A 65919-nucleotide genomic window follows, 5' to 3' on the forward strand; every position below is an offset into this window, starting at 1 on the left:
ACAGAGCACTGGCCCTTGGGCCAAGAGGGCCTAAGCCTACATAACACCCCAGAGAATCAGCAACCACTGGCTCTGTGGTCCTGGACAGGCCACTCAATCCCAGCACCTTGCAAAAAATAAAAAAATGTGTTATATCTGACTAATATCTATTCTCTCCTATGATCTACCCTCTCTTCTATCATTCACATCCCCTCTTCCCCCCTCTCTCCTTTTTTCTCTTGATGTCTATACACTCTTGAGTGTGCATGCTGTTTCCTCTCTGACTCTTTTCTGATGACAGTGAACATTCCCTCATTTTCCCTCACCTTCCCCCTTCCCATATCATTGCAAAAACAGATCTTTTATATGAAATATCTTAGCCTATTCCACCTCTCCTCTTATTCCTAGAACATTTCTCTTTTAGTCATTGACTAATATTGACAATATGTCTTCAAATTCAGCTCTCTCCTGTGCTTCATCTATAAAAACTCCTACCTGCTTTATTAAATGAGAAAGTTCATATGAGTATTATCAGTATCAGTTTTCTATGCAGGAATACATGCAGTTCATCATCATTAAGTCCCTCATAATTTACCCTTCTCCACTCTCTATGCTTCACCTGTGTTCTGTACTTGAAGGTCAAAATTTCTGTTTAGCTCTGGTCGTTTCAACAGGAACATTTGAAATCCCCCTGTTTCATTGAAAGTCCATCTTTCCCCCTGGAAAACAATGCTCAGTTTTGCTGGGTAGTTTATTCTCAGCTACATTCCAAACTCTTTTGCCTCCCAGATTATTATATTCCAAGCCCTATGAAATAACATCTAAATTCATAAAACTATAACTGAAATACAAAAAGATATAGATAACAATACAAAAATAATGATTTATGCACCCTTTACACATTTGTATGAATTCTCAATAGCATACAGACTTCTAGAGAAATACAATATATATTAAAGAAGTCTATATGCTATTGAGAATTCATACAAATGTGTAAAGGGTGCATAAATCATTTAGATGTTATTTCATGCAACTTTGTTTAACATTCATAATGATCTGATTCATTTTCTTCAGTTTCTTAACTACTGTATAAGTTTGTGATTGAATTCCTGTTTTTTTGGGGGGAGAGGGGGGAATTCATTTGATACAAAGTGGAGGTTTCAGATGATAACCTTAGAGAAAAAGAGACTCCTGGCTCCTCAGGAACACTCCTAGAATGCTGAGGAAGGAGTCTCATTTACTTTTTAAACCAAGAATGTTAATGTGTTTGGGGGACAGGAGTTCAGTGAGGATACTCAAGTCCATAGTCAAACTAAAATTTATGAAAATTAGTTTTCCATTCCATTTTCTTGTATTTGTACTTCTAGTATTTTTAAAATTTCTCTCCAAGCTATTTAAATTTTCTGAGACTTGATTTCTTCATCTACAAAATGAGGATAATATAAATGCTGGCTATTATTATTTGGCATGAATTCAATATTGTAAAGCACCACTTTTATTGATTTCTTTGGTATGTTCTCCCTTTTAACAATGACCTTCCCAAAATATGCTAGAAATGAACACAAAACTCCAGATGTGTTCTTACTATGACAGAAATCATCTCTCTCTGAAACAGGAAAACAACATCTATTTTTAGATTTAAAAAACCTGGATATTCCTCCTCTCCTATATGAATCCTGCCCATTTAAAAATTTTATTTCATTTCTTTTATATGTAAAAAACTATTAAAGATATTCTAAAGATTGACTTCTCCCTTATTTCAACACTTGTGTGATTTTTTTTTTAATTCAAACATGTTGAACCTCAATTCTGTTGTGTTGTTTTTTGTGTTGTGTCTGATTCCTCATGATCCCATTTGGGGTTCTCTTGGCAAAAGATATTGGAATGGTTTACCATTTTCTTCTTCAGTTCATTTTACAGATGAAGAGTGGAAGCAAATAGGGTTAAGCAACTAGTCCAGGGTCACACAGCTAGTAAGTATCTGAGGCCACATTTAAACTCGCATCTCCTGGCTCCAAGGCCAGTGCTTTATTCACTTCACCCACCAAGATATCCCCTTGGTTCTAGATTACATAATGTTTAATACTTGATTATATTTTGCTTTTATACTTCAATATTCAATAATCCAAGATTTGGGAGAGATCTAGGCACTCCCTTAAGCAATGTAATTGTTATATAATTTAAGAGATTTTGGGTGGGTGGGTGGAAGGGGGGGAATTAATGTTGCTGAAAAATTCAACAACATGTGGCCAGTCCAGTGATGAATATCCCTTAATTTACATAGATTTGTACTTGGATGATCATTTCATCTTGAAAGCCTTTCCATTATGATAGGACATATCAGATATTGTACACTAGTGGCATATCTTTGGAGAACCTATTGTTATCTCTCCATAATGATGATGAATTAACACAAGATTAAGATAATGATTTTATATTTTATCCTCAGTTTTATTAATTTTCCTTTTTCAACTTTCAAAAATCATTTTTTTACTCTCTCCCTCCCTTTCTCCCTCCCTTTCTCCCTCCCTTTCTCCCTCCCTTTCTCCCTCTCCCATTGGAAAAAGAAGCAAACCTTTGTCCTATTTTGCATGCTGAGATATCATACTTCATCATCACTAGTTCTCTGGAATTATGGTAATTGTGATAATTATATGCTTCAATTTTTTCATATGTGTTAATAATGTCTTCTCAGTAAGACTGATTTTTGACAGTAGGTTTTATGTTGAATACTTACATACTTTTTTCCTATATCTGACAGTGATTTAGGCCCAATGTCTATCATAATATTTACTTCATAAACTGATTCCAACTGAGCATTGAAATTATAATTCTCTCGTAGTCCAGTGTGTAAAGATCTACTGAAGTCTAAGATGTTACAAATAAGAGAGTATCCCTTGATTCTCTATCTTGATGTAGTAAGAATTCATTTTGCTTCTTCACAGGCTGAAGGAGGGAAGACATAATTATATATAAAATGAATCATAACTTGAGCTTGATGAATATGGTTTTTAGCTAAAGAAGACATCATGTAGCACAATGGGAGTTTACAAGTAAACAATTTAAGATCTGTGGGAAAGCGTTTAACTATATGGTAGAGGCCAGTAAGTCACTTCCGTTTACGGAGTTGTCTGACAGCATGGTCAGAATGTTGTCTCAATTATGCTTGTATTTTTAGAAAATTGAATATTGAGTCATGGAAATGGCCTTATAGATCAGCTGCTCCAGTCTCTGATTTTACAAATGAAGAAGCTGAAGCCCAGAGCACCTGTGTGACTTGTAAATCTCTAGAGAGTAAGCACAGGATCAAAACTTTTAAATAAAGAGCCTACAAGATAAACATCTTGTTAGCTTCTTATTACAAGGTCTATTCAGTGTGAATGATTTGATTTTCTGCTGTTAGAACTTTATTAAATTAAATTGTTTACCAAAAAAGTTACTGGTGACTAGATTATCAAGATGAATCTCAGAGGACAAAAATTCAATTATTAGTTTTCATCTGCTCAGAGATAAAAATGGTATTTTATATAAAATTTTATTCAGAAATCATGGAATTTAAACAAAAATAATTTTAGTTAATAAAATATTGTTGAGTCCCTTTACCGGACATCATATGTTGAGTCCTTTTTTGGACTCATATGCTGAGTCCCAGTTCTGGACTCTCTCAATTTTCCCCAGGCAAGCATTGGAGGGGCAGGAGACAAGGATACCAAAGGAGACAAGTACTCCATCAAGATCTCAAAGTGCTCAGTTTATTTACCAAAATGCCAGTGCTTAAATACCTTTCCAGTCTCTTATCTGCTCCCATATCAATTCCTAAGATAAAACTCTGGTGTTCAAGGACACCAGGTGAAGATAATTTACAATCCTCCCATACACAAGGGTTCCTAACCAAATATAATATTACTATAATCAGTCTTTTATTCTGAATATAGAAATATAAAGTCAATGATGACTTAGTGTGCAAAACCAGGACAATTAAAGGAATCGAATTGAGATGAAACAAGGAGAATGTATTTAATTGACTCCTTCCTGCAGAGGTAATATGGACCAAAGAATTAAAGATTAAGAGTCAAGTGGTACCTTGGAAGAGACTTAGAAGAGACAGCTAGGTGGCATAGTAGATAGACCACCAGTCCTGAAGTCAGGAGGATTTGAATTCAAATCCAAACTCAGATACACGATTTCTAGCTGTGTGACCTTACCCTTAACCCCATTGACTAAATTTAAAAAAAAATTTGTAGATGGGAAAATTGAGGCACAGGAAGGTTAAGTGCTTTGCCCAGGGCTACAAAACTACTAAATATTTTAAATAAGATTTAAAACCAAGCCCTCAGTGTTAGACCAGTGGGTAAGAAACAGGATTTGGAATAAAATATTCCAAATTGATTTTATATCTACTACTGAATTGCTTGCTTCTGTTCATATCAGTATTGTTTATCTTACCCATATTCTCCTCCCAGTCTCTTTTTTTCTCATCAACAAAATGAGAATTAATAAATGCAGATAACATTATTTTGTAACTATCATTAATTCATTTGATAGGGCTACAGCCAGGAAAAAAATGTAGAGAACATTCAAAAGGTATGGTCTATGCTTTCTAGTAAGTTTTTTATTTTCTTAAAATTCTTTTTTATTATAAATTTAACGGTTATTTGGGCAGATAGGTAGTAAAGTAGAAAAAGCAAGCCACCCTAGAGTCAGAAAAACCATCTTTTTGACTTCAGATACTCATTAGCTATCTGATCCTAGATAAGTCACTTAACCTGTTCAACTCAGTTTCTCATCTATAAAATGAACACTAGAAGGAAATGACAAATCATTCTAATATCTTTGCCAAGAAATCCCCAAATGGCATCACAAGAGTTGAAAACAACTGAAACAACTCGATAACACCAATAAACCATTATTTCTCCAGTGATGCCATATGACTTCAAATCATGGAACATCACAATCTCAGAAGAGTAAAAATTTCAATTTATGTAAGAGGCAATGGAGAAGAGGCATAAAGCAAACAAAAGCAGACTTTAGCATATTTCTAATGATGACTTGCAAGAAGAGACAAAAAAGAAATCTTTAAGAAATCAAACATGATCAGAAAGAGCTGTGGGTAGGTCATGTATTGAAAAGAGTCGGACAGATAAAAACCTGATTGCTACACTGTGTTGGATAAATTATCTAGGGAGTATTTGTAGAACAGAATGAGAAAAAAACAATGCAGTATGAGAGGTGGTTTTGTTATAATACAAACCATAGATTATTGACATTGATGAGATCACAGATCCTTTTGAAGTATTTTTTAAAAGCATATTAAAAAACCAGTTTAAAGATACTAATCCCAACAGAAAATAAACACCCACATCTTGGATCTTATCAGTAATTTGACTAAATTTACTAGTCAACTCAAACTTTTAATTCTCCAGGTAAACATGCATAGGTTCTCTTAAAGTCATGATCTGGTTATTTTACAAGTTGTTTAGTAATGACAAATACATATATAATTTACATAGCATTTTAAAGTTTGCAAAGTACTATTCAAATATTATCTCATTTGATCCTTAGAACAACACTGCCTGAAAGGTAGTTGTTACTTTTATCCCTATTGAGAAAATTGAGAGCATAGGGTTAAGTGACTAGTTTAGGATTATATAATCAATACACAAATTTGAATTAAAGTATTCCAGGTCCTGTACTCTTTCCTCTGCATCTCCCAGCTATATACTCAAGGTAAATATGTTGTTTTTATATGCACACACATATATATGGTAAAAAGTAGGATGAGTTTTCTGACATATAAAGTAAGTTCTTTGAAAAGTCTGTCATTGGATTCAATGATTGATTATTGCTGGTTTTAGGTTTAGGTTTTCTTAACTCAAGGAGCACAAGTGTGTTCAGGAAACTTGAAAAACCCCAGCAAAGTACAGTATGACTGCCTCTCCAAACTGGACAGTTAATAAAGAAATTAACAGAAACAAAACCCCAAACTTGGTGTAGTAGGGTGAAGAGTAGCAAAAGAAGAGAAGAAATACTACAAATCTGTTACATAGTTTCAACTTAACTCTCACTGCAATAAAGCAATATTTTTACACTCTCCTACTCTTTATAATTTTTCCAAATCATTTTGACCTTACTAAAAACCTCTCCATAGGTCCTCTTCCCCCAGCCTCTAAACTGAGAATATAGCTTTACATTTTACTGGAAAACAATTGAGGTTATTTGCTGAGCACATTCCCTCTTCAAAACAATCCTCCCAACTCTACAATTTCATGAGTTGCTCTCTGAATACCTAGAATTCTCTACTTCCTCATTTTCACCTTTTGGTCTCTTTCCAATCACATCTAGAGTCCCATCTATAAGAAATCTTTGCTAATCCCTTTAATTCTGATGCCTTCCTTTTGTCAATTATCTCCAATTAATCCTATAAGCATTTTTTTTTTTACTTTGTTGTTTGCACACCCTCCACATTGGACTCAGATCTTTTAAATCAGGGGTGTGAAACTTTTTTCTACTAAGGGATACATATATATATATATATATATATATATATATATATATATATATATGTATATAATACTTAACTGTTAGATTTGGTCAAACATTAAATTAATTCACTCCTAAAAATCTCCTGGATTAATTGAATTTCTAGTCCTGCCTGTGGTTGGTAGTGTTGGTAGATCAGACATTCCCCATTCCTGTTTAAAATCAGGGACTGTTTTTTCCTTTCTTTATATTCCTAGTGTTTGGCACATAGTAGGCACTTTAAAATGCATTTGAATGAGGAGGAGGAGGAAGAAGAGGAAGATAACAGGCCCTGAATGTTAACTTCATCAGACCTTTGAATGTAGAATGAAGTTTAAGAAGGGAAAAATTTTTTAAATTAAAAAATAAACCCTATACCAAGATAAGATCCAAATGGATACAGGATTTAGATGTAAAAGATAATATAAGCAAACTAGAAGATCAAGGAGTAGTTTAACTGTCAGATATATAGAAAGGGAAACAGTTTGACCAAGGAAACTAGATAATAAACCAAAACAAACTAAATAATTTTGACTACATTAAATGAAAAAGCTTTTACACAGACAAAACCACTGTAATCAAGAGCAAAAGAAATGTAGTAAATTGGGAAACAAATTTTGCAACTAGTATTTCTGACAAAAGACTCATTTCTTAAATATACAGAGAACTGAGTCAAATTTTCAAAAAATTAAGCCATTCCCCAATTGACAAATGGTCAAAGGATATGCAAAAGCAATTTACAGCTGAGGAAATCAAAGCAATCCAGGGTCATATGAGAAATTACTCCAAATAATTACTTATTAGAGAAATGCAAATTGAAGCATCTCTGAGATACCACCTCACCCCTCTCAGACTGGCCAATATGAGGAGAAAGGACAATGTTGGAAGGGATGTGGGAAATCTGGGACACTAATACATTGTTGGTGGAGCTGTGAACTCAGCCAACCTTTCTGGAAAGCAATTTGGGATTATGCCCAAAGGGCAACAAAAATGTGCAGACCCTTTGACTCAGCAATACCACTACTGGGTCTATACCCTGAAGAGATGATAAAAAAGGGTAAAAACATCACTTGTACAAAAATATTTATAGCAGCCCTGTTTGTGGCAGCAAAAAATTGGAAATTAAGTGAATGTCCTTCAATTGGGTAATGCCTTAGCAAACGGTGGTGTATATGTCTGTCATGGAACACTATTGTTCTATTAGAAACCGGGAGGGATGGGAATTCAGGGAAACCTGGAAAGATTTGCATGAATTGATGCTGAGCAAGATGAGCAGAACCAGAAAAACACTGTGCACCCTAACAGCAACATGGAGGTGATAATCAACCCTGATAGACTTACTCATCCCTTCAGTGCAACAACCAGGGATAATTTTGAGCTGTCTGCAATGGAGAATGCCATCTGTATCCAGAAAAAGAATTATGGACTTTGAACAAAGACCCAAGACTATTACCGTCAAATTAGGGGGGAAAAGCGTTATATTATTATGTAATTTTTACTATCTCATACTTTATTTTTCTTCCTTAAGGATATGATTTCTCTGTCATCACATTCAACTGAGATCAATATATAACATGGAACCAATGTAAATACTAACAGAATGCTTTCTGTGGGGATGGGGAGGGAAGCAAGAATGGGGGGAAAATTGCAAAACTCAAAATAAATAAAATCTTTCTTTTAAAAATAAAAAAGATGTCACTATTAAAACAATATGGATGTTTTTTTTAAGTTTATTCTCCAATTACATACAAAGATAATATTCTTTCATCCTTTTACAAGCTTTCAATTTCTACATTTTTCTACCATCTCTTCCCTCTCCCCATGGCAGCAAATAATTTGATATAGGTTATGCATGTACAATTATTTTTAACATATTTTCAAATTTGTGAAATAAGAATTAGAACTAAGGGGGAAAACCCTGAGAGAAAAAGAAAAAAACAAAAGAAATTTTAAGAAGTGAATATATTATGCTGTGCTCTGCATTTAGAATGCATAGTTTCTACTCTGAATGTGGATGGCATTTTCCTTAACAGGTCTCTCAGGAGTGTCCTTACTCACTAAACTTCTGAAAGAAGCTGCTTCCATACTCATGGATCATCTCACAATGCTGTTCTTAAAGTTCTTCTGGTTCTGCTCACTTCACTCAGTATTAGTTCAAGCACATCTTTCTAGGCTTTTCTAAAGTCAAACCACCTAATGATTTCCCATCAAACAAAAGTACTCCTTAACATTCATATGCCATAACTTATTCAGCCATTCAATTGAGAGAGGCTTTATAAAAGTTTCAGTAGAGCAGAACATACAAGTGACTCATAATTATAAATAGTCCAGAGAGATTTAAAATAGCTTTTTATTCATTAAATAACTTTTCTGCAGAAAAGTACCATTTCTTTTAGTGGAAAAAGGCACCAAATTGTGACAATGTCTAGTCTTATATGCAGTTTGAAAGCCTTGTTCCTCTTCCCCTTCGAGTTAGCCATTGGTTTGAATCATCAGGGTTACAACCTAATCAATATGCTCACCCCCCATACCATTCTCTAATATGCTTTCCCCACCCTGGTCATTAAACTCATGAACACAGGGGAGTCTATAGTATGTATGAATCACATAAAGCAGGCACACTTGCAAAAGTCAGGAACCCTTGGTCAGGACCATATGGAACACACTGATCTAATTTCAGGTCTGACCAGATTGGGATCAATTCTTTTGTCTTCCTTTATACTCATATACCTGGACGTAGGGTCAATAGCCAAAGGCAGACTCCAATCTTTGTAATGTGTGTATGTATGTATGTGTGTATATATACATGTATATACTATATGTGTATATATAGTATATATATATATATATATATATATGTATATGTACATATATATATATATACATATATATACTATATATAATATATAATATATGACAATCTCATATTCTGCAAAAGCCAAACGCCCTGGATTCCTCATAATACTGGATTGTAAAAAAGTGTTACCATATCATTTCTCATTGTGAAAGCATAAGCTACATATTAATATTTATTAATCCTTCCCCAAAATGTGTAAGCATAACCTGCTACTTGAAGTATATTGGATGGTGATTTTTTTTTTCCCATTGCCTCTCTGATTTTGGCAAATTCCTACTGCTTTTCCTCAAAAGAAGATTTGTAAATCCACATTGCCTAATATAAATATGTTGACACAGGTTGCATGTCAGCCTGAGATTATTCTGGATGATATCTAGTGTATCAAAATAAATTAGAGCTCCTTTGGTTTGCAAACAACAGCCTGAGCAAGCCTCTTGGCCATGTGGCAGCCTAGGTCTCATATTTATGAGCTCTAAGTAGAGTGTGGATAAAGTGTCCCTTTGTTTAGGTTTCTTTGATTGTCCTGGTCTCTTGCTAATGGGGAAATTTACAAAACCATTTACGAGAAGTCTGTCTCTTCAAATCACCATCTTTTCTATTGCATTTCTCAGCAACTGGAACTAGTAATATTCAACAAGTCAAATTGCTTCTTTTTTTAGCTTTTTCAATGGCATCCTTCTCTTCCTGTTTGTGTAATGGATCACTCTTTGGGAAGCATAGGTATTATTCTCCAATAACATTGCCTTCTCATCTCTGGGCTTAAGTGTATTTTATTTTCATAGATTAAATTTCTCTAGACTTGTGTCCATGCAGAACAAAAGCAATTGTGCCAGATACCTGGCAGGATCCATTCAAGAGCAGGAAGAAGGGGAAGGAGAAAGGGAAAGCATGTCCCCAGGAGCTATGCTGTCTGCCATACTGAACTTAGTGGTTAGGTGATGTGAGGCCAGCTGAAGTGGAAAGTCAGAGTCATTCAATGAGACTGAGCTATATGGGTTCCTTGGTATCTCTGTTTCCCCTTTTACTCTTCCTCTATTTCAGCTACATTGGGTGAGAAGCACTTGAGTTCCAAGAATTGTGGGGAGCTACTGATGTCATGTGAACCCACAGGCTAGACCATAGGCAGGACCTGGCCTCAATGTAGGAAGGGGAATTTTGTTGAAATTGGTCTACATTCTTTCATGGAGAAGGAGATGCTGAAAATTGGCCCTAATAAGTAGGAGGATGCAAGACATGAAGAAATTGTAGTCTTGACAATGACTTGCTCTACCCTTCTATTTCTACTTCTGATCTGGTTACTCTGGCAGCTAGGTGGCACAGTAGATAGTGTCAGGCCTAAAGTCAGAAAGACTCATCTTCCTAAGTTCAGATCTAACCTCAGACACTAGCAAACTGTATGTCCCTGGGTAAGTTATTTAACCCTGTTTGTTTCAGTTTGCTCATCAGTAAAATGAGCTGGAAAAGTAAATGGCAAACCACTCCAGTATTTTTTCTAATAAAATTCTCAGATGAGGTCATGAAGAGTTGGACATGACCAAAATAACTAAACTTCACAGCACATTTATATATGGGCATATATGGGTATATACTTATGTGTCTGTGTAACCATTTTTGGATATGCATGTAGTCTCACTTCATAGAACTGGGCACTAGACTAGAGTTGCTTGCTTTGAGGGAAAGTTCTATTTCATTTGCGTCTCTGTGCCTGATACATAGTTTTTATTTAATAAACTTTTTTTGATTAATTGATTTTTAGCCCATCTACACAATCTTTTTTGGCTTTAAACATAGCTAAAAATGCCACCATTCTCATCTTAAGTATTCATGATCAATAATTATTATATTGTAAAGTGATTGAATGGCATGGTTTCTAAGAGTAACATCATATTTATCCTCAGCTATATATCTTGGCTTTCATCTTCAGGATATATCTTTTAAGAATCTGAGATGACCTATGAGTTCCCCTAAATATTGAATCTATTATTATTATTATTATTATTATTATTATCATCATCATCACAGGTCTTGGGGATAAATAAGCTTCCTCAACACAATATTTTTTAAAATTTTTGCATATTAAAGCAATTGAAAAAGCTGACAAAAGTCTACCAGTTATTCATATACAGTGGAATTCTCTGGTTCTATACTACAAAGAGCATTTGACCTTAGGATATTTGCTTAAAGTTGTTTTTCCAGTAGTTGCTAATTTGCACTGGTGAAACATTTCCTTGCCAGAGGATCATATTCAAAGTACAATCAATTATCAAGGGACCTCAGAGGTTATCTAATCCAAACTCTTCATTTAATAGATGAGGCAGCTGAGGACCAAGCTAATTAGCTAATTGGTCAAGGTCATATAAGTGCTTAAAATCAGAAGTGAGTTTTGGGCCAGGTCCTCTGACAGCAAAAATAGTACTCTTTGTCTGCCCTTCTCACACTGATAAAATCATAGATTTGGATGAAAATATTTTTAAAATGCTCATTATGAATATCCTTTCTTCTGTTAAGCAAGGATCTATGATTTTATCAATGGGAGACATACTGTTCATTATCCCACCAGAGTTTCATACACACACACACACATATATATATATATGTGTGTGTGTGTGTGTGTGTGTGTGTGTGTGTGTGTATGTGTGTGCATGGTTGAGAGAGAAAACCGTTTGTGTGTGTGTGTGTGTGTATGTGTGTGCATGGTTGAGAGAGAAAACCGTTTGTGTGTGTGTGTGTGTGTGTGTGTGTGTGTGTGTATGTAGCCATGGTTTTAAAACTTCATTACCCAGGGGCCAACCTTTATGCTATTAACCTTTCCAGAAAACATTCTGAGCTAGGGAACTGAAAATTACTATTTAGTAGAAATAGTAGTAGCAGTAGCAGCATAGAAAATGTAATAGTAGCAATTTGTTATTGATCTGACCAGTCACTTCCAACTCTTTGTGGCCATATTTGGAGTTTTTTTTGGCAAAGATACTAGAGAGGTTTGTCATTTTCTTCTCAAGCTCATTTTACAGATGAAGAAGCTGAGGAAATAGGGTTAAGTGACTTGCTCGGGAAGGCAAATTTGAAGTCCTCCTGACTCCAGGCCCAGCCCAGTGACACCCACTACAATAGTAGTAATGACTAATATTTGAGTAGAGGGAACTAGTTAATATAGTGCGCAGAGTGCTGGGGTACTATCTGTGAGACCCTGGGCAAGTTATATAACTTTAGTTTCAATCTCTTCATCATAAATTATAGCTATCAAAGGACCAGGGTTGTTGTAAAGATCCAATGAGATTACATGTAAAGTGATTTGCAAGCTTCAAAGTGCTACATATGCCACCAATAATGATGATGATGTTGAAGGCAGTGGAAGTTCCAAACTGGTCTTCAGAAAGCTAAACAGGCTTATAGTTTTTTACCAAGCAAATATGAAGGTTGCATTCTATTTGCATAACTTTTGAGAAAAAGGTGTTGTCTCCATTTCACCATAAAGACATTGGAAGAGGAATTTAGGGGACATAGACTACTCTTCTATGACCCAAAGTACTCATTGAAAATCATTGCTATCCTGGAAGTAACATGAATTTCTATTGACATCACCATTTATGAAAAATACATTTAATCATTTAAATAGTTCAATAGCTTGGGCCTGGTTCAGGCCAGTCTCCTTCAGTTTGAAACTAAAATGAAATGAGACATATGAAAACAATCTAACACCTGATAAAAGAAAGTTTACTTAGCCACAGCAGGGGAAAAAATATCAAGAATAAAGAATTCATTCATCCAAGTATTGCTTCCAAGTCTTATTCATACTGCTCCTCTACAACCTGAAGTTTTATTGAAGGGGCTCCAGGCCCACAGTGGACTAGCTATTTTTGTGGCCAAGTGGCCAGAAAAGTATGAATAGCTCAGCCCTCAGTTCTCTAAGCCAATCAAATCTCAAGGGCAATTTTAATATATTTTTAAAGGAACGAACTCCCAATACACAAAGTGTATAATTTTAGTTTAAAAATAGAAAGTTTAAAAGTATTTAATTCTACTATTAAGACATAAAAATGAATGACTATATGGATGAAACAAGAATATTTATTAATAACCTAAGAAATGACCTGTTCTAATACATTTAGTGTATAAAAACAGGATTATAACATGAGTATTTTCCACTAATTAAGACTGGAAATAGTTATGGGTCAAATCAAATTCTACTAAATAAATGAATGGGTTAAAAATATCCATTTGATGTCCTAAACACCTTGGCTGTGACAACCAAAAGCCTAGGGTGCTTATGATCCTACATTTAAGTAAAATAAGGAATTTGACTTACAATTACCATCTTGGTCAAAGATATATATACTTAGCATTTGGGAGGATGGAATAAATAATGGTGTCATTTCCATAGGGAAATAATGTAGTTTTTTTGGGCAAGTCTCCAGTTCTGATTTAGAACTCACAAGCTCAGAGCTAGCTTCCCAAAGGCATCTGTGACACTGAATATGCCCTTTAGTTGAGAAAGCTGCAGGTTTATGCTTTCCTTTTTTGCCTTTTGAAAATTACATTTAAAATAAGGCACTAAGTCACAATCCAGTCTGTAGAGAGAAAATTTCAGTTTTGCCCAGAGGGAATTATGTACGTAATTCTCATTAACAATAATGTGATTTTCAAATAGAACTCCCTAAACACAGGACTGTGTATTCATCTATTACTGCCTGGTCTCTAAGACATGAGACTACATTTCTTATACTGTTTCTACTGTCACAGCAGTTGTAACCAACTATGATTAATACAATTATGACACAATTATGGATTTGAGTCATCTGGATTGTACTAAGATTATTTACCCTGAAGCTATCTCTAGTGTATTAGTTTATAAATAGTATTCAATATTTCTATAATAATTGAAATTAGTCAAATATATTCTAAAAGTTTTTTACTTAAAACTTACTAAATCCCTTTTAAGTAAATTTAAATCATGAATGTTTTTATAATTACAAATATAACAAACTTGTTCAATCCATGTGCTTGGTACTGTACAAAAAAAATTAAATTGGCTCTAATTGCTATCCATTATCTAATAATCTATATTTAGTCTATAGATAGTCAAGATACAAATACAAGAAAAGTATGGAAAGAATTTAGAGAGTCCAGGAATATTGGGCCTTTATTCAAACCTTATTTTTAGGTAATTAAGTTGGCTTAGCATAGTTATTGTCAATTTTAAAGAGGTATTTTAATGAAAATAAAAGGCTAACTAAAATAGTTCCATTATTATAGGGCTGGTTATATGAGAGACTGATAATATATGAAAATATGAACTTCAGACAAGAATAAAGGAGATGGGGCACCCAGATGTAGAAGTTGATACAACACCAATCCCGGAGACAAAAAGACTTGAGTTCAACTGCAACCTCAGACACTTAAACTTGCTAGTTGTGTGGATTTGGGAAAGTCACTTAACCACATTGCCTCCCAAAAAATGAAAGGAAAAAAAAAGAATAAAGGAGATGAATATTGCATTTGAATAGTGCATTTAGGAAGAAAAAGACATAGACAAAGGATATATGAATAGATGAAGGGAAGGATGGGAAGTTTAAATCTGATTTTAAAATAATAATGCAATTGGAAAAATAAGAGTTAGAAATATATTAGTAAATCATAGGTAAGAATATAATATTTTCTAGATATTGAAGATTTTGGTTAGAAGTATAGCCTTGATCTTTCTTTGATTTGGCTCACTATAAGTTCCACCCAGAATCACTCTGAATATGAATTAAACTAAGGTGGTTAAAGAAAAAACCCACTTAAAACCCAGAAAATTTCAATAAACTTGTTTAAACTAGTGTCAAACTTATATAACTTTTCTGATTGTCACCTGAAGCTAAAGTATACCTAAAGTACTCTTAAATATCTATTCAAACTGCAGTTCATGAACCCAAATTACTTGAAATGAGCATATATTTTATCTATTTACCAGGACAGTCAAAGGACATAAAAACGGAAAGCAAGGTAAGTAAAAAAAAAAAAAAAAATTCCCCTTGCCACTTTCACAGATTTCCAGACTAACAGTGGAAAAGAAGGGGAAATGCAAAAATATTTAGAAAAAGTCTTTCTTCCAAGCTTTTGGCCCATCTGGTACAGGTCTCCACTTGCAAAGCAGGCACCTATTTGCTTTGCTGAAGAGCTGCTACTGCCATCTATTGCTTCTCTGCTGACCTGCTACTATCACCTGCTTTTTCTATGCTCAACTGCTGCTAGGTGTTCTATTAAAACACAGGTGTATAATAGCTCTTTCCTGAGTTGTCTCCATAGTTTCAGGGCTCTTCCAGCTCTTTTTAAAGTCAGGTCATAGCTAAACCCAGCCATCAAAGCAAGAGTTATTCAGGTCAAATCTATTTTTGTATTTGACTCCTTCCTAGAAACTTTCCTAGTGCTACAAATACAAGAAAAGGATGGAAAGAATTTAGAAAAAAGGAAGAAGGGCAGGAGTATTTGGTTTTTATTCAAACTTTGCTGTCTTGAAATTTTTTTCCAATTCTCATCATGCTCCTTGTAACTAGCACCAGATTCATGAAGATTTATCTGAAACATCCAGCAACTATATTCCAATACCTACCTTCACTCCTTACAGGAAAAAAAAAACCATAGACTTTAATCAATTGACATATTGCTTTGCTCTGGGGAACATTTGATGCTTTAGTTAACAATCAGAAAAGTTATATGAGTGCAACACTATTTCAAACAAGTTTATTGGCATTTTCTGGATTTTAAGTGGGTTTTTTTTTAACTATCTTAGTTTAATTCATAGTTCAGGAGGGCAGTTTACAGTTTTGATGGGAGTTCCCGCCAAAGCTCTTCATTTCAGTTTTTGGTTTGGTTAATTTGAAGTTTTTCTATTTTCATTTCTCTCCATTTGGCTAACTTCTAGATTCTTAGTTAAGAATTAAGTAATCTCTGATTTAAAGTCCCACAGGCAAAGGTGAATTCTCTAAGGATTACAGAGAGTGGCTTCATAGTTTATAATATTTTAAATCAGAATTTAATTTTGCAAACTGAGAGTTACTTTGGGCCAATATAGGTATACTCTGACTTAGTCAAACATATATAACTATAGATGCACGTGTAACCTAATTGGTTGTAAGGTTAATACAATGATGAGAAATTGTTCTTTTTTTCCTTAAATAAAATTTGAAAATCCTAGAGAGCTAGAATTCTGGACAAAGTTTTGAGTAAATGAAACTGGACTATACTTGATCTCCAGGTCTTTGAAATTATAACTTATATGAATGCAGTGCAAAGGCAGCATGGCTTTGGCATTGATCAATCAATTAAATGCTTAGGGAAGTAGACTTCAAATTCTTTTTTTTAAATTTTTATTTATTTAAGGCAATGGGATTAAATCACTTGCCCAAGGTCATAGAGCTAGGCAATTAAGTGTCTGAGGCCAGATTTGAACTTAGGTCCTCCTGACTCCAGGGCTGGTGCTCTCTCCACTGTACCACCTAGCTTCCCTGGAGTTCAATTTCTGACTATAGAATGAATTCAGCAAGAAGCCTTGGGTATATTTTATGTGATTTATTTTTCTAGTGAGTAAAATGGACAGTCAATTGGTATAGGTCTACTAGGTGGCACAGTGGACAGTATGCCAGGCTTAGAGTCAGGAGTTCAAATCTTACCCAGTTGTCTGACTCTGGACAAGTCACTTAACTCTGTTTAATCTCCATTTTCTCATCTGTAAAATGAACTGGAGAAGAAAATGCCTAGCCACTCTGGTATCTTTGCCAAGAAAACCCTAAATGGGGGTCACAAAAAGTCAGACATAGCCGAACAACAATGAATGATATAATAAGAGTGAGTTGTTTGGCAAAGTAGTTATGACTAATTCTATATTTACCCAGAAGACCTAGGTTCAAGTACTGACTTTGCTAAGTAATGATATTTTACAATGGGTAAGATATTTGATTCTCCGTAGCCCAGACCACAGACCAAGCCCTCCTAGGTCATCATTTGGGTCCTGATTGGCTCAGAGTGAATGCAAATATGAATTGTTTCTGTTTTAGTCAGAAAACCTGAAAGTCATTACCTATAAGATTGATTTTTTTTGACTACAGAGAAGAGGTCATTCTTTGCTTTCTTATCTGCCTAATCACTGAATGGTTGTTGCCACAGTCAAACGGAGACTTAAAACTTTTAGCAGTTAAAGGTCTGTCATTGCATCTAGGGCCAGCTCCAATTATCCTGATCCATATATGGCTGCTGAACCCCGATGACTTGGGAGGAAAAAGTGAGGTTGGTGACTCTGCAAGATAATCCTTCCCTCAATCTAATTCACATGTATGTCATGGGATCGCCTCCAGATGTTGTGGTTCTCTTCAAGAACCATTCAGGCAACTACTCAAGATTCAGTTGAGTTACTGATCAGAGAGCCCATAAACTTTTATTAAATGCTCTCTGTATCCAAGCACTACTCTAAGTGATGGGGAGACAAGGAAAAGCATATCAATGGTCCCTATCTTCAAGGAGCTTATAATCTAATTAGGGGAAGATAATACATAAAAAGAAACTGCAAGTCTGGCAGCTGATATGAGAAATGATTTCTGGAGGTGACAATTTCAGAGTTTCAAATTGCAGAATGATGAGTTTCTAGAAATGCTGAATAAGAAAATAGCTTCTCCCATTCAGTGATTTTCCACCCTGAAAGTAACCACATTAATGGAATCATAGATATGCACTCTTCCCAAAATAAACGGTCATGGTAATACCATTACTATGTAATATATTTAATATTCTGTCTATTAGAAGTTTGAATCAAAGCCATGCCATTTGGCAGTCAGGTAACTGAATGAAAGTACCAGAGTGCTCAGATCTGATATAAATGTGAAGCAGGGTTGTTAACACATTACTTAGAAAAAGAGATCCTAAGTTGTTTGAGAACTTTTTATTCTAGAGATAGATAATAGAGTTATGATTTCATTGCCATTATGTACTCTCCTAATGCAGGTCATACTTTCTCTGCAACTTAAATATTAAGAAGTTGACTAGAGCATTGATGATAGAGACCAATCTTGAAGGCAGATCTTTTTCACTTACAGCAAGTCTAAGCCATATGGTGGCATATGAGTATCTGGTAATGTAGAGGGTCCTGGAGGAAGACTGGTCACCTCTGAGAATCAAGATCATTGCATCAATTGTTTGTAAACTACTTTCTATGTGACTGAGTTTTCTATGGAATGAAATATTCTCCAATATCTGATGAGTATTGTCCTTAAATGTGCTTAAATGGAAGCTGAGGACCTATTTACCTTCAAGTATGGTTATGAGCTATATTCATACTATATTCTGAAATTTTCCAGGGGATTTTGGGTGAGAAGATAAACTACCATATTTCCCCATGTATAAGACACACCTTAATTTTTGGACTTGAAATTTGGAAAAAAAATGTTATTACATAAAGTTATTGGACTCAAATTTTATTCATCATGAAATTCAAGGACTTTCTGCTCATGGTTTTCAGGCATCTTTTGGGTAAGTCTGGTGTGTGGACATATGCTTGGTCCATTCCATTTTATAAACCTGAAGCACCAATTGTGTTCTCCTTTAAAATCAGTTGCTTCTTTTTCATCAGCAATTCTTCTTACCTCCTGCAGAACCATCTTTGTGGACACAGGAATTCCAATGGCCCTTTGCTCTTCAAACTGCCTCTTCAATTGCCTTTCTAGATCAGGCCATTTGGCTGACTTGCCTCTCATGGCCTTCTTCTTCCCTTGCATTTTCAGTAGGGTTTCTTCTTCCTGAAGCTAGTCTGGGATAGTTTTCTCAGTTGGAGGACCAAACTGACATTCAGTGGCACAATTTCCATTCACTTTTGCAAACTGGGTCGCTTTGAACTTGAATTCAGCACTGGACGAAAATCTTTTCTAGCCATTTCTGGGCAGAACTTGGTAAAATATAACCTAATATACTGGTAACAAATGCGAAACAATGAGCTCAAAGACAACAAGCTCAAAAAAAGCAAGAAATGCAAGTAAAAAAAAATCTACAACCACTGTATAAAGTGCTCCCAGTTTTCAGACCCCACATTTTTTCCAAAAAGTTGTGTCTTATACATGGGGAAATATAATAAATAGTTATAATTTTGAAGGGCTTGGCCATAAGATAGGATCCTTGGAATAAATGTACAATTTAGGGAGTAGGACCGCAGGTCACAGCTGGATTTGTTTACTGACAAATATCTTTCATAAAAACTTGTATTCTGAAAATCATACATCCCTAGGGTACTTTATTAGATAACACTCTTTTGAAGGAGTCGTTTTTAGAACAGTGTAAATTATTTGTTATGGAGCCGCAAATTTCACTTTTTTCTCCTCCAGTCTAGCAATTATATTACTTTTTCCCAGGAAAAATTAGTGTCTCAGAGCAGTCACAATGAACTTCTGTGAAGTCACACATTCCGTTTTACTCTCCTTGTATTTAGAATCAATAGGGCAATGTATCCTTGGTTACTATGACGCACTCCAAAGCCAAGGAGGAATAGAATCCCAGTCCTAAAGTTGATGAAAACTACAGGTTTGTAATACACAGATCATTGACAATGTAGAGCAGTTCTATAGGCCATTTGTTTTCTTAGTCACCTGCTAGAAGTTCTAGGATTGATATTTAAAACTAGTAGAACCTTAATGCCATTTGATTCCCCCCCTCCTCCCACTACAATTTCTATTTTATCAAACAATTCAAGAACAGAGTTTGATAATGTTTTTATCTATTTTTCCACTGAAGGATTGATCCCCAAGATAATTTAAATCTAATTCAAATATTTTCAATTATATATACTACGAGTTTATTCTTCTTACAAACCTCTACCAGGAACCCTTCTGCTAATGATCTTTTTAAAGAGGAGAAAGTGGCCAAAAATGTCAGGAGAAACTAGCAGGATTAATAGCTAGGGGAGTTAGGTGTGTACTATTACTATTACCTACACAGAAAATCTGTAAGGCTTATTCCTGTAGGGATTATGCATTTATAACAGGCTCAAGCACCTGATAGAGAAACAACATCATGAAATGATCACAGCTACACTGTGTCCCAAGTGGAAATCGCTTAAAAAAATAATCTGATGCCATATCTGTAGATAAACTTTCCCCCCCTTTTTTAAAGTTTCTAGTACTTTCTGTAATGTCTATCCTGAAAAGAATATTCAAAAGTTACACTTTAAATGGGAAGTGATTAAGTAGCATGAACTTGAAGGAGGAAGAGAAGATGTATGTCATTCATAAATAATAGAAACACATTAATTAATTAGTAAATTCAGTAGCCAAAGAGTTTCCCTTGAGTAGAAACTAACATGGAAAATTTGAAAGAGTTCCCTGTGTTATAGATACGCATAAAAATTCAGAATATGATTCAACAATAGGCATTGATGAACAAAATATATATTTTCTCTACCAATAGATATGGAAACATTTTTTCTGGTAACTAATAAACTATTTTAATAGGCAAATTAATCCTTGTTTTGTTTCAGGAGGAGCTAATGTTAAAACATGGGAGAACAATATAATTTTTTAAATCGAAAAAGACTTCATGTAAGCTAATCCCTAAGGCTAAATATGTGATCCCTGAAAAAGGCTATGGTGATTTTTACATCTTATGTTTAAACATCAGCTTTCAGAATCTGTAATCAAAACCCTACTTCCTCTCACATTGGTGTTAATGCAAATTATCCTTGAGCTCCTAAGGAAAATATGTTACTATACTTTTAAATATATACATACATACACACACACACACATACATATACTTGCATATATAATCTTTCATTAAAGGGTCTCTTGCTTCCTTACCTACCTAAATTCACCTACAGTCAATCCTCAACCCAGGGTCATTCATAAATATTACATCTATGACCTTGTAACTGCAAGTCTCTGGTAGAAGATAGAAAACCCTGCTGACTCCATCTACTACATAATTTTGTTATTGAATCTTCAGCCAGAGATTTCAGTAAGGGGTAGTGGATAGAAAGCTAGTTTAGGAGTCAGAAAGACAGGTTCAAGTCAGGCTTCAGTCATATGCTGCTTAATCTGTGTGAACCAGAGGAAGTAATTAAAGCTTTCAGTATCCTCAGGCACTCTGTAAAACAAAAGATTGCAGAAGGATTGCTTATCTGCATTAGTAGAAAGAATCTCCCCCTGGGGAGTTTTGTACCAAAGAAATTACAGGTCTGGCTTATCTGTAATAATAATTTCTCTCATAGAGATAGAGAAACCTATAAAGGGAGGCCCACCTGTTTCTAGGGCTATCATGACTTGAAGGAAGATAGAATAGACATCTCTAGTCTCTTTTCCTTCCTTATTTCAAGGGAGATTTTAATTCCTGCCTGAAGCAGGAGCAGAGTCTTGTCCACTCTATTCTGCTCAAAGATAAGGAGTACTGAGCTACAGTATTATATAAATAAAAAACCTGCAAAGCAGCCAGGAGAGGAGAGAAACCTCCAGAGCTCCTGTCTTGCCTGGCAGGATTTGTCTGAGGTCAAACTCTCTTGAACTTGCAATTAGCAACAAGGTGGCATTTCTTTGAACATCCTGCTGGTACATTTGGCTACAGTTGGCAAGAATAATCTGACCTATAGCCATGAAAAAGTAGGTATACTTGGGGGATATATACAGATAATACAGAGCAAAGGAGTTTTCCATTGGGAATGAGAAAGACAGAAAGAGAGAGACAGAGAGACAGATGGAGAGAGACTCCCATATTTTAGCTAAGGGAAAACTCCCTCAGGTCTCTAATATAACAAGCTGGGGATGGAAGATAGGATGGCAACAGCCATCTCTTTTTGTGTCTTCCCAGAGTCTTTTCCTTCAGCACCATGAAGTAGGGTTGACCTCTTCTCACTTGCTCTCTAAAAGCTAGAAAATAGAAGCATCCAAGTACCTCAAAACTCAAAGAAAACCTGAACCTTGAAGAGTCCCAAAGAAGACTGAAGAGCTCTTGTTTTCACCTTTCTGTCCATCCTATGTGCAAGGCAGGTCTTAATTTCCATCATTGAGGAGATGACCCCATTCCAGTGGACTTTGGGACAGGCATTACACCCACATTTTTATAGCATTTTAAGATTTTCAAAGTTGTACATATATGTGGTCTTATTATCCCCATTTTATAGATGAGGAAACATTCACCTCATTCAATCATTTATTTGCATGTGGTTTCATAGACCTGAGAATTATGGGAAGCCTGGCTAATTGCCCAGAACTGGTCAGGTAATTGATGGATCTGTTTGCTGAGCCCTGCCTTATTGTTAGTTTTTTCCTTGTTGTTATCACTATTGTTTTGATTGTAATGAATATCAAAAATGTTAACCCTCCCCCCCATCCCTACACAGGAAAAAAAAATCTGCTTTGGAATTCTCATTATGGCAACTTAAAATGGAGCTAAAAAAAAATAAAGAGCAGTGTGGAGCAGGATCAAAGGAACCTCCATCAGAATGCTTCCCAATGGCAAGATGAAAATATCAAAGACTACAGGTAGATGAGAGAGGACTAGGTGAAGTGCCTTAGCCCTCCTGGGACTTGCACCTGGACCCTTGGGTAAAGGAAATAACATTTGCCTGAGAGTCTTCCCACATTTGCAACACCTTCCCTTGGTCCTGGGAAGCTGACAGAGCCTGGGAAGCTGTGTCTTTGCTATTGTCTCTCTGCATGTGGTCTAGCTCTCTGAAGCTTAGGGAGTGAGTGAATGAGAGGATAGATTACAGCCCTGGTTTATCTATTGACATCCATTCTTTTGCACCGTACTCCCTCTTTACTACACACCTGGTTTTACATTGAGTCACTTGCTGCTCTCAAGGATCATAGAACCACAGAACTACAAAAACTCAAGAGGACCTACACAGGATTATGATAGTAGATAGGGGACTTGGCTAGAGCTGTTTATCACAGTTCTGCACTTGTGACAATTTTTCCTACTGTTATTATTACTAAGACATTGACTATGATCATCATTCTAGATTTTAACATCTTGTGGAACAAATCCTGCAGTTTCAGCTTCGAATTGTTTCTTTTTTTTCACTTTTGTCCTATCCCTTTTCCTTATTTTCCTTTCTTTCAGTGAATATAGGGGAAGAGGGTGGGGAGGAGCACATTTAGAGTGTCTCCCAGTGGTCAAATTAAAATATTGAATTTAATAGCTATTTTTTAAGAGTCTACAGGTAAATATCTTTTAACCATCTGATTTTAATTTTACCTTGAACTTGATGCCAACAGAGTAACTGTAGGAGAATTAACCCAGCTGCCTTGGTCTTCCTGTGACTTCGTCCAGGATCCTAGATGAATACAGCATTAGCAACAACAGCAGCTACCTCCTGAGGCTCTCCTACCTTTTCTATCTGCACACACATACACATGGACATATACCCTTTTTTGACCTATGAGAATTATACATATACTATATTCAATGCATGTAGATGCATATAGATCCATACATATACATATTATAAACATATACATACTATATGCATGTGTATTTACATATTTATAGGTGCAGATTTGTCCCATCTCATTTCCATTTTTTCATGTAGCACAACTGCGATATTTCTTGACATGTTAGCAACTTTTCAGCAGAAAGTGTGCCATTTTTCATTGGATTTTCATGGCACTGTTTCCTCTTTGTTCTCCTCTTTACAAGATATGTGCAAATCTCCATCTCCATTTTAAGTCCTATCTGAATCTCCACCTAGGACCCATCCACTAATTGTGGTTGGTTCCCAAGGCTCTATCCTGGGTCTCCCTCAAGGAAATCTAATAAGCTCCAAAGGGTTCACAGTATGACCTCTAGATATGTATATCCAGTGATAGTCTCTTCTGAGCAACATCAAATCTACAACACTCTATTTAAAATACTTTTCCAATTATACATAAAAAACAATTCTTAGCATTCATTTTTAAATATTTTAAGTTCCAAATTTTCTCTCTTAATTCCTCCCATTTCTGTTCCTTGAGAAGGCAAACAACTTGATATGGATTATACATGTGCCATCATCATGTAAGACATATTTCCATATGAACTGTGTTGCAAAAAGATACAGACCAAAAAATAAATATAAAAGAAAAATAAAGTTTAAAAAATTGTTTTTTGATATGCATTCAGACTCCATCAGTTCTTTCTCTGGAGACAAATAGCACTTAAGTACTCCTTTCAGAATTGGGTGTAGCTAGGTGGCACAGTAGATAAAGCTATGGCCCTGGAGACAGGAGTACTTGTTCAAATCTGACCTCAGACACTTAATAATTATCTAGCTGTGTGACCTTGGGCAAGTCACTTAACACTCCAATTGCCTTGCGAAAAAAAATCTTTCAGAAGTTTCCATGACCACTGTTGACTGTTGTACAATATTGCTGTTATTATGTACAATGTTCTTCTGGTTCTATTTATTCTACTTTGCATCAGTTCATGTAGGTCTTTCCAAGTTTTTCTGAGAGTCTCCTACTTGTCATTTCTTAAATCACTATAGGATTCTATCACAATCATATGCTACAACTGATTCATCCATTCCCCAATTGATAGGCATCCCTTCAATTTCCAATTCTTAGCCACCACTAGAAGACATTTTTTGTACCTATAAATCCTTTTCCTTTTCCTTTTTTTTTTAATCTCTTTGGGATATAGAACCAGTAATAGAATTGCTTGGATAAAGAGTATGCAGTTTTCTAGCCCTTTGGGCATAGTTGCAAATGTCTCTGTAGAACGATTGGATCAGTTTACTACTGTACCAACAGTGTCTCAATTTTCACACATTCTCTCCAACATTGGTTGTTTTCCTCTTCTGTCATATTAACCAATCTTTTAGATGTGAAGAGGTATCTCAGAGTTGTTTCAATTTGCATTTCTCTAATCAATAGTGGCTTTAGAGCATTTTTGAATTGTAGTTTTACTTGGCTTCTTCTGAAAACTACCTGTTCATATCCTTTAATTACTTATCATTTGGGAAATATCTGGGATTTTAAAATTTTGACTAAATTCTCTGTGTATTTGAGAAATGAAGCATTTATCAGGCATTTTCTGCTTAAAAAAAAAAACAAATGAACTTTCTTTTAGAGAATGAAAACTGGATTCCAAAGACATCTGAAACTCATGTCCAAAACAGAGTTCATTATCCTTTCCTCAGACTCTGCTTTTCTCAACTTTCCTATTGTTATTGAGGGCCTGGCCTATCATCCTCCCATTCACTTGGGTTTGCAACCTCCTTGTCATCCTTGATTCATCACACTAATTTAATCCACTGTCATATCTTACCATTTCTACCTTTTGCAATATCTCACATTATCACCTTTACTTCACCAAATCAGCTAACACCCTATAACCCTAAAATTTTAGATTCTCAGAAACTCCCACCTAGAATATTGCAATAATATGCTTTGTCAATCTTCTAGTGCAGTCTCTCTACCATCTACTCAGCTGTCAAAGTGATTTTCCTAAAGTTCAGGTCTGATTATCTCACTTTTCTACTTAATAAATGTTAGTGTTTCCTATTGTCTCTAGGATTAATTTTCAAAAATCCAACATTTGCTATGTGATGCCCTGAGAATTGGATTTTGCCTTACCTATCCAATATCCTTAAATTTTATATTCCCCCATATGCTCTATGAGCCAGTCATACTGTATTACTTTCTGTTCCTTGAACAGGACATGCCATCTTTGGACTCCTTAGTTTTGCGCAATCTATCCCCATGACTGGTATACTCTATTTTTTCTCTTTTGCCTCTTAGCTTTCTTGGTTTCCTTCAAGACTAAATTCAAGTCCTATTCTCACCAATTACATGCTCTCTGAGATTACATGCCATATACTCTGTATGCATCTCTTAATACAGTTATTTTCACATTGTTCCCCATTAGAAAACAGCTCTTGGATTACTTTCATGTTTTCAACATTTTTCTGTACCCTTATTATACTATATATCATAGTATCTGACAAATAAGTGCTAAATGTTTCTGATTGAATTTTGAATCCAAGTGTATATTTTCCATTCTTCATCTGTTAGTTTCTCTCCTTCATTTCATTTTTAAACCTATCTGGGATGATGTAGCTTATTTGGTCTCATGCTAAATTTTCTGCAACATCTTTATTTCCCCTTTTCCACTTGGCAATGCTATTCATAATTTTCACCATAATTATCCATAAGATTTTGTGAATAACTGTGTCTTCTAAACTACTTGTATTTGTGTAAATTTTTATCCTAAACTAGCTGTTGTGTTCTTCTATTTGGCAAATAGAATATTTGCCCTCTGAAATCTCTCACCTACTAATATGAATTTGGGGAAATAGCATATAATGGTAGATTGTACTAATTTGTATATAAGGCTTAAGTGTGATTCTAAGTCATATGTAGATTACTTGAAATAAGATAACATTTATATTTATTGCCATGTAGTAACCCCTACAACTTTTCTGTCTCTAAAAATCTTATAATAAGCAACTTGTCCTCCTTTTGACTCATCACTGGTCTTATATACTTGAACATTGAATTAGCAAGTTTTTACATATTCTTTAATTCTTTATCATAAAACTACACATTTTTCACATTGAATAATAAATGTATTTTTGACAAACAGTCAAACTCAAGGTTTTCAATGGAATGTAAATCTGGCAAGCTCCCAGTGTTGCTGGGAATTGGTGTCACCAATTTGAGATTGAGAGGCTTTGAATGGTGAAAGAATTCACAAACCAAGGTAGAAGGCTCAGGATTTATTATTCAAGCCTGCAAAATATAAGGATTAGAATCTTTTCTCCTCTTGGAGAAGCAGCAAACTGTGGTAAGCTGCTAGAGGGCAGAAGATTAGGAGAGGTTTGTTAGGGTGTGTGTGTGTGTGTGTGAGAGAGAGAGAGAGAGAGAATGAGTTTTTCTGACTTTCACCCTCAAAAGACACATATTTCTAAATTTTCTTCAGGGAGAGGTCCCTGAAGAGAAAGAGAGAGACTCTGGTAAGAAGCCAACATGGAACAACTGCTAAATAGAGTTCTCACTAATTCCATCCCTCAGATAGGTCCAAAACAATCAATCTCCACCAAGGAAGAGTCTTAGGCAAAAGACTTTGGGTCCTTGGTTCCCTTTGTAATTCTGGGTTGGTTCTGTTCCTCAGTTTTGGAGCTAGGTTCTGGTCTTCCTTTCCAAAGTCCCTTCCAACTAGCAGGTTGGGTCCCCAAAGCTCAGCTCTGGCTTCTGCTCCTCTCAAGTGTTCTAGAGTTACTCTAAGGAATTGTGGCATTTTTCTCTATGACTCCCAAGTCCCCATCTCATGAATACCTCCTAATACATTCTACCAGTTAATATATATTTGATAGTAATCATTTAAATATTAAATTAAATTAAATATTTAATTAAATTAATTTTAAATAAAGTTATATTTAAATATATAGTTATACAAAAATATATTTAAATAAATTAAATTAAATTTTAAAAAATAAATAATTAACTATATAATATTAGCTATTTCAAGCTGTTACAAGCTGAGAAGATATAACAAAACCTGAAACAAATGAATACAGACTTGCCAAAATAGGATCCCAGTCTTCTCTGTGGTCCCAATCCCTGTGGAGAATTGACTCTAATTTAAAATTGTAATTACCAATGCCTTATTAAATTGACTATTGGGTTTGGTATAGCTGATGGACAAGTTGTTCCTCTGCTTGCAGGACTGGTGTCTCATATGCAAGTTGATTTACTGCTAACCTCAGTCATGGCTCCTTACAAGCTTGACTTCTGTGACTTCAGTTAGACTGTACTATGGACTCTAGTTTCTGGATGTTTGAGGACTCTTTTTGACCATTTAAAGCTCAGAAGATTGTAAACTGGTTTCATTCACACTTAATGTATGTCTGTTTACTTAAATCAGGAAAGAAGAGTGAGAAGAGAAGAAAAGTGATCATGAGTTCATGGCCACATGGCAGCCCAGATGGAGTACATAGAGGCATAAGTGGCGGCTATATCCTTTCCCACCTTATTTATTCCTTAGTTACCTTGGAAAGAAAGAGATTTCATATAGTCATTCTTTGTAAATGCATAATCAAATCTGACTCATTAGCTAGTTAAAAGACTTTCTGTAGCCATGCCATAAGTTTTTTGTTTGTTTTTGGTTTTTTGCAAGGCAGTGGGGTTAAGTGGCTGCCCAGGGCCACACAGCTATGTAATTATTAAGTGTCTGAGGCTGGATTTGAACATGGGTACTCCTGACTCCAGGGCCCGTGCTCTATCTACTGCGCTACCCAGCCACCTCTCACCATGCAGTAAGTTAACGAAATTAATTGCTCAGTCTCTGAATCAGGGGCAATGTTGTTCCTTTAAACATTACCACAAATTTCCAGAAGTCAGATGTTTACATGAGTTGATATCAGGCAAATTATGTGGTGCATTTTCTGAATGACTGGACTCTCATTGTCCTGTCCTTCCTTTGTCCCCACCATAGCATTGTATTAATACATTCATTTGAGTTTCTAAATTCTTTAATGGCGACAAGACTTCAAGGCCAATTAGAAAAAAACATTAATTCCTATTTTTTGGTTTGGGGTGGGGGTGAATGTGTTACAGTTGTAATTATTACCCAGATACTACAAGATCATTTTGTCTTCTTATTATAGTAGTTTTGGTATATCTTTGAATGAAAAAAAGTGATTTTCATTATCATTTTCCTCTCTTAATTATTCCAATCTTTGTAATGTTTTCCCCAAAATGACAGTTCTTCCTTTTTGGTAACAGTTGGCAGCTGTTTTTCTCTAAATTGTTGTATCTCTTTTCTCAACTTCAAAAACTTCCTCTCTATAGAGGAAGCAATTACAACCCCTCAGATACTTAGTTCATCCAAGAATGTTTGGTCATTTTCTGAGGCTTAATTAAGTTGTTTTGTAGAAAGAATTTTTTAGTTCTTAGGGTTGTTTTTCAATTTTATTATTACTTCCATGTGACTGACACTATTTTCTCATGAGCTTGGTTGAACCTTGAAATGTTTGACTTTCCTGTACCAAAAAAAAAAAAACTATGAAAAACATGGATAGTATAAAAGCCTGTATTCAAATGACAGAAAACTAAACAGATGGATCCAGATTTAACCAACTTCATCTATTTAAGATCATTCTGGTGCAAAATTAAAAAATATTAAAATAACTAATTGGCCTGAGTAACTCATATTATTTCTTATCTGTTTTTTTTTAACTTTGATATTCTATACTAATGAACTATTTTCCAGTTTGATTTATGGTTTCTATTTTGTCTGTGATAAAGTAGATAATGGATAGAGGCCCTTCTTCACACAAAGTGATAAGTAATTGCAGATTTAATTGAAATATTTATCCCTTGGGAATGCTATCTTCTGTTTCCTAACTTTGTGCCAGACATGTAGGTTAATGAAGGTGTCTTTCTTTTTAAGGAAAAAAAATTAATTTTGAATAAAGGAATTTTGAATAACAGTAGGAAGCTATCTATTCAGTCCAATGACACTGCCACCCACTTTCCCATGACTCTATTATTCTAATTTGTGCTTATTGGAAGAGTTATTATAGTTACCTCCTACTACAAATAACCACAATGTGTCATTTGTTAAAATATTGCTAAGAATGCTTACACAGAACTATAGAACTTCAGCATTGGAAGAAACTTTATTGAACATTTAGTCTTTAAATGTAAAAGAATCCCCACTGCCAATATAATTAACATATGTTCATCGAGTCTGCTTGAAGACCCCAAATGAAGGGAAAACCTATACTTCCTAAGACACATTTCAATTTTTATAGCTTTATTTGTTGGAAACCTTTCTATAAATCAAGGACTTAGTTGGCTCTTTAAAGTGTCCACTTTTTTTCCATGTCTATTCTCTCTTTTATAACAGCACTTCAAATATTTGATTGCTTCACATTCATCCTGAATCTCTTTTCTCCTCTAGATTAAAATAAGCCTGATTTCTGTAAATAGTTTTCAAATTAAATAAAGTTGATTTCCTTCACATTTCAATTATCTTTCCAAAGATGTTCTCTAGTTTACTAATGTCCTTCCTAAAACATGGTGAACAGAATTGTACACAATATTCCACATGTGGTCTGATCACTTCGAAATACAGTTGTATTATCACTTTTTTTAGGTTTTTGCAAGGTAAATGGGGTTAAGGGCTTGCCCAAGGCCACACAGTTAGGTAATTATTAATTGTCTGAGATCGGATTTGAACCCAGGTACTCCTGACTCCAAGGCCAGTGCTTTATCCACTATGCCACCTAGCCGCCCCTTTATCACTTCTTATCTCTGGAAACTAGACCTTTGTCAACCTTGCTCAAGAGGTTTGTGACTGTGCACAGTTGCAATGGAATATACACCAATTCATTTATTTTTATTGAACTTGTTTAAGCCATTATAATTTGCAGATTTTTTACATGTATACTGCTATCTTAGCCATCCTTATATCCATCCATACCTTCCACAACTTGTACATGTGAAACCGATTTTTGAAAATTTACATGTAAGATCTTATTAAAATATATAGATTCATAGCAATGTTATAACCATATCAAGATACTATTTGAAATTTGAGTCTTTCATATAGAGCATGTTAACCCTCCATTTCAATTTTATGACATTTACACCTAAGCTTTGATTCTAATTGATTAGTGAAAAGGGTAAATAGAAAAAAGCTTCCAATGTGTCCCTGATAGGCTCTATGCTAAGTTGACAAAGATCCCTAAATTGTGTATACTTTAGGTCTGGCCATTCAACTAGTTCGGAATCTACTAATTGTACTAACGTCTAGTCTGTATAATTCCATTTTCCGAGTAGAACAGCATGAAGAACTTTATCAAATGCTTTCCTAGTATATTTGATCATTCCCCTGACCTGTCAATTTAGCATCTTTGCTAAAGAAGTAATAAGTTTAATCTTTGTTAACTTTTTTTATGAAGCTGAGTTCACTCTTTGTGATTGCCTCTTCCTTTTCTAGACTTCTTCTCTGTCACTTTAAAAATTAATTCTAGAATTTTTTTCAAAATTAAAATTAAACTTACTAGTTTATAGTTTTCAAATTTCACTTTCTCTTTCCTTTATTTAAAAAATGGGACATTTACCATTCTCCAATTCTACAATGACTCTCCCAATTTCTCTGACAGTGGCTCACTCGTCACATCTGCCAATTCTTTTGATACCTGAAGATACAGTTCCTCTGGACTTGAACTGATCTGGGGCAGCTATATGCTTCTTTACTATCACTTTACTTAGTTTGGGTGTCAGCTCCCTTTGTTCTGTTCTTTCCATTCTAAAGGTTATTGTCCTCAGAGAAAACCAGAGCAAAATAAAAATTAAGTAGCTTAGTTCTTTCATTATCACCACCTCATCCACTCTGGAGCATGTTACTTGTGTCCAACATTTCTGTCTGAAAGGAAACAAAAAGAGAATATTGTCTACTTACCTTTTGTTTTTGTCTTTATCATGAGTTTTTAGATAATACCTTTTCTCATAGCAATCTGTTGAAGAAACTTTTTATCAGGTCTATGTTTATCTGGAGGCAAAGAAAAAAATAATACCTACCCCTCTGACTTTACAGAATAATTTTAAGGATCAAAAGAAATAATGTATGTCAAAGTGTTTTGTTACAACATGAGCGTGCTATACATTATCAGTACTATTTATTAGCTTTTAATCATTAAAACATTTTAAATAAGTTCAAGTTTTATCATATCACATTGGGAAAGTCATTTAACATCTCTGAGACTCAATTTCCTCATATGTGAAAAAAAGGGGTTGGACTAAATGACTTCAAATTTCTTTTCCCTTTATAGTCCTAAGATTATGATACTATGTAAGCTACTTCTGAGCCTTTGCATTGTAAAGGATTTCAAATGCACATATACCTACATATAAGTAAGAGTCAGTGTGGCATAGTATATAGAAAGTGCAAGATTTGGAGCCAGGATCTGGTTATGTGACTTTGATAAAGTCATTGAAAACTTTCTGAACCTGTTTCTTCACATTGATGAAATGGGAATAATAATATTTTTAGTACCTAATTCACAGGGTTGTTATAAGGCTATAATGAGATAATATATGTAAAGCACTATGCAAATATTATAATTTAATTTAATATACACATGTGCCTTACTGTTGTAAGATCTTTGAAGATAGATATTAACCTTCTTCATATATTACCTAGAGTCCAAGGTGTAATAATAAAAATAACATTTATATAGCACTTTCTGTATGACAGATATTGAGATAGTACTTTACAATTATTAACTCATTTGATCCCTTCAACAACCCAAGGAGGTAGGTGTTATCCTCATTTTACAGATGAGGAATGTGAGGCAAATAGGGTTAAGTTACTTACCCAGGGCCACACAACTAGCAATTATCTGAGGCCTGATTTGAACTTCTGAAGTGAGTCTTCCTGATTCCAGGCCCTGCACTGAACTTCTGGCTTCACTTGCATTTTAATAAGGACTCGACCCAAGAAATACATTGTGGTTTTTATAACTTGGTAGGCTGGAGGGGAAACTAGTTTTGTGCAGTGGAATTTTCTCAGTCCCCCCTAAACTATATCTGAAAGACTAGAGGATTGCTAATCATACCTTAAGCTAGCCCTGAGGGTGAGAGTGTCCTTGTTACTTAAAGAGAACAAACTTAACAAGAGAAGTTAAGCATATTTTATATCATGCAATCAACCTTTGACCACTTCAGGAATAGAACTGAATTCTTCAGCTCCCTCTTCTTTTTTAATTCTTCCAGGGACCATTGACCATTTCTCGGAGAGTTTTATTGTATTGTAAAGTACATTCAGAAATCAAAGTTGGGTTAATTGTTATTCAATCTTATTCCTATAGGTAAGATTTATCATTAGTTCTCTTTTGATGCAAAAATAAGTTGTAGGAATATGTGAATGATTATTTAAATAAGGGTCTAACCAAGTGACATATTGATATTTTGGCATTTCTCAATATGTAATTACCTCAGACTTGCCTAATAATATAGCCAAATGACATAGAGAAAAATAGCCCTGAAAAAGATGTTTATATAACATTATAAAGAATGGACTTCCTTAAAGAAAGTATAGCTCCCTTATAGCATAGATGGGAATCTCCTTTCAAAGGCAATGGTTTTGCTACCTAGTGATGGATGTATTTCAGAGCATTTGATATAGTAACTTACTTGGAACTTATAAACTCTGTAACGTTATTAGGAAAGTCATTCCAGTAATGAAATGTCAACTATGTACAAAGTATTAGATATACTAAGAGAGAAATATGGCACAAACTTCATCTCAAGGAGTTGAGATGATTTATTTAATATATTTAATTATTTATAATGTACTTATGATGCTGAGACTAATGTACGATAAAGTAAGGATATGATACTAAGGGTAGTTTCATGCAAAGTGTTTTGAGGAGGACAAAATTATTTTTTTAGCCAGGTGATTACTGGTTAAGAAAAACAGGTAACAGTGGCTAAAGCTACTGACTTTAATCAGGAAGTTGTTGAATTCAAATCTGACCTCACACACTTATTACTACATGACCCTGGGCAAGTCTGTGAATCTGTTTGCTTCAATTTCCTCATTTGTCATATCAGATAATAATATTAGCATCTACCTCCTTGGGCTGCAGTGAGAATCAAATAAGATAATATCTTTGAAGTGCTTTGCAAACTTTAAAACTGCAAATACCAATTCCTGTTCTTGTTATTATTGTTAATGAAGAAAGTGGCACCTGAGTAGATCCTTGAAGGAAAGGAGATGCTTATACGTATGGGGAAAAGTAATACTAAATTAACATTCTTCCTTTTTTTGGGGTGGGGGAGAGCCTACAGAATTATTAAACTGACAGGTTAAAGGAATTGCTTCAGATAAAGTTTACAATTTACCTAGATTTTAGCAAAGCATTTGATAGTATCTCATCTTATTCTTGTGCTAAAGATGGTAAGATAGATGTATTTACAAATTAATAAGAAGGCAAGAACCAAAGCATAGTCACTAGTGAGTAACTCTGGTATGGACTGAGTATATGCCTACTTGGTGGATATTTACAGTAACATCAGTTGTCCTAACCTTGCTGGTTCCTCTATCTTCTGAAAAACACAGAAAAGCAAGTTGTCAATTAACTAGTTAACCATTAGAAAATGTAATTCCCATTTGTATCACCAGGTGGCACTGCCCTCAAGTTTCCAACCAGTCAAGTGGTTTGTTAAAAACTATTCAATGTCCAGAGTCATGATCCTCTTGGAGAAGGAAAGACAAAAAAACCCCAGCTTTCCCAAAGGTCAGAGTATGCTCACAGCTCACCAGAGGATAAGCCTACAAATTCATCAAAGGTGATGCCTACAAAATTTTAGACTATTGCCTTTCCTAAACATGGACCATGGCCCTGCTGTCCCTAGGTAAATACTTAACTGGGTTATGAAAAAAGAGGAATGGAAATTTTTTTTTGAAATATTAAAATTATGTATAATTCTATCTGTATCCCTTCTTCTCTCAATTTGGAAAATCATCTCAACTTTATTCATTAGACTTAGATAATGCACTTGTTAGTGGTCATTTAATTTGTTAAAACTCAATTGAAGGGGGAGGCTAGGTGGCACAGTGGATAAAGCACCGGCCTGGAGTCAGGAGTACCTGGGTTCACATCTGGTTTCAGACACTTAATAATTACCTAGCTGTGTGGCCTTGGGCAAGCCACTTAACCCCATTTGCCTTGCAAAAACCTAAAAAAAAAAAAACCTCAATGAAGTTAAAAATTGTAAAAGGAAAAACTATAAACTGTTGCCTAGCAATACTGTAAAGATTTAAGCTTACTCTAACATCTTTCCTGCTGATCCTTCTAGTCATCCTCACAACTCTCTGAGAGAAGGATTAGCAGAAGGAATCATATGACTGGAATCTTCCAGGAAAAACTGCAGGCAATCAGGAAAAAAAAAAGAGAAGGTTGGTACTAGGAAAGTTGGAATATACTCCTGATTCTGTCTCAACAGTGATTAAAGTCTCATGGAGCTTCTGACTGTGGCCTGATCCTAGCCTAATAGTCCAATATTATTTCCCAATCATCTGTCTGGATCCTGTCTCTCCTCCATATCTCCTAACTTCATTATTGCAGTTTTATAGGATCTGCTCCAATTTGTTCTTCCCTGAACCCTAGCTTAGGCTATAGTGGTATGGATCAATGAAAAAGAATTTATTAAGTACTTACTATGTGTATCAGTATGCCCTGCCTCCTCCCCAGGAGTTCCCTGGCTTAGGAACTTCTCTGCTCTCCGCTGTTTTGGAAGGAATGTCTCTTCACCAAAAGGAAACTAGGATTTGGGTAAATATATCCACATTACTTTCCTGCCTTCTACATTGTTTTGTTTATCAATTTCCCTCAGTAACCTAGAAGACATTATGGACACTGGTTAAGAGTCATTCTACCTCAGCTAAGAAAGAGGTTTTCAGTAGAAGTTATAGGACTCTCTGATTGATCTTGAGATATTTAAACACACAGAGCAAATTTGAAGTAGCATATCTGGTAGAGAAAGCTGACTTATTACTCTTTTAAAATAATGAAAAGCTAGAAAATCAGACTAAATTGAATTAGGTAAAATTTACTGGGGTTAATTATAAAAACAAAATTAGGTTTAAAAAATCAACTCTACAAAATACATGGTGATATTTCTTTGTTCAGGTTCAAGTTGACAAGCCAATCTCTGAAGTACCTTCAAATTCTGAAGTTCTGTGATTTTCTTAGGAAATAGATTCTAGTGCTGAAGGAAGGCACACCACTGAAGTTACAACAGAACTCTTTTCTGTCTCCAAAAATGATAGAACTAGGTTGGACTTCTAACTTAATGTTCTTTGTAGTGCACTTTCAGAAGACCTTCATGGATGATACCTAAGCTCAAACTTAAACAGCAACTGGAATAATCAGAGTTGGAGAAGATTTCATTGGTTTCCTGAGATAAGCCCATTAAAAACCCCTTTAACTCAAAATTAATTTAATAAATTGTTCATTTTGTTCTTTATGTTTGTACACATCCAGAACTTTTATCTTTGCCAACCCAGAAAGTATAATAGAAGGATTTATTGTATTGTTTTTAATCAGTGAATCTCTTTAATAAACAAAGACTAATTAAACTCATCTTGTCAGAAATCTTAAAGGACTGATCTGAATCTGAATGCACTTCTCTCAAACAATGAACTACAAACCATATAATTTGCTTCTGAGATAACATTCCCAACAATAAAGGGAAAACATTGAAACAATCATTCAATGAAAAGATGATATGCTTTTTTCTTTTTTGTTTTGTTTTTTAGTTTTTGATAGGCAATGGGGTTTAGTGGCTTGCCCAAGGCCACACAGCTAGGTAATTATTAAGTGTCTGAGGGTCAGATTTAAACTCAGGTACTCCTGACTCTAGGGCTGGTGCTCTATTCACTGTGCCACCTAGCTGCCCCTAAAATGATATGTTTTTTAAAAAAGAAAGATTATGAAGTCTTCCCTTCTCAGGTCAAGGTAATAAATCATTTCACCACTCATAATTTTATTCGTATCAAAATATTATAAACCTAGGACTAGCTGAAGACCAGCCTGAGTTTTCTACTACTACTACTGAATACTACTAATGAATTATAACTTGGAACAAAGCTCCTTCCCACAAAATGAAGTCAAATCATAGCCAGAAGTATAGCTTTTACTTGTTTCATTCAAGTTACATATATAATCTCTTCTGCCTGTGTCTATCTTAATCCTGCTTAGAGGATTTAACCACTGGGTCATTTAAGGACCCATTATCATGGGTCCATTAGTGCAATGTCTTAGTGAGTTTATATAACTAAGACAATTGTACTTTACATATGGAGATATAGTATATATATATATATAGATAGATAGATAGATAGATAGATACACATATATACACACACATGTATATATATAAGCATCATTGGGCTTAGTGTAAGTATATATATGCACAAATACATTAATAGTATAAACATGAATATAGAAAAGTTTATATGTACATATCACTGATATCTGAGTGGAGGAGATATGATATATGTATATCTGTATACAATGGTTGTCCTTATAGCTAAATATGATTATCAAAATAATAAACATTTTTCCTATGTGCATAACAGGAGCATTTGTTTTATATTGGCTCAAAGGGAGTATGGTTCCATTAATTATTCAGAGTTCATTATATGTTCTAGATTGCAAACTCTAGCTTCATTCCCACTGTAGAAGGCATAGGGATGGCATTTTATAAGATTTAGATCAATTGATCCTAACCTTTGCATATGTGTAGATAAGGACTGCCTTTTTCTTTTCAGGGACTTAACCTTAATTTCTTTCTAGTGTAAAGGTATGATTTACTAACATCAAAATTAATAATTCACCTGACAAGAGTTCCCATTCTCACAAGATTTCAAAATCACATATAGATTAAGGAACACTTAATGATTGAAAATGAAAAGTACAGCAGTAAGATTTGTTTTCTCTTGGGGTAGGCTTTGTCACTGGTCTTAACACTTTTCATGCCTACCTTTATCATCTGCATATAGTCTCTCACTAACCAAAGTTCTTTATACTAAGGTAATTTCAATTGTGTTGGGCATTATAGGCAGCCACCAAGGTGTTAATATGGAGGCAGGATGGGGAAGGAAAGAAATCATTTTGTCATCATTCTTCCATTAAAGCCTTCTTTCTGTGTGACTGATAACAACCACACAAGTAGTTGAAAAATTGCCAAGAAAACTTGTGATCTGACATATCAAAAGGTGGATCATCAGAGATCAGATAAAGCATTTATTAAGATCTTATAATATATTTGTTATTGTCTTAAGTATAGAAAATAAAAATGCAAGCAAAAATAAAGGCTGGAATACCCTCAAGGAGTCTACATTTTAATGGGGAAAGGCAATACACACAATGGAGCTAAAAAGAGCTGGTGGTGGTGGAATCAAGACAGAAATAATTTGGTTGTTGTAAGTGAGACTAACCAATGGAGGTTTCTGTGAGGAACACACCAATCAGAGGTTGGAGGCCATGGATCTGGAGGCCACACCATTGTGAAAAGTTCTCTGCAGTGGAGGTAGAAAAGTTGTCCAGGGGTGTAGAGCTTGAGGCTGTCAAGTACCAAAGTCTTATACTGCCTCTGTGTTAAGTGCTTCTACTTGAATGAACCCCTTTCTCTATAACCTTCTCTTCCATGTTTCTTCCCTATTTCCAGACTCCAGCTTAGCACACAACTATGCATCAATTTATTTCTCTTAATTAGCTCTGGAGACTTTGAGTGGGGTGAAACAGAACTTCTCCAACCAAAATGGTAATGACTCTCCCAGATTAGTATACAAACTCACACATCTAGAAGGACAATAGCACCCTAGGGAGCATCTCCATAGCTATAGAATGCAGGTTACAAAGTCCTGTGCCAAAAAATGTCTTGTTCATCAACAATGTATGTATGACTTTTACTTACTATAATTTTCCTCAGATGACTTAATCCTTTACTCTTCATCTCTACGGTGCCTCAAGATCTGATCAGTACAAAATATAAAAAAAGACAAGAGAAATGAAGGACTGGCCAACAGATGATAAATCTCATTTATTTTGCTCTCAAAACAAATTATGGCTTTCTTTTAGGAGTCTATGAAATCCCCAGTGACTTGCTATAATCGGCACAATGTCATCCACAAACAGGAGTATCTAGAAGACACTAGCATATAGGGAATTTTTCCTATAATTTTGACTTTTTATGAGAATCTTCTTCATGTTCAGCAGGCACATGAATCCTTGTTTTATCTTTCCATACCCTCTACTCTTATCAAATTACTCTCTTAGTTACTTAGGCTCACTACCTTGGTATGTTCTACTTTTTTTCTCTTAGTCACCCCATATAACCTATTCATTATCAAATCTTACTTTTTCTACTTTTACAACAGTTTTAATATATGTCCAATAATCTTCACTCACAAAGCCACCACCAAGGTTCTTATCACTTTTTTTTTGTTTAGTTTTTGCAAGGCATTGGGGTTAAGTGGGTTGTCCAAGGCCACACAGCTAGGTAATTATTAAATGTCTGAGGTTGGATTTGAACTCAGGTATTCCTGACTCCAGAGCCAGTGCTTTATCAGCTGTGCCACCTAGCCACCTCTCTTAACACTTTTTAACTACAGTAACATCTAGTCTCCCTGACTCATGTTTCTTTCAATTTTAGTCCATCCTCTCCTCAACTGCTAAAGTAATTCTCTTAGAATTCTCACTCTCTTTACTCCACTTCTTAATTTTTCTACCTTTTTTCCAGACTACCTTCTCTTTTTCTTTAAGAATATTCTCTGTTATATAGGTTAGCTCTCTTTGAGGAGTACTGGGAGGGATGCTAGGAGAAATTTAGATAATTTAACCACAAACGATTTTGAAAAAAAATATTTACAAAAAATATATATGAATCCCTTAACATATGCCACGCAAGCCTTCTTACTAAATTTTAGAGGTACAAAAAGGAGTTCCAGTCTTCAATGAACTCATAGTTCTCTATATATTTTGTATGCACCTATAAAATATCTTATATGTACATAGTTATTTTCATGTTTCCCATCTTCATTAGAATTTGAGTTCATTGAAGGCAGGACCTTTTTTTGTATATCTCCTCTTAGAGAGCCATACCATATAGCAAAGAGTATTTTTTAAAGTAAAAGACAAATGAGGGAAGAAGAGTACAACTGATCAATACATGAAAAATGTCTGAAAGCATATGTATATTACACCTATGGATCTCCTGCCTATGCAAAGAAATGAGAAGTGACTTTTCATATATCTCTTTGGAGACATTCTTATTTGTCCTAATTCTGCACAATTTACTTTCAGTAGCTTTGTGATAATTGCTTTCATTTATATTGTCATAGTCATTATATATGTGTTTTTTTGTTTCTGCTTACTTGACTATGTTCATATAAGATTTTCCATGCTTCCCTTTATTCATATATCTTTTCTTTTCCTTTCCTTTCCTTTCCTTTCCTTTCCTTTCCCTTTTCCTTTTCCTTTTCCTTTTCCTTTTCCCTTTCCTTTCCTTTCCTTTCCTTTCCTTTGGTTGGGTAATGGTTAGGTGACCTGCCCAAGGTCTCACATCTAGTAAATATCAACTGTCTGAGACTGTAGTTGAACTCAGATCCTTCTGACTCCAGTACTGGTGCTCTTATTCACTGCATCACCTAGCTGCCCCATATTCTTTATTTCTTACGGCAAAATAATATTCCAGGATTCTCATTTACTATAACTTATTTCACCACTCCTCAGTCAATAGGTATGTATTTTATTGCCTGTTCTTGGCCACTACAAAAAGTGCTGCTATAAATATTTTGTTATATAAATGAACTTTCTTCTTCTTAATGACATACTTGAGAGATATAGACTCAAGAGTAGAATCACTATGTCACAGATTATAGACATCTTATTCTCTTTGCATAATTCTAAACTGCTTTCCAAAATGAATACATTTGTATATCTGTCTCCTCCACAATCTCCACAACATTGACTATCTTTTGTGATATTTGCCATTTTGAAATTCAGGGTTGTTTTGTATTTTCTTTATTAGTATTGAGTTAGGAAAAATCGTGTTGTTAATAAATTGCAATTCTCATTTTGACACTGAATTCATTTTCATTTTTTATCACTTATCTATAGGAAAGTAACTGATTAGGGCTACTACCTAGAAAAGTAACTGACTGAAAAAAAGTACCTAACAATGAAAGTATGGCTAATGAATTATGTTATATAATTAACACTCTAGTATCTTTGCCAACCAAATGTGGTCTCAAAGAATCAGATACAACTGAAAAATGACTTAGAAAACTAAATACCCTGACTACAACTTTAATTAAAAACAATTGCAGTCACAGATCTGTGCCAAATACAAAATAGCATTCCTAATAACAGCTAGGAATATATAAAGCTTTAAGGTTTGCAAGGCTCTTTACAAATATTTGTTTTTTATCTTCCTAATAACCTAGGACATAGGTTCTACTATTATTATCAGAGGCAAATAGAAGTTAAACGAGAGATCATTAAAACAAAAAGATGACAATACACCATGTTCCAATAGGTATTAGCATCTTTTAGGTTAGAGTTAATAATCAATAAATAACAGTGTGTGGATATGAGTACAATTTTTACAATCTCTTTTCTTCCCATTATTATTTTCTCTCATTTCTTTTTGTGTCTCTGAATACCTATATTTGTCAATGAAATTAAAAATGAAGGGCATGGGGCAGCTAGGTGGCATAGTGGATAAAGCACTGGCTCTGGAGTCAGGAATACCTGGGTTCAAATCTGGTCTCAGACACTTAATAATTACCTAGCTGTGTGGCCTTGGGCAAGCCACTTAACCAGTTTGCCTTACGAAAACTTAAAAAAAATGAATAAAGAAAATGAAGGGCATATTAAAAAAAAAACTATAGCCTGGGGTGTGAGTTATTTTTCTCATAGTACAGCTTAGAAGGAAGACTTGAGCAGCCTGAGACTATGTATGTGTCATTCAGTCTGGTCAAAGCATTCTTTGCCTTTATATGGAGAACCACAAGCTGATTTCTTTGATATTTGCAAGGTAAATGAGAGATCATTTTTCATCTGCTCAGAGATATAAAATGACGCTTACTATTTATATCTATATGCTAGGAGTAGAGCAAATACCTTGCTAATGTCATCCTCACAGGGGAGCAGTCAACAGTGCAGGTGGTATTTCAAAACTGGAAAAATTCAGCCAGTTCATTATGAAATTTTCAAAGGGTAATGAAACCCCCCACCAGTTTACTAAGCAGTTTAGCAGATTAGACATTCACCTAAAATCATGCAAATTTTACATTGGTATCTAGTGTTTTCTGCTTTTCCTCCAATAAACCTTGCCCTTCATAATGAAAAACACCCTCTCTCCCTCTCAGGAGCAGTGAAGCCCAGAAGTATTTCTTTAACAAATTACTGCTAAAAATAGCAACCCAGATAGGAAGGATTCTAGAGAAGCAGCATCAAATAGATGGAGTTTCAGTTTGGTAAGCTTCAAAATAGTGTCTAACTGGAATTTTATTTTTGGAGCAAATAGTGGATTCTCATGGTTAGTCTATCATTCCCTCCACTTTCCTTTTCTGTGTGTCTTCCCTCCTGGCCCCTTGGATTCCCATTCTATATTGTTCTTAATTATATCCCCATCTCCCAAAGTTTTAGCTGGCTCAAGTATTATCAAGAGCAACAGATTTGGAATCAGAAGTCCTAGGTTCAAATCCTGTTTGAACACTAGCATTTGTTCATGGTTGTTTGTATGTTGTCTTGCCAATTAGACCATATGCTCCTTGAAAGTTTTTTAGTCATTCAGTCATGTCCTATACTTCATGACCATTTGCCCATGGCATTTTCTTGGCAAAGATACTGGAGTGGTTTGCTATTTCCTTCTCCAGGGGGATAAAGCAAATAGAATTTAAGTTACTTTCCAGGAACAGTCAGCTAGTGAGTATCATAAGCCTGGATATGAAGTCAGGTTCAGTACTCTATTCACTGAGACATTGAATTCTTGAAAACAAGGATTGTTTTTTGCTTTGCTATGTATTCCCAACTCTTAGTGGTGTATATCTCATAGTAGTGACTATTGAATGATTGACTGCTACTTATTACCTGTGTAACCATGGGCAAATTATTCTAAGTCTCTAGTTTCCTCCTCTGAGAATGGGGGGACATCAGACAAGATGAATGGAAGTCTTTTCTAGCTCTCCTGCTTTACTTTATCTGTACTTTAACAGGGAACTCTTGGAGGTCAAGACAATTCAAAATTCATTTGAGTCTTATAGTAAATTTTATATGTTATTTTGTAAGACCTTGGCACATTTTTATATAGTCACAGGCATGATAATAGGCATAAAGATATTTATATTTCTTTTTTTGTTGACCTAGAGAAGAATAAAAATTATCTATAATATTAATAAAGTTGTTTTTCCCCTTTAATAGAAAAATTAGTAAGACTTAAAGTCTTTTTGTGTTCAACATCTGAACATTAAAATGTGAGTGCAGAGGAGTCTGGGAAGGATGTGATGTGCATTATTAACTTTACCTATATACTTACTCTTTATATATTTATATGAATACTTCTTTTCTCATCTGTTAGAATATAAACTTCTAAAGGTATAGACTATTTCATTTATTATATTTGTATCCCTGGTATGATATGGTGCCTCACTGATATGGGAGGAAGAGAAACCAAGGAAAGTCTGAGGGTCAAAGGCAAAACTAATGATGAGCCCATCCAGAGACAGGTTAGGACATATCATGTTATCGCTTCTTATCACCAGCTAACACATGCTAGTGCTTGTCCTGCAGTGCCTCTCTGAAATGGGAGGAAGGCAAACCAATTTAAGGCCAAGAGACTCCCCTGCAGATGGCCAGACCATCTACAATAGTCCTGTTTCCTATCAATGAGGTCATAGGGTGGAACAATTCTGGTAAATGCAAGTGAGAAGGAAACTTTGCCAGCATACTCCTGTAGTCATCAATATAATTGTGCAACTCATGTCACTAAGTACTTCAATATTTCTGGTACCTACAACAGTGGTGTTTGACACATAGAACACATTTACTAGAGTGATGCTATCAAATCAGGAAGACCTGAGTTCAAATCCAGCTTCAGACACTTAAGCAAGTCATTTAACCTGACTGCCTCAGTTTCCTCTAACTGGTACATAAGTTCCTTAACTGTAAAATTCAGTTAATATGAGAAAGTACTCCCAGCATTACTGAGATGTGAGTTATTTTTTTCAGAGTACAGCCTAGAAGGAAGACTTGAGCAGCCTGAGACTATGTGTCATTCAGTCCAGTCAAAGCATTCTTTGCCTTTATATGAAGAACCACAAGCTTATTTCTTTGATATTCTCAAGGTAAATGGGAGATCATTTTTCATCTTCTCAATAAATGCTTGTTCCCTTCCTTTTGCCCTACATATTGGAATTTTGCTTAATATTTTTCTTGAATTGAATCAAATCAACAGTTTTGTATGGATGATGTATCTATTATTTATCTTAATTACCATTAACACTGGCATCAGTTTCATCTGTTTGGCTCTGGAGGAAAGAAAGCAGCCACACACCTCTCATTGTCTGCTCTCTCTTTTTTTTTCCCTTTTCCTTTGTGTTGCAAGACAATGGGGTTGTGACTTTCCCAAGGTCACACAGCCAGCTAATTATTAAGTGTTTGAGATCATATTTGAACTTAGGTCCTCCTGACTACAGGGCTGATGCTCTAGCTACTACACCATCTAGCTGCCCCTGTCTCTACTCTCTCAATGTCTCATATTTCTCATATTCTGCCTGCAAAAGATTTGATTGCTGGAACAGGAGGATAAATATCCCCACCTGGAAAAGCAATGTGATGTGATTTTCAATAATCTGTTCTCTTTGTGCCCTTAGATCATTATGTGTTTCCTTCCTCCCCTCTCTTCTTTCAAATAAAATCCATTCCATTGGAGAAATTATGATCTTCAGAATTAAAAATAGAAATGCCTGGCTTGCTTTGACAATTTTTCCCTTACTCGGTGAATAAAAGTAATTTAACCTTTCTTTTGAGAAGTTTCTGCCATTGTAGAGAATAGACTGTGTAGCAGATTCTGTTTCCCCCAAAACATTTTGAATGTATCTAGTAATGATATGCAAAATTATGTCTATTAATCAGTTTGGGGTTTGAATAATTCCTCCACCATATTAGCCGCTTTATTTCTTCTTTATTTCTTCCTCCCACAAGTAGATGGAGTTCCAGGCCTGTAGTCAGGAAGATTCAACTTCCTAAGTTCAAATCTGATCTCAGATACTTAGTAGCTATAGGACCCTGAGAAAGTCGTTTACCCCTGTTTGCCTCAGTTTTCTCATCTGTAAAAAGCACTAGAGAAGGAAATGACAAACTACTACATTATCTATACCAAGAAAACCTTAAATAGGTTCACGACATAACAGAACAACAACAAATTCTCCCTCCCATAAATGAGTGATTGAACTGAATGGTTGTTTTGGAATTGTGTAGATCAGAGTTCTCAAACAGAGGGAAGGAAGGAAATATGCCAATGGAGCTATATAAAAGTCAGTGGAAAGGATAGGGAGGTAAACAGGAAAGGTAAAGAGATGGGGAGAGAGAGAGATGGAGAGGAGAGAGGAAGAGAGGGAGAGGGAGAAGGAGGGGGAGGAGGGAGAGGGATGAGGCGAGAGGGGAGAGGGGGAAGGGGACAGGGAGATCTGGATCTCACATCTCATCCAAGAGAAACTCCCTGATTTCTCTAGAGGAGCAAGCTGAGAATAGGGGAATGATGGAGATTTCCCTCTTTTCTCATCTGTCTAGAGTCTTTCCCCTTTAATAAACTGAAGTGGGTTTGACCTCATCCATCTTCTCTCCTGAAGCTGAAAACAAAGACAAAAGAGTTGTGAAGGGGAACTTCTGCTTGGAGAATTCCCAAACAGGGAGATCAACTGAGAACTTCACCTTCCATCTACTGGACCCCACACTCAACATCAGGCAGAAACTTCATCTCCACCAACAAAGTAATGGACTTTGGGACAGGGGTTATATTTGGTTCAGGGTCTCCACAACTTCTCATAAATCTACAGGGCAAAAGACAATCGCCTTTGCCATGGAAAGAAGGGAATGAATGGGAAATGAATGACAATATGGAATAGCTCAGGTGAGTGCCCCTCTCGGTCCCCAGCTATGTGGGCAGATTGGTGATTGATTCATATAGCAGAATGAATATACTCTAATTTTAGGTTCCTAAGCTATTCAGATCTCAACATAATAGATTTAGATAAAGAACTGATGTGGCACTAATAGGACATTGACCACTTCCTCAGCACCGAAGCAAAACAGTGGGGTACTCTGGGAAAGATCTGGGGAGGGAAAGATGTCCAGGTTGCAGACAAATGAACTGGAGGGCTGCTTGTTCCTTTGTAATAAAAAAAAAAAAGAAATTTCAGCAAAACCAAGTAACTCAATAACCCGCCCCCCAAAAAAAATTTTGTAATAATTCAAAACCCTAGGCCTCCATATCAATGTAAAGAATGAGGTTCATTTTCTCCATCCTTCTTCCTGTTTAAGTTTGTCATTATAATTGCATTGCCTTGTTGCTTTTTGTTATTCTTTTTATATATAGTGCTTTCTTGGCTCTATTTTCTTCAGTCTATATTACTTTTCATGTCTTCTCACCATTCTGAGAATTCTTCTCATTTATGACAGAGCATAACTTTCATGTGACACAATTTGTTTAGCCATTCATTCCCCAGTTCAATGAATATTTCCTTTGTTTCTAGTTCTTTGCTAGCATAAAAACACACAAACAAAACACCTTTGCTATGAATATTTTGATATACTTAAGACCTTACTGTCTTTGACTTCCTTGGGACATATAACTTGCAGTAGAAGTTCTATAATTTATTTCTATCCAGTACATAATAATGGAGGCTATTCATGTTCTGTTGCATGCCTACTACCTTGATTTGAAGGGGGGGGTATTTTACTTTCGAATAATTCTTTTAAACATTTTCTTCTTCCATTGTCTAAAATGTGTTTAGTGACTATAATATCCTTGGAACTATTTGCCATTTCCAAAGCAATTACATCTCGCTCTAATAAATCTTTGGACATGATTTATTTTCCCAGGGCTTACATAGTCATAGAGGCAGAACAAATCCTGTAAAGACAGACTGAGATAGAAAATTGCATCTAGGTCACTCGGCTTATCCCAGGTTTTTGCTGACTATTGACTATTGCAGATTCTCCATCTATTTTTGACCCTATGATTTAATTCCATGTTTTGTTTATATTTCCTGGTTTGTATTTTTGATTAAGAGTTATTAAGTAATTAACATAGAAAAATTTAAGAAGCAGAATGTTGAAGTCAAGGTCTCCACTGACTCTAGACAATAATTTTTAAGAACAAGGTCTTGAAACTAAATTCATAATATAGTCAATTTTGTTTTTTCTACTAATAGAAATGAGTAAAATAGTGAATGAGCCAAAATAATGAATAATCTTAAAATAATTTCTATTTGGCATTGGGATAAATTATATACTTGGGGCAGGTAGGAGATTAGGGAAGAGGCAGTGTCATAAATTCCTAATGATTTTTCTATAGAATTATATGTTTCTCTATTTATTGAAGCTGCATTATTTTATGGGAATGTTTGTTGAAGGGTAAATAGTTCAAAAGTAATGCTGAATGTCCAAAGGAGCATAGTCTGGGATTAATTAATTATCACTGGGAATCTACAAGAGAAGTGTCAAATCTAAATAGAAAGAAGGACCACTAAACCATACATAAGGATCTTTGAAGCTGTGTATTGAGTTTGAGAACCACAAATTAATATTTCTGTGCTCTATTGTATTTTTATTTTTTGTAAAATATTTTCTAGTTATATTTTAATGGCTACTCTCAGTAATTTTGTGGCCTCCTGTTTGTCACATCTGATCTACAGAATGGAAAACCACATGTATAGTTTGTATATAGGTTAATAAAGACATCTAAAAGTATTTAATAATTTGATATTAAACAAGTATAATTTAATAATGTATTTCTGTATTCTAAGGTTTCTAGGCAAAGGAGAATAATGAATTGCATTTAAATTTTTTTGCTCTTTTTCACCCTTGTCCAATTAACAATCCAGAGCAGTTGCTCTAATATGCTTTTGGTGTCTCCTTTTCATTCTGCACCTGGGACCAATAAAATCCTACCAGAATAATGCCTCCCTGTATCAAGCTGTTTTAATTGTGTCTTTGTTTGTTTTATAGGCAACTGGAAGCATCTAGTTATCTATAAGAAGCTCCCTCCCGGTGTGTATGGTGAGCATTTTTTCAATAGTTACTGTTATAGTTGCAGAACAGAATACTCCAGCTAACAGATGGCAGCCACTTAGCAATCTTCAGCATCCACATCCCATGGAAAAGCCTGAAGTGCTAATCTCTAAAAGGGGAGTTTGGGAATCAGAAATTTTGTCTTTCTCATCTACTAATCCAAGAAAGTGCTTAACTAACCATTTAATAAATCATTTGGTTTCTGGCTAAGTAGTTCAACCATACCTTAGCTCTTTGTATTCAGCAGATCACAGATTAGAAGAAATGAAATGTTTGTGAAATAATTTAAATTTTAATTTGTTTTAATACTCAGCTCAAAGGAATATTTTGGTGAATGTGTTGCCATGATTCTGTGAGTCTTGCTTTGAAAAGTAATCTCCTTGTCCCTTTAAATTAAATAGTGAATCTTGTGGCCTCAAAGAACCAGAGATGTATTTGATCTGCTTGAATAAATAATGGAGTATGTTTTTATTGTTTCTTTTTAAGCCATTCATTAAATATTCACATTCTGGAGTTTGTTTAGTTTATTCCATTTTCACTTCTCAACTTGGACAACTGGCATTTAGCCAGTAAATGGACCAAAAATGGTACATTTTTGTTGCATTATTTTGTTTGAAAATAAAATATTGATTTTTATGCATATGAGACCAAGAATTCTTTAATGAACTCACATATATCTATATCTTCTTGCTATTCTTGCTTTCCTACAATATAATGAATCTAAAATAAATTTACAAAAATATTCAAAGTATAATTCTTAAAAATTCAATAATGTGTATTCAGAATTATATGAAGAGCTGCATATATATATATATATATATATATATATATATATATATATAGTTAGATATATAGATTTATGTCAGTGAATTAGAGTGAGAAGGAACCTTGGTTGTCATCAAATCCAAGTGAATTCTTTAAAGAATTTTGTTCAGGTAATGGCCTATTTTTTTTGTGATCCCATTTAGACTTTCCATGGCAAAGATACTGGAGTGATTTGCCATTTCTTTCTCCAGCTTATTTTAGAGAGGAAGAAATTATAGGAAACATGGTTAAGTGACTTGCTCAGTGGGGTCACACAGTTATTAAGTATCTGAGACTGGATTTGAACTTAGGAAGAGGAGTGTTCCTGAAAATGATGACAATGGCAATGAAGATGATGACAATGATCATCTTTGTTATCATCATCAACATTATTTTCATCATCTGCTTTAAGGAAGGTAATTGTCTTTTACCTTTCTTTATATCTCTATCTCAGAGTGGTACATAGTATACATCTCACAATGTTTATTGAGCATTATTGAGCAACTTCTCTACACCTCTGAAGAAAGTATGTTGAAAACTACACTCAGAGAAAGAACAGATGATGCCTCAATACAGATCAAAGCATAAATTTTTAAACTTTAATTTTCCTAGATTTTTGTTTTGGCCTGTTTTCCTTAAAACTCAACTAAATATTTTTTCTATGATTACACATGTATAATCTATATCAAATTGCTTACCTTTCTCAGTGAAAGAAAAAGAAGGAGAGAGAGAATTTGGAATTATGTTTTTAAATCAAATATTGAAAATTGCTTTTATATGTAATTGGAGAAAAATAAAATACTAAATAAAAGTAGAAAAATAAAGGAAGTCAGATCACATGAGTAATAAGCCACAGAGTCAGAATTTGAACCCCAGTATCTTCCCTGCTACTTATAGTCTAATAGCTATCTGGGTCATTGAGAGCTAAAGTAACTTCTTAAAGGTTACACAGATGGTATTTTCTGCTAGAGGCAGACTGTGAATATAGCACTTCCTGATTCTGAGTCATCCTCTCTAACCTTGACTCCATGTTGCTTCTCCTTTGTCTTTGTATAGTGTTTTGGTTTTTAAATGCTGGTCCCAAACTTCATGCATCTTGAAGCCATCTATCATGTTGTTAGTCCTGATTCATCTAGGTAAACTTCAGTCTCTTGATGTGGCAAGGTCTCTTCATACATTTAAAACTAGAAGGGTCCTAGTGGTCATATGGTTTAATTCTTTCATTTTATAGATGAAGAAACTAAGGCCCAGAGAGTTTAAGTGATGAACCCGAGGTCAATCAATATTCATTAAGCACCTACTATGTACCAGCATATTGCTAAGTACTGGATATATTAAAAAAAAAGGAAAAAGATAGTCTTTGCCTTCAAGGAACTTATAATTTAGTGGAGGAGACAGTATGCAAGAAAATATATATAAAGCAAGCTATATAAGGGTAAAAAGGAAATAACTAATAGAAGAAAGAATTTAGAAGAGAGTTTGGGGAAGGTTTCCTGTAAAAGGTGGTGTCTTAAGTGGAATTTAAAGTCAGTCACATAAAGACTTACAAGAATAAATAATAATAATAATAACAACAATAACAATAATAATGTTTGTCCTTCATTTTCAAAGAAGACATGGCATCAGGGAGGTGATGTCATGACAACCACATGAATTACGTTTAAGTGAGGGGGATACTATGCTAAGTCACCAGCCTCTCTTTCTTCTCCAGAGTCATCTGGATCCAATGGCCAGATATAAAACAGGACAACTGGAAATGAGCCTGGATGTAAGGCAATCAGAGTTAAGTGATTTGCCCAAAATCACACAGCTAATAAGAGTCAAATGTCAGAGGCTGGATTCAAACTCCTGACCTCCTGACTCCAAGGCCAGTGTTCTATCCATTCACCATATGCAAAGTGAAATCAGGAGAATGGGAGAACATTGTACTGAGAAACAGCAGTGTTGTAAGAGGATCAACTGTGAATGATTTAGATATTCTCAAAAATACAATGATCCAAGACAAATATGAAGGATTTATGATGAAAAATGTTTTCTGTCCCCAGAGAAAGAACTGATGATGTTTGAATACAGATCAAAGCATACTTTTTTTTAAAACTTTATTTTTCTTAGGTTTTATTTTGATCTATGCTTTCCTTTGCAACACAACTAATACAGAAATGCTTTATATAATGACATATGTATAACCTATATCAACTTGCTTACCTTCTCAATGAAAAGGGTAGGGGGAGAGAGAAAATTTGGAATTCTGTTTTTAAAACACATGTTGAAAATTGTTTTCACATGTAACTGAAGAAAAATAAAGTATTGAATAAAAATAGAAAAAGTAAAGGAAATCAGATGAGTAATAAACCACAGTCAGAATTTGAACTCCAGTCTTCTAATTTCAAATCAATGCTTGCATAAAGTCATACTGCTTCCTAGAAGTCCTAAGCTCTATTGGCATCTAAGAACAATAATAACTTTTTTCTTGGTAGCCAGGTTGAAAAAATGGTGAGTCTCCCTACCAACACAATACACACATACACACACACACACACACACATACACACACACCCCACACATGAAATCTACTTAGCAAAGTATCTGACATTCCAATAAAAATATATCATTTGCTCTATCATTCTTGTAAAATAGGTGGTTTGTTCAATACAAGAGAATGGTATCAAACATCTTTTATGACATATGTAAGTGATAGCATAAATGAGATGATAATCTAGTTAATTATATGTTTTCTATGAAATAAACTCTTTATTAAAATGAATAGCATTAATTAGTCCTACCTCTAATCACTATTTTGGCAACAGTTAAAGGAGAACAACTTAGGTACAAATTAAATGCCTTAATGCAATGTCAGTTATTATTATTCACCACTTATCCTTGATCTTCCTTATTATGGCATAAGAAGAAAGATTTCTTTTTAGACATAGCTTTATTTCCCTTTTTAATGAAGTGATTTGATTTTTGCTCCCAAAACTTTCTAGATTTCTGTTTCCTCTGACTTTTTCTGTCATGCTTAAATTGGAAAATAAGTGGTAGAAGCCTTCCCATGAAGAAGAACAAGGGATGTTTCCATTTTTGGAGAAAACTCATGTTTGTTTCTTTGTAATCCTGTGTATAATTTTCCACTCAATGCCTCTTCTTCAAAAAGTCTCAAAACTTGTGTTTCTGATAAATTGTTCACATCCATAGGGAATGAGATTCTTTGGGAACAATTTGTCTGGGTTTTCAGCACACTTAGAACCCAATTTCAACCAAAGCTTCTTAAAATCATTATATGTTTTTTGAGAAATTTTAAAACACATTTGATTAAGTCATTTTCAAAGATAAATTGTGGTGTCCTCATGAATGTGTAAATGACCTTAGTCTTTTTTATTAAATTGACATCTAGGTTTTTTTGGATCCAAAAGTCTGGATTTCGTACTTATTAGCTTATTACTTTTAAAATAGTGACAATATTGTTAACTTTTCTATAAAGTTCTATAGAGTCAGAGTAATCTTTGCAATAGTATGCATACATAGCATTATAATAAACAGAAATACCCTTAAGGACTACAAAGGAGAATTCAATTCATTTGAATTCAGTTGAAGTTGTGATTTTTGCTCTTCCTCCCAAAACAGATATTCAATCTTAAAAAAATGTCTGTTTTAGCCAGGTATACTAATGTGTCTTGTCTATATTTCTCTAAATAACATGCACCAAATTGGCATATTGGCATGAATTATGGTGCTTAAAATGAATTCACAGTGAAGATGATTAAGATGTACATTTACAAACACCATCTATTGGAAAAGGAATTGTTTTCCCCAAATCAACAAAACATGAGCCAAACTATCAAAACATTAACAATTATGGGGAAAAAACAGATGGATTGTGGAAGCCTAGGGCAAACATAAACAATCTAATCATGATCTAATTAGTTAGCTTGTTATGAGAAATCTTTTTGCAGAGTGTTCCATTTAAGCAAAATACTTTGTTGTCTTAGTAAATGGTCTAACAACAGTTCAATTATAAAAATGGACTTTGCTAAGAGCAAATGCTAACTCTGTCTTTGAAGAAAACATAGTAGTTAATGTACACTGTCAGTGATCCATGGATTAGTCTGCCTTGACAATTCAGGTATTATTAAACAAACCACTGCATTGTGTCAGTGGGAATTGCTGCTGGCAGGCTTTCATCTGAAGACCAGTGACATAATACAGCAGGTAGCAAAGTAGAGATCTCTTTATGTTTCAAAAAGGAACCCTGTCAAAGGGAGTGCTTTTATTATTATTTTGGCTTAAGCAAAAATGTCGCTATCTTTATAAAGAATAATAGAACTAGACTGTTGTTTTCTGTTTCTTTTATGAAAACTTCTTTTCCTCACTAGGATAACTACTTCAAAAGATTGTTATAAGGAAATTGCTTTGTAAACTTTAAAGTGTTCTATGTTATCTCTTTTGGTGGGGTGATGGGCAGGGGAGATAGCTGTACAGTGATTTCACTGGTGTAGGAAATTCTCAATGAGGAAACTTTCTACCAATGCAAGTGAGCAACTATTCTGAAACATTACTTAGAGAAGTGTCTGGGTATCTGAGTACCTGCTCATGGTCAGGCAGCTAGTGTGTGTGTCAGAATTAGGGCTTGAACCAAGGCTTCTTGATTCCAAAGTCAGCTGTCCACTCACTATTTAACACTGCTTCTCATATAAAAGTTGATAGTTATCATCAACATCACTATCAACAATATCATCATCATGATCCTCAACACTAATAGATTTCCCTCTACTTCATAATATATAAAAGATGTTCAAAGTCTAGTTGTCTTCTAAGGTCATAGATAGAGAACTGGAAGACCCTCAGAAGTCATTAAGTTAAACCCCATAAGGAAATTGATTCTCGAAGATGCTTTATAACTTGTTCAAATTTACCCAGTTAGGAATTAAAGTCTGATTATCTGAGTATGAATCTACTGTTGTTTGTAGTACAATGATCTCCAAATTTCTTCACTTCTTCCCTTTATTGTTTTTCTTGATTCAGTTGTGCAATCCTAGGCAAGTCACTTAATTTGGCTCAGCTTCAGTTTCCTCATTTGTAAAATGGGGTTAATAATAACTTTTAGCAACTAGAGTTGTTGAGAGAGTCCAATGAGATAATATGCTTTACATATTTCAGAGCATTGTATAAATGTTAGTCCTTGTGTTATTGCTATTTCAATAATTCCCTTCTAGCTATCTCATTTCCTATTTTTTTTTTTGCACAATACTGCCTTTTTTTTTCTGTCCAGGTCTCTTCTGTTCAGAAGTAACAACTTTCCTCTCCTCCATTCCACCACACTTCAATATATCATCTTACCTCTACTCTTCTCCCATGACCGACTTTCTGGCAGGAGTAGTTAGTCTCCCTTTATTACCGCTATTTCCTTGCCATCCATACCTATGTTAATGAAGCCTGAGATGTAGCTCAATTCCTTGGTTGCCAAATTGTTAGTGTTTATAAGATATTTTAAGGTTACAGTTGTCATCTCACTTGATACTCTCAATGACTCTACTAGGTAGGTACTTTTATTAGCCCCATATTTCAGATGAAGGTACTATAGCTGAAAAGATATTGTGTACATACACTGTAAGTTTCTGAAGCAGGCAACATCCTGCTGCTTTGTCTAACACTCTATCCATTGGGTTGCCCAACTGCATATCACTTTGTTCATTTATAACGAGTTTGTAAGCCATTAAAACCCCCAGATGTTTTCCAAAACAATTCCTAACTAACCAGGTCTCCCTATCTTGTACCTATAAGACTGATTTTTATACTCAGGTGTACAATTATCCCTATGGGATTTCATCAGCCCAATGCTCTGTCCAAGCCTACCAGTCTTTCTTTAGATCCTGACTTTATCATCAGCATGATTATTATTTCTTTCAGGTTTGTGTCATCTGAAAATTTGATGAGCTTGCCATCTATGTTGTTAGCCAAGTCATTGGAAAAATTATAGGTAGAAAGGGGTCAAAAATATGTTCTTGGTTATGCCCAAAGGGCGATAAAAATGTGCATACCCTTTGATCCAGCAATACCACTACTGGGTCTATACCCTAAAGAGATCTTGAAAAAGGGCATAAACATCACTTGTACAAAAAATATTCATAGCAGCCCTGTTTACAGTAGCAAAGAACAGGAGATTGAGTGAATGTCCATCAATTGGGGAATGGATGAACAAATTGTGGTATATGTATGTTATGAAACACTATTGTTCTGTTAGAAACCAAGAGGGATGGGAATTCAGAGAAGCCTGGAAAGATTTGCAAGAACTGATAATGAGCAAGATGAACAGAACGAGAAGAATATTGTATACCCTTAACAACAACATGGGGGTGATGCCCAACCTTCATGGACTTTCTCATTCCATCAATGCAATGATAAGGAACAGTTTTAGAGTACCTAGGATGGAGAATACCACCTGTATCCAGAGAAAGAACTATGGAGTTTAAATAAAGACCAAAGTCTATTACCTTCAATTATTTTTTAAAAGCATATTATGACATAATTTTGACATCACTAATATTTTATTTTCTCCTCAAGAATATGATTTCTCTCTCAACACATTCAATTTTGATCAATGTATAGCATGGAAACAATATAAAAATTACAAGACTGCCTTCTGTGGAGGGATGGGAGGAAGGAAGGGAGGGTGGGGGAAAAATTGTAAAATTCAAAAACTTACAAAAATGATAGGTAGAAACTACTATTATAAAAACTGGAAAGCTATTAAAATGTTAAAAAAGAATATATTCTTGGAGTATTTATTGGAAATCTCATATATATATATTGTTGATATTCAACCATTTTCTGAACATCAACTGAAGATGATCTTACATCTTACCCTCTTCAAATTTTATTTTATTTTATTTTATTTTTTAGGGGTTTTTTTTTGCAAGGCAAATGGGGTTAAGTGGTTTGCCCAAGGCCCAAGGTAATTATTAAGTGTCTGAGACTGGATTTGAACCCAGGTACTCCTGACTCCAAGGCCAGTGCTTTATCCACTACACCACCTAGCCACCCCTTCAAATTTTATTTTAGCTCTGTCTGGACACTCCTTGTTCAATCACATTCCATGTTTTATTGTACTTTTTAATGTACATATAATCAATTAGCTCTCCTTGTTCCTTACTACTATAGCTGCTATTAGATTATAAATTTCTAGAGAGAAAGGACTCAGTCATTTTTCATTATTGTAGCCACAGCCCATAGCATAGCTCTTTGAAGGCCATTCAAACATTTTTATTATACTGAACTAAAATATCCTTCATATATAACTGCTAGCAATGTGACACATTTTATTTGTGCCAATCAATTTTGAACTTGTAAGGACCAATTTGAGTCCCACCTTCTCTTGAAACTATCTAAGACACTTCTGTCACCCTGAATTCTCTCCTTATTAATGTAAGATTATGGATTCAGAGCTGGAAGACAGCTGAGAGCTTGTCTACTTCAATCTTCTCATTTTATAGAACAATACATTATATCTCAGAGAAGTTAGGTGACCTGCCCAAGGGAAATCTGACTCAAGTAATTAAGAGCTTACTGGGTACCAGACATTGGAAATGCAATGACAAAGATGAAAAGATGAAAACACTCCCTGTTCTCGAGGAACACAAATACACCCTCACCCACCCCCATATGCATGATAAATACATATATACATATATACACACATATCTATAGATACACATACATTTATACGGAGAGAGAGAGAGAGAGAGAGAGAGAGAGAGAGAGAGAGAGAGAGAGAGAGAGAGAGAGAGATTGGGGACTGATATCTGGGGAATCAGGGAATATTTCTTGAAGAAAGAGGCATTTGAATTGAACTTAAGAGACCTAAGGTTCTAAGACATGAAAAAGTAAGCTCAAATAAATAACCAGAAGCAGAGTTAGGATTTGAACCCAGATCCCCTGATTATAGACTCAATTCTCTCTCATACAGCCTCTAGGGACTTTTTTTTGACATTTGAGGGACAATTGCTCTCTCTAGAAACCTTCAGATGATACTATGAAAATATCCCATTTTTAGTTGATTTGTAGAAAATGAAGGGGCTAAGCTACACAGTAGATAGAGCACTGACCTTGGAGACAAGAGGACAAGAGTTCAAATTTGACTATCAGATACTAGACTCTTACTAGCTATGTGACCTTGGGCAAGTCACTTAACCCTGACTACCGCCTATCCAGGGCCTTCTCCAGTTATCCTGATTCATATCTGGCCACTGGACCCAGATGGCTCTGAAAGAGAAAGTGAGACTGGTGACTTAACCAGCCCCCCCTCCAATCCAATTCATATGTTTGTCATGGTAACACCCCCCTGATATCATGGTCTTCTTTGAGAAAGAAGTACAAGTTTCATCATTATCAGAAAATTAAATAAAAATATATATTTAAGTGCATAATTTTATGTAAGAAAATCTTAAGGAAGACTTTCATTACCAACCATTTTTGTATATTGTTGATAATTCCCTGGAATGCTCCAACCTAACTCAACTTTCTATATTTTCCTAACTCAGAAGATATGTTTCTGTATTCTCCTTCTTTAGCAATAGCTGTAAGCTTGTGCATCTGAGATATTTCCTGTGTTTAGTTTCTCTGTAATTTGATTATACATTCCTGCAGATGAAAGCTGAATTGGCTTCTTATTCCATTTTCTCTATAGTGCCTTTTAGAATGCAAGTCAGTGATCCAATGAAAGAAGGAAGGAAGGGAAAAGTATTTATTAGGCAATTAATGTGTAAAAAGGATTGCATTGAGAGTCAAAAACAGGAATGCCAGACAGTCCATACTATCAAATGAGTTCACATTCTAGCCTAGGAGGCAACATGTGTGGAAAGATTTAGCTGCAATTCAGGGGACTTGAGTTATCATGCCCCAGCTTTTCTTTCATTTATCTTCTCTTCTAGTTTACTCATTCAGTACTTGGGGTGGGTCTACTTTGTACACAGTGGTAACTGGTAATTGTAATGGGGTTCAATTGGTATTCATCACATTCTAAAATATCTCACTCTCAACAGAATACTACTCTTATCCCCACAACCTTCACTTCTTGTACCTCTATCAAATCAAAGAATAAAATGTTCTCTTGATTCACAGAGTAAGAGTAAAGCAAACCTGAACACCCAAAAGCATGACAAAATTGGAGAGTCCTTTCATCTGGAAAGAGGAGAGGTGAGATGGCTTTTCAGTTGATGCCAGCATCAATGTAGTCTGTGGAGAAGTTTTATGATGTGGATTTTAATTAAATGGGTTTTAGAAATTGAACAACAGAAACAGAAAAAAAGTTACCTTAGAATTTGTTTTTTTCAAGTCTTTGATGAAAGATGCAGTGATGAATCATTCTAAATATATTTTTCTAAAATTGTAAACTTGAGAGATGAAAGAAAGGACAGAGAAATCCTAGGAATCATTTCTCTCCCAAGTAGTAGAGACATACTAGACCAGACTAAGAGTCTCTAGACTTGGAGTCTCATAGGCATATTTCAAAAACTATAGTGAAGAATGAAGGATGAGGGCATGATAGTTATTAAGCAGTACTTTACTGCTCTTTCCTTTGTGTGATTAAAATAGGGTCTCTTAATACTATGAAGATTATTTATCCATTTATCCTGGGTAAAGGAGACTGACTTTTCTACTCTGGAGAAATATGACTGGTTTGTGTATAAACTGTCTATTTGGTCAGGTGTCCCCTCTGGATATGAAGAAATGACTTTAACACATCTCATGCTCATGTTTCAGAATTCAAGGTCCCAGAGACAGAGTCTGAGTTCTGGTGGGCCAGAATGTGATGTAACTTAGAAATAGTTGATTATGGCCAAGGACGCACTTCTTTAGTTAGAATAAATATTATATATATATATATATATATAGATAGATAGATAGATAGATATAGATATTCTGTATCTATATGTATATTACATGTCAAAGATCCCTTTGGCAGTGTGATAAAAACTTAATGTTTTTTCCAAATACATAAAGTACACAGGATTCTAAAAGAAGCCAATTATATTACAATTGAATCATCACAATATTTTTAAAAAACAAGTTCAAAAACTCTAGATTTGGAACCTTGGAGAAAAATTGAGTCCATGCTATGTCCTAATTATTTAGTTACATTTGAAAATCTGCTTGCTATAATAATAATCAGAATTCACAATAAAATGTAAATAAAATAGCTTATCTACAGCCCTATTTTGTGCATTAACATTATTCAAATAATGAAAAAACAGCAATCCAGTTATATAGGATTCAGCATTCTTTTTTTTTTCTTACCTGCCTTAATCAAGGAATGGGTACTGATGTAGTCAAAAAGGTCAAGGTCTGTATCCAGGGCCATCTCCAGTAGTCCTGATACATATCTGGCCACTGGACTCCTATGATTCCCAAGGAGAAAGTGAGGCTGGTGACTTTGCACAGCATCCCCTTACTTAAATCCAGTTCACCTACATGTCATGGCATTGTCTCCAAGAAGTCATCATCTTTTTTTGAGAACAAATGATAAACAAACCACAACAGCTTGCTTCTTTGAAAAGAAATGACTCAAAACAATATTGTGATCATAAGAGCTAAAAAGGACCTTAAAGTCAAGTGAAACTCCTCATTTTAAAGAAACTAAGGCCTCAAAAAATTTAAGTAACTTGTTCAAAGTTACCCAAATAATAAGCATTTCTGTTTTAGTTTACCTATTTTCAAGTTCATCTTTTTTAAGTTATCTTGTTTTTATTTAATTTGATTTCTGAATGTATCTTTCCCCTCCCTGGCCTAGATAAGGATAAAAGGATAAAAATGCCTTTTTTAAAGAAGATGTTTAGTAAAAATAACACACCAACTCAATTAAATAATATATTCAATTGTATCCATTTACTTAGTCACCTACCCCTCCAAAGAAGAAAGATTCTTCTCTTTGTCAAGGTTAAACTTAGATAAGATTGGCCCAAATGGGCCAGCAGTAGAATAACAAACACATTTTGTGAATATTCCAATAAGTGGACAATTAGACCTTGAGAACATTGACTAACTGTTGATTTCTTGTCTCCCATTTCTATTTAAAGCAGATTCTAATTTACTAATAAAATATAAGGGAAAAGGATTGGTCATATAGTAACAGAGAGACTTCCAAATGTATAATAAAAGCATCATATTCATGAGACACTGAAATATTAACTTAAAAGACTAGTCAATTCCAACTCCCACTAGAATTAGGATTGACTCCTAGAATGTAACTAATTTCTTCCTTTAGAATTCAAAGAATATAGGGGTATTTAGGTGGTGCAGTGGATAGAGCACTAGTCCTAGAGTCAGGAAGACCTAAGTTCAAATTTGAACTTAGACACCTGATATTAACTGTGTGACCTTGGGAAAGTCACTTAACTCCATTGCTCCACAAAATAAGTCTATGAATACTCCTGACGAATTGCAGCTTCTAACAAAGATCCTTTGTAGAAGATTAGAAGACCTGGACAAGAATTGCACAAGATAGCATAGTTATATTGGCTAGCAATCTGCTCAGTAGATCACTACAAGGAGAAGATCACAAATTCAGGATGTTTCCATGGATCATTCCTTTCCATCTGTACAGATACTCTGTTAATATAATAAAGTATGTCAGCAGAATAAGAGATTGAATTTTCATTTACTAATTTCATTTACTAATTCACTAAAATCTTTGTTTTCAAATGCTGCCACTTCTAGAAACAGCCTCCTATCTTTCCAAAAGGCAACAATTGAAGCGTTAAATGAACATTTTCTAGACCTAAGAAAAAATTGGCTTAAGAATCAAATAGAATATTGAAATAAATGAATAAATGCAAAATTATTAAATGCTTCTATTGCTAAGCACTGAGAATACAAATACAAAAGTCAGCATTCCTTAACCTAAAAAAACCCCTAACATTTCAGTATAGGAGACTCTGACTCACTCTCTCTCTCTCTCTCTCTCTCTCTCTCTCTCTCTCTCTCTCTCCACTTTTCTCCAAATATATGTGTCTATATATATATATATATATATACATATATGTACATACATATATAGACATACATATGGAATGGTAATAAGGGAGAGATATTTTGGTTTAGAAACTTACAGGAAAAGTGAGTGGAGTCATAGAGGAATAGGTTTAAGTATTCTTCCCAGTAGTACTGTAATATTGTTTTGACTGTGGTTCCTTAAGAAGGATGATGAAAAATTATGAGCATTACCTAACATAAACCTGAGGGAGACAGTGGATAGTAATTCCACTTTAAATAAAAGTTGATAAGATATCCAACTAAATAAAATTATCCCAAGAGCATTCAAGGATTAAAATAGAAAGAGAACTACAAGCAAAAGAAAAATGGGATATGATTTGAAAACAATTCAGTTAAATATTTTCTCCATCAAGTTGAGTGGAGCCAGAACAATTGGACCCTATCTTCATAGCCCCTTTGGTACTTAGAGAGAAGGTAGAGATAACACTTAAAAAGGGAAACATGAAACTGGATTAGACCAAGTATATTTAGCATTCCCAGCTAAGACTGGTCAATACCAACTCCCAATAGCATCAGAATTGCCTCCCAGAGTGTAACTGACTGCTTCTTTCAGAATTCTAGGAGTAACCCTGAGAAGTTGTGGTTTCTAATGTTGTTCCCAGTACTGTGATTCTTTTATAAGTTTAATTATATTAGCTTTTAGTAATGGAATTTAATAATAAGGTATAGCAAAATAGTTGTTACAGAGCAGTCCTTCCAAAATGAAGGCACATTCTTCCCTTTAAATATATAAGATCCCGGATGAGACTGTACTCAAACTTAGGATACAGTGGTTGTGAGATACATGTGTAGGGAAAACAGGTGGCAAAGAATTACTGTACAAGTTCAAACACAAAATTACCCTTTTCTTACTTCTGGAGTTTTCATAAAAATTCTCTTTATCTAAGGTTCTCTTCTAGAGTCTAAGAATAACTATTTTGTAGCATTAAGAGCTAGTACTTCTCATCTTCATCATGGATTGGCATCCTGAAACCAATGTTGTAGTTGGGTGGTTTTTTTCCTGCAACTTTCTACAAGTGTTTCCTCTATTGTTGGTCCCTATTCTCATGCCGCAGCTATCGCCTCCAGTGAATCTGGGACCAAGTTCAGTTACTGAAGCATCTTCTGATGACTCTGATGGATCTTTCAAATTTATATGGTCCCCTGTGAACTCCCTTTTGACATACTTATTCATGTAAGGTAAGGAGATTATAAATACAAAAGTAACTAAAGCTGTCATATGCTCAGTGAAACATGGTATGTAGGTGAGAAACAAGACAGTTTACCTCTCTCCTACTTGGAAGCTTACAATAGTTCTTGACTTGCTAGAGGAAAGAAAAAAAGATTGAGAGATGAGCAAGTCATATTTTGTAGGCATATTAAGTTCCCAAGTTAGACAATTAATTAGAAAACTTGTCCTCATCACATACTATCAATCTTTCAGTCATTTATGATTAGAAACATTTAGAAGCTATGTGCACATGCTTAAATTTCTATTTGGTCCCTTAGAGGCAGGTATGCTTCAGAGTTAGAGGAGGAATAAATAGACTGTTACATATATAGAGAAAGGAGATCTATGTTTGAAATGATACATTTCTGAGGGCATTGAAAGAACAGATATACAATATATACTGAGAGGAAGATACCAAAAGTGCTTAAAGATTAATACCACAAATGAGAACATTAATAACTATAAACCTACATGCCCACTTTTTCATCTATATAATTAGAACTGATCAATTGAGAGTTTCCTTGATGAGGCTTTTAGTAAAGAATAGCCAGACTTTCAAAAATGTCTCTGAATAATGAACCAAGTCTTCACTTTTTTACAATTGACTAAAAGAAGTAGATATTATAAATACTCATTGTATTTATTGATTTACTATGACATGCTTGACATTATTTGCTTGACAAGATGTCTCCCATTCAAACATCTTGGTCATTCAGAATTGCTTGGAAGAGGTAGCAAGGATTATTGCTGTTATATTTCTAATTCTTCATCTATAAAATGAACTGGAGAAGGAAATGGAAAGTTCCAGTATCTTTGCCAAGAAAACCCCAAGGAGTCATGAACAGTCAGACATGACTGAAACAACTGAAACACATTAAATTATCACTGTTAAATGACTTTCTGATAATAAATGTGAGATATAAGAAATGAAGATGCAAACCTACCAAAAGATTTAGTCACTGGGATGGAGAAAGCGGTGAGGATTCCAGCTCAAGTGGGTATCCCTATATATTGTAAAGTCCTTTATATGTTGCTCTTTGAGGGTAACATTATGTTGATTACATCAAGATCTTGCAGAACCTGCTGGAAGAGGTCAGCAATCACTCAAAAGATAGATGAAAGGCTATCGGCCAAAATTCAATGTGCATTTGCATAGACACTCTTTAGAGTTTATTCAATGTTGTTTATATCTGAAGCAGACAGTATGGGTGGCTATTTCATATTCCAGAATTGAAAGGGAAGAATGGGTTAAAGTACTTTTGGGAAATTATAAAGTTCCTTTTACTGACCCCCAACCTTCCCAAAATAGCAAAGGCATTTCTTTTCAATAAAAGTATTTTATTTATGTTGCAAAAGGACAAAGAGAGCCAGAATACCATTATCCTCTAAAGAACTAATTATGAGTATAACACAGAGGGCAATAGAAAGACACATGGTGTGTATGACCAGAGTTCACAATGAGAATTTCTGAAGAACAATAGATATTGGATGCTTTTAAGAAATTGTAAAGAGGGGGCAGCTAGGTGGCGCAGTGGATAGAGCACCAGCCCTGGAATCAGGAGGACCTGAGTTCAAATTTGACCTCAGACACTTAATATTTACCTAGCTGTGTGGCCTTGGGCAATTCACTTAACCCCATTGCCTTGCCAAAAAAAAAAAAAAAGAAAAGAAAAGAAATTGTAAAGAAATAATAGGAAGAGAAAATTAGACTAGTTAGGTGCCAAAAGTAAGAGATAATGAGAGAATTGCCAAAGTGTTCTACTGACATCTCAATTATGCTAGGAGAAAGAGGGGTTAATCTTCAGCACTTTGCATGGATTGCATGTGGCAAACATTTGGGAGGATAAGAATGAGAATCAGGCAGCTAGGTGGCACAGTAGATAGAACACCAACCCTGGAGTCAGGAGTACCTGAGTTCAAAACTGGCCTCAGACACCTTGGGCAAGCCACTTAACCCCATTGGCCTTGCAAAAACCTAAAAAAAAGAATGAGAATCACATAAGATTAATAGGTTATAACGAGTTGTGATCTGTTGCTGGAGGTAGTTTTACTGAATCGGCAAAAACACTGATCAATTTAAGTATGGTTCCAGATCTAGAAAAGATAGGGTATATGTTATGATAACAGGTATAAAAAAGTGCTTAGTATAGTGACTGACACACAATACATACTAAAATGCTTATTGATTAGTTGATACGGCTAGAGACCGCTACATATAGAGGACCATGTAATAGACTCTCCAGTCAAGACAGTGTTACCCCAGGAAGCGAGTTTCAGAGTTAATTGGTAAGTACCATGAGGCATGATCTCTGGTCTTAGTAGTAGTGTAGTATTCAAGAAAATGGTGAAAAATGAAACATGAGAGGAATTAATTGTTATATCTTTTTCTGAATTATTTTGTTTCTTCCTATTTATAGAGATGGCAATGACAAAGGGGATGAATGTTACTATCATTGCTGTAAAAGTAGCATGATAGAATGACCATTGTGATAGGAAGAAGGAAGGAAGGAATGGAGGGAGAGAGGAAGGGAGGCAGGGAAAAAAAGCACTTATTAAGCATTTGTTAATGTGATAGGAACTTTTCTAAGATTTTACAATCTCATTAGTATTGTGTAGTTAGGGATGGGATGAGACCCTCATACTCTAGTATATATGAACCAGAAACATTTCTTCCCTCTTTCATAGTGACTTAGATCTATACAGAAAACATTAAATTGTTCAAAGTGTAACATAATTGGTTGTGTTTGCTTCTCCTTTCAACGAGAGAGACAATTTCTTTAGGATTCTTCTAAAGGTAAAGTCAAGTACTTCAGCTGTTCAAAGTTCATTTCATCATTCATGAGGGGCAGCCTTTCTAGTTCGTATTTTCCCTTTAATGCCTCTAGATGGGGCATATGCCTTGCATGATTACTGAAGCTGACTAGTCCTCAGATTCTTCTCCAGAAGAATTGCAACTTAATAAATTGGAGAAAAAAAAGGTTTCTTAAGACAATCATTATATGCTTATTGCTGAAATTTGGATTAATTTGAAGATACTGCCTAGGTTTTCATTCCCAGTTCCTTCTTCTTCTGGATACTCTGACATTGAATATTTAACAGATGCTCAAAAGCTACACATGCATTTATCTTACTTGAAAACTCAATTACAACTATAGCCATAGTTGGTGTTTTGAGATAATATATATATATAATATATATATATATATAATTATATATTATATATTAAAATATCCAGTAATCTAAACACCACCTTCCTCTAGCTAGGGTGTGTGTTTGTGTGTGTGTGTGTGTGTGTGTGTGTGTGTGTGTGTGTGTGTGTTTTCTGTAGTCTTCTAGCTTGTCCCTTATTATTTCTTTCCAAATTACTTTGGTATATCTATGATAAAAAATATGTGGAAGCTGATTCTGCAAATCTTTTTTCAAAAAGATTGACCCCTCAAAACAAGAGCAATCTTAAAGCTGAAGATCAATCAAGGAATAGAAACGTTTACTTTACATAGGAATTCCATCTAAATGGAAGCAGAGCTCTCAAATCTAGACTGTTTCATAACATAATACATTCCCATGAATGTTCCATGAATAATGCATTCAATTTTCCAGCCTGAAGAACACCTATAGACTATACTACTGAAAACATCTGCAGACAAGGTCAAAGTATGTAGGCATATATAATTTATATACATAGGTGGTATATGG

General features: G+C 34.9%; 1 long non-coding RNA gene across 2 annotated transcripts; it reads left to right on the forward strand.

The window, feature by feature from the left end:
- Positions 1 to 19562: 19562 nt before the first annotated feature.
- On the forward strand, positions 19563 to 48639 carry LOC141501349 (uncharacterized). Of its 2 annotated transcripts, XR_012472213.1 has the most exons (5): positions 19563 to 19897; positions 22704 to 22845; positions 44100 to 44215; positions 45663 to 46002; positions 48102 to 48639. It is a non-coding gene; the product is annotated as an uncharacterized LOC141501349 (long non-coding RNA). The 2 variants fall into 2 exon arrangements; XR_012472214.1 differs by lacking the exon at positions 22704 to 22845.
- Positions 48640 to 65919: the final 17280 nt, after the last annotated feature.

This window comes from Macrotis lagotis, chromosome X (genome assembly GCF_037893015.1).
Source record: "Macrotis lagotis isolate mMagLag1 chromosome X, bilby.v1.9.chrom.fasta, whole genome shotgun sequence".
NCBI lineage: Eukaryota > Metazoa > Chordata > Mammalia > Peramelemorphia > Peramelidae > Macrotis > Macrotis lagotis.